The sequence below is a fragment of the Corvus hawaiiensis genome, chromosome 3, assembly GCF_020740725.1.
Source record: "Corvus hawaiiensis isolate bCorHaw1 chromosome 3, bCorHaw1.pri.cur, whole genome shotgun sequence".
In the NCBI taxonomy this organism is placed as follows: domain Eukaryota; kingdom Metazoa; phylum Chordata; class Aves; order Passeriformes; family Corvidae; genus Corvus; species Corvus hawaiiensis.
Genome location: NC_063215.1, coordinates 9,406,725 through 9,478,813, shown reverse-complemented (window position 1 = coordinate 9,478,813; position 72,089 = coordinate 9,406,725). Strand labels below are relative to the sequence as shown.

Below are 72,089 nucleotides of genomic sequence, written 5' to 3'. Positions count from 1 at the left end.
AACCAGAGTCATCGATTGGTTCATTTTTTACTGGCTTATAAGAAATTCTCTTTGTAACACCCCATTTCCAGGTCCTGTTCCTCCAAGATCACTCTGTGAAATGGAAAGTCATGATTCTTGATGCCAGACTCTAGAACAGCTCTTGGCCCAAGTTATACCAGCTTAACCATACTGGAGCTGCCTTCTTTGGCAACCAACAATACAAATCCTTTCTATGGATTAACAAACATATTTCTGTTTTTGAAAACGTGAGCAAGCATTCAATCAAAATAAATATTTGACACAAATAAGCCTAACTTATCCAAATATTTAATTTATCTACATAACAGTGCTTTAAGAGGCTTGCCAGTTCTAGCTTCCAATAGGCCATTATCTGTGTTTAACAAAAGAAAAATCAAAAAAACCCAAACAAACCAACAAGACCACAAAACAGAGATTTGTTGAAAAATAACAACTTGCCACACATTCCAGGGTGTCTCTTTCAAGCAAGAAGAGGTGACCCTCTGGATGCTATGATTTCCAAGACCTTATCCATGCCAAACAGAATATAAGTTACACTTCACTTACTCTAAACCTTCTCAAAGAGCAAGGGGTCATTTCCTCTCATAGGAAGAATGAGGCAGATCTTGAGATGAACTCACTTTTTGATCATCTTCATTATTTGTGAAGTCTTTTTGGAACACACTCTTTGTGTATGAATTTCAAATGTGGAGTAGGGTGAACAAATATATTTGTTTAGTGTGTGGCTACAATTAGTGATTAGAAAATAAACCTGTGGGAAGATACATGATGGCTGTGGTAAAAGCTGGAAAAAGTTAGTTTGGGTGGAATACAGCTTTCTTTCTGGCTATAGTTACTTCTGTTTCCAATGATAATATGATCATTCAGGTGCTCTAGTGTGTCCAAAAGGTGCTGAAGTATGTCCAAAGAATTGTAATGAAGCTGGTGAAGAGTCTGGAGAATAAGCCTGATGAGGAGTGGCTGAGGGAATTTGGGGGTGTTTAATCTGGAGAAATGGAGGCTCAGGAGGGACCTTACCTCTCTCTACCTGAAAAGAGGTTGTGTCAAGTTGTGGGTCAGCATCTTCTCCCGGGTAACAAGTGGCAGGATGAGAGAAAATGGCCTCAAATTGCTCCAGGGGATGTTTATATACAATAATAGGAAAAAATTTCTTCACTGAAAGGGTGGTCAGGCATTTGAAAAGGCTGCCCAGGGAACTGTTTGCGTACTGTCCCTGGAGGTATTTTAGACATGTACATGTGACACCTGGGGACATGATTTAGTGATGGACCTGGCAGTGTTAGGTTGATGGCTGGACCCAATGATCTTAGACGTATTTCCCAACTTTAATGACTCTGTGAATCTATGAATTTCATGCCCAAATGTGTCTGTGGAACTGATTCCAGTGTCCCATGAATTCAGCAGGATGGCTGAGGTGCAATGGTCCAAGCTGGAACAGGATCTGGTCTGTAAGACAAACATTCCTTGTGGATGAAACCCTGCTTTGTAATTTAGTGAAACATAGTAAGGAATGGATTTCTGTAACAAAAAGTAAAGTGTGAAAATAGTCCCGACTGCTCAGCAAACTGATTTTTATTTTGTGCCTCTTGGCAGCCTTACGGTTTGGCTTTCTCCTGTATTACCAATATACTTAAAACTCAGGCTCCTGGATTTCTGTTGTATTTGCTGGTTTTTACTGAGGGTTAGCCTGAGTTGTTCAGGCTATGTTTACCCTTGGTACAGCATCCCCTGTCTCCCAAGAAGACCCAAGGGGCTCAGCTGTGATCACTGCCAGCGGAGACTGTTCAGTGTTATTATTGCAATCTATCCCTGGGAACCAGCCTTGAGCCATCCAACTCCTTCACCCTTGACTCTTGCATGCCTCCTTGCTTCCCAAGTGCTATGGCAGCATTTGGCCTGGCAAAGTGCAGACTGGCTTACTCCAAGAGTTTTCTGTACATGAGATAGTTTTCTCTCATGCAGAGATACATTCTTTGTCATGGAGACTCCATTACCTCTGAGTCGTTTCTTTGACAAAACAGGTTTGATATGAGAAGGTTTTTAAAGTTTATACACTTTGTGTGATATGAATCTTGTTTCAGAATCTATTTTAATGATTTTTTTTTCCTTCTTAAGTTTTTAAAGCACAAATATTCTAAGTATTTATGCCCAGGATAAAAGCTGTTTTAATAATATTCATGCATATGCCAAAGCTTTTCTACTTCTACCTTTCTACAAACATTTATGTTTCCTTTGTATCTGCTCTTCTTAATTTCACTCATCTTTGCCTTAGGTCAATTAATATTAACAGCAGGAGACATTCCCCCAAATTTCCATTTCTCTGCCTTCCTCCAAACCAGCACCTTGAAGGCTGAAAGAAGAGTTTGATTGAGAGCAGAGCTGTACAGCTAAAAATCTCACCTTGCAGAGATACAAAATGAATCTGGTCCCTTCAGTACCATTTGTCCATTTGCACTTGGAATAAGGTGCCTTGAGGAATCAGGTGAAGATGGGACAGAGGTGGTTGACACGCTGATATTGTGGCAGCCCTTTTCCCAGCCTCACCATACGACAGCATGCAGCACTGAGTGGGAGTAGCAGTGCCAGGACACAGGAGTCTGTGTGGACCGATAGCCATTATGGCACCTGCTGGGTGAACAGAGACAAAAACCTCCAGTTAAAATGCCCTGCAGCATAAATAGCATTAAACACACGTCAAGAGATCTCCTTTTGCACTGTGGGGCTGCACCAATTCTGCTGGTCATAATTTTCTGGTTTTAGTTACAGCGGTATAAAACTGTTTATAGACAAGCACTTCTTATTGAAACAACTCCTATGAGCACTATCCTGTTCTCACTCAGAAGAAAAAAATGCATATTTAATAACAAGCTTGATTACAGCTTTTCCATAGTAGTGATAGAATGCCTTTTCTGACTTATCTCCAGTTTTGGTGTGAATGGAAAAAGAGAAGCCATTGGAACACTTGTCTTTAGCTCAATTCTTGCAGCTTTGTCCTTTTTTCCCCATGATGCCCCATATTTGCAAGGAGACAGATCATCACCCTATTCTCCTTTTGTCTGTAAATCTCATGAATTTATGATCTATTTTTTTCCCTTGGTTTCCCTCATATTTAGTTATGCAAATTTATGGTAAAGCAGTGCTGGAACAGGAATGTTTCAAATAAAGAAGTGCTTCCCAAAATCACATGAGGAAACCCATTAATCCAAAGAGTTACCGAATGAGTTAGCATCCAGTTTCAAAATGGATGTCTCAGATGTAAAACAAAAGCTTGAGCAGAGCACAGCATGGTTATGTGGTAATGCCTAATATTTTGCTGTTTATCACTGTGCTGAAATACAACAATAAATTTAAATTACACACATTTTTTAAACATAATGGAGAGATTGCACTGAATTACAAAAGCCTAAATTTTGGTATAATGCAATTAAAATTTTCTGGTGAAAACAACATCTGTTGCAAAATTTTGATCTTGGACCATGTATTAACAAATTGGGAAACAACAAATTACTAAACTTTGCGTTCTTGGCTAGTTTCAGGTTGCTTAATTGCAGGCTGGCTCCTCTGCAGTTTTGGAGGAGATGGCATCTGTCCCCCTTACTTCCTGTTTAATTTCACATGGTTTGACCTACACTTCATTGAGACCTGGGCTCAATCTTGTATCACAGGACCTGTTTAAGGATGAGAGGCAGAATTAACAGAATCACCCTTTTTCTTGCTCTGGGGAGCCAGAGAAATGTTCTCAGCTTTCTCTGCTGTGCAAGGAGTAGAGTCAAGCCCTCCTAGTCTTCCTGAATGTGGCAGAAACTTCTTTGCTATAGGATTTCCTGCTATGTAATTGAAATGTTTGCCTCAGACGAGGAATTTACTTCCACCAGGCACCAATCTATCCTTACATGCCAGACTGGCAGCTTCCTTTGTTGTTTTGAAGAGGCTGGAAATTCTTTCAGGAATTCTTTCAGACTGGTGGGACTAAGCCTACTATTTAGTTACTTTCAATTGTATCTTTGTGGGATATTGAAGGTTGAACAATGCCATTTCAAGAACCCAACTCTCATTCTTCTTTTCTTCATTATTTCTTAAATGCTGCCAAGTCATAATTGTGACCCTCTTGCAGTAGGTGTTCCTTGAACATTTACACAGTCCCTCCCCCAAAGAGCTTGTAATTTAGCACAAAGACTCAGTCAAGGCAAGATTAAAGGAAAAAACCTCAGAGGCCAATCACTTGGATGGGGTTGATATACACTATGTCAGGCAGCACCAAATATTTACTGAGGTGTTTTCAATTCCTCTTACGAACTTCTTGCTGACTCCATATTAATGGTTAAAATCACCATATTCTCATACATACCCATTTTTTTCCTTCTTCTGCACTGAATCCATTGACAGATGGATACTGATGTCTATGCATACTATAGACATCACATTGAATTAAATAATATAGATAAAGAAAGCAAAAATTCAACCTCTTGTAAAGAGGGCTCCATCTGACATCCTGTCTGATGATTCATTCCCTCCCTTCAGCACACATTATGAGGGCAATCATGACTGAATGCACAGGGATCAAACCACTAGACATTTCTTGCTGACATATTACAAAAGGTTTATTCTGTCCAAGTTCTGTGACCTCCTTTGGCACCTCCAGTGGAACATGGCAGGTCCCAGCTGGCTGACTCAGATACTGGCCATGATGCAGAATCACGTGACAGAAGTGATTTTTCCACCTTTCTCAGAAGAGGTGGCCATGGAGAGCAAGCAGAGACTGGTGGGGTATGAAGATATCAAGCTTTAAATGTTTTGAAGAGGCTTGGAGGAGACCTTATTGTGGCCTGTCATTACATAAAAGGGGCTTACAAGAAAGATGGAGGCCAAGGCCTATAGTGGCAGGACATGAGGAAATGGTTTTAAACTGGAAAAGGGTAGGTTTAGATTGGACATAAGGAAGAAGTTTTTTTACTTTATTTTTTTGCATTTTTACATTTTTACATTTGAGGGTGGTAAGGTACTGGAACAGATTGTCCAGAGAACTTGTGGATGTCTCATTATCAGAAATATTCAAGGTAAAGTGGGATGGGACTTTAAGTAGCCTAGTCTAGTGGAAGGTGTCCCTGCTCATGGCAGGAGGGTTGGACTAAATGGTCTTTAAAGGTTCCTTCCAACCAGGAGCATCCTGTGATTCCATTAGCATATCCATTCATAAATGTTCATCTTGAAGCTCAGTGACCATTTGTAAGGTCAGCATGTGATGGACACTGATCACATGGATGTGTAATGGATATGACACCCAATGGGTGAATAGGAAGCATACTCAGTTTTGTTGCTATCAGCATGGTTTCTTATCTGAAGGGCAGGGCAGCTTCCACCTTTTTCTGATTTTGGGCTTTTCAAGGTGGGTCTCAGAGATTTCTGTGGACAATATCTCATTGTGTAGACACTGTAGAGCAGCTACTGCCAGTCATGGGGGCTTCGTGTGCACATTAGAAACCATGTTAGATGTGGGGATAAACAATTTAACTTCTCATATTTGGGAAATAAGATTTATACTGCTTCCTTTTTTTGTACTTTTAGAACAAGATAAGTGCTAAGGTTTTTTTCTCTATCACCTCATAAATATTAAGTAATTCTCTAGAAATGTGCTCGAAAAAAATTCAGAATGAAGCATGGGCCGTAAATAATATAATAAGGTTTTTAATGAAACCATGTTTATTCCCATGTGTAGAAGACAGAGTAGACAAGCAGAGAGATGGGCAAGTAATACTTTAATGGTGACACATTCACAAATATTCCTAGAAATACAGAAATTGAGAGTGTGTTAAAAGTGTGCTGTTAAAAATGCTGAAAAGCCTGCTCATTTCTTGACACCATATGTCTGTTTCTTGTATTAAAGGGTTCAGAAACATTGTTTATGGATATTGCATGACCATGAATGCCAAAAATAATAATCCTATTAAGCTTAGTCCAAATAGCATGTAATGAGATTCAAAATGATATGTTAAATACACATTCTAATAATGAAACTCAAATTGCTTTACAAATAGCATTGGAGAACATTAGCCTATTTTGATTCTGATAATTACTTGCATCCTGTGTTCCAAATCTATTCAATATGCTTTGAGTAAGAACAAATATTTGTTCTACTAATTGTTCTGCAATTCTCCTGGTTATTTTTAAAAGGCTAAAGGGCTACACAAGACCAGCAGTTGTCTGTTAGAATAAGATCTGGTTGTTTTTTTTCACTTTAATCATCTTACAGAATTTGAAGAAATTAGGTTCTCTAATACCTCTGTCTTTTGTCCAGATTTCAGTTGTCTGTGTTTTGTATACTATCATTAAACCACTTTTCAAGTGAATCTTTGCCAGACTAAACACAATTTTTCCTCGTAGAACATTTCCATCCATACCACATACAACCACTGCAGCCCTTTCTGGATTGTCCTAAGATATAGATTCTTGATTTTTAAGCTAGGCATTATTTCTAGTTTACATATTAATTCTTAACTATTAATATATTATGATCGTATCACATTGTCAGTTAATAAGGAGCTATCGATACATTTTTGACTGCAGAAAAATGTAAACTATCTATAAAGAAACCATATGGTTTAAATGTTTCAAAATATTGTTTTAAATAAAAAGAGAACAACTATGAATGGGAAAGGAGCTCAGCTTTCGTTCACTTCTGGCTTCACAATGAAACAGCCAGGGATCTCAGTGGGTATTAGAAATGGACCAGAATTGTATAAATGCTACTTTATCCACCCCTTGAAATATTTATTCAGGTTTCTCTCCTTAAGTCTTTTACAGATGTGAAGTCGATTAGTCTTCAGTCTCACTGCCACAATCTCAAAGACCCAGTGTGTGGCCTCCAACACATGGAAAGATGACCAATGTGCAAGATGCACAGGGGACTTTTCAGATCTGAAGCCAACAGTCTGAAAAATAAAGTACCCAGGGAAAGTGTGTCTTCTTTCCACTGACAGTGAGATCAGGTTCAAGGAGAAGCTAAGCATGCAAGTTAGATATCAAGACAAAAGTCAGGCAGACAGAACCTCATTGTCTTAATTTTTCATTGCACTGTATTTGTGTTTTGCTTTTTTAAAAATACATTAATTTCATTTCGTACCATCCAAGTGGAGATTGTCTGAAGGCCACTGTTAAACTAGAACTTTTTGATAACTTAATAACTTTCCAATTTCCCTGCATTCTACTTAAAGAAGGAGAGGAGAAACAGTCAGATAGTAAAAATGCCCATTGCAATATCCTGGCCTTAAAAATATCCTATGAATGGCAATTCCTTTTTTTCTTAGCTGAGCTGCGTGTAATTCTTTTCACATATATGGAATAGTCCTGGGTATTGAGTACAGCTGGGATTTCTGAATACAAATCCAACCTGACTGCATACCATTGAAACAGAACTCAGTTGCTTGGAGAGTCTATTGGTGAATTCCTTAAGTCTCATTAATCACGTATGTGGTGACACTGGAGGGGGCTCTTTACTTTTTTATTTCTCATTTGTCTCTGATATTCCCTGTTTATTACAAAATCCCTTCCTTTGCTGGATTTATAATGTGGCTATTTTCCAATACAGTTGTATCCTTTCACTCCCAAGCGGAGCCACCCATGTGTGAGACCTGGGAACCTGGAGCTTTTTGATGAATATCCTTATTCGCCACAGAGCAAAGAGACCATGACAGACCTTGGAGATGCTTGATGGTGTGGCCCACCAGGAAGATGACAATTACAGATGGAGTTTACTGGTGCTGCTTGCACAATCTGATTCCAGTTCCCCCTGCAGCAGAAAGTGTCTGTCCCTCTGCTGTTCTTCTCCAAGAAATTTGTGCTTTCTTTTAAGAAATATGAATGTCTAATTAGGAAATTTATTAATTAATCCTATTTGCAGCACAGATTCTGTCTTTTTATGTTGATGCTGAGATGAAAATTTGCGAAGTTATTTAGGTACCAAGATGTCTCTGAGAGGCAGGCCATGATTGCCTTATGGTGTCCAGCTACCAATCCCTTGAATTCATCATCTTTCCCATTTCCAATCTGCTCACTCCTTCTCCAGCTCTCTAATCTCTAAGTTCCTCTCTTGATCTGTGCAGTGGTACATTGTGATCACATACTTTGATGATCAGTTGTTCCAGTCAGCATTTCACGCAAAGGTGACATGCCAAGTACATGGAATGGGTTTGCAGAGGGATTTCTCCCTGTGTTGGCAGTGTGGCAATTGAAAACACTCCAGAGGTCTGCAGTATATGCTATTAATACTGCACAGTTAGAGCTCTGAAACTCCACTTGATTCTACCTGCAGAAGACAAATTTTCAAGTGCATGTGAAAAATGTCACTGTTTGTGTGTCTGGTGTTCATACCTCATTTGTCCAGAGATGTGAGAGCTGAGCATGAAACCATAATTTACTATTTGGAGGCACCTAAGGTTCTTTTCCTAAGTTCATAGCAAATATTCTTTGATTGGAAAAATGTGACCTTTCAGAAGAAAAACTGTGAGGGTATACGGACCAAGTCAAAGTTGCAGATGTGCAAAAACTTACTAACCTTGGAGAAAGGAAGGGCTAAAGAGGAATTTAGCTCTGTTTTAAAACATGCACTGACCTATATGCAGCATATGGAATGTCTAAGCATTACTCATATAAAATCAACAGCACAAATAAATTTATAACAGGATTCATGGAGTCTGACACCTTTTTCCCCTCATTCCAAACAATACTTAGGTAGTGTTTCTTCTCTTCATTTGATGTGGCTTATTCTCTTTTTGGTTTTGTGGTAGGAATTTGACATAAAAGAGAGCACAACTGCAATGATTTCTACTAATTGTTAAGTAACTTGATGCTAAGAGCTACCATAGGTGTTAACAAAAAATTGCTTCCAGAACATAAATGTGTGTTGCCAGCAGAATTTAACCTCAGGCTATAAGAGTAACACTGAGACATGAGGAGGCTGAAGTGGAGTTCTGCCAGATTTCCCTCTGCAGATTATGCAGGTGTTTCCCTAAAAAGGAAAAGTTGATAATAGATACGATGGCAATTTACTCCCTCCAAATGATAGCACAGGCAAGTAGACTTTTTGGCATGAGTTTTGACCAGGAAATAATTGTGATCTCCTCAGTATTATTTAAATACGTTTTTCATAGACAGCATAAGGAAATTTATGTTAATATATAGCATGTGTCAAAATCCCTGTATTTGATAAATGAAAAATGTTGGTGGCTGTTCCCATAATGCTTTTCAATTATAAATATGGGGAAGAATCAAGAAAATGGAAAAGAGAAATATTTCAAAATGAAAACATTTGAAATAGAGAAGATTTCTTTTTTTTTTTTTAACAGCTCTACTTGGCAATTTCAAGAAGATTTTGTTAAAACTTAACCTGCTGACTCTGCAGCCTGGGATGGAAGATTACTTTCCATTGCCTCAGGTGTCAGGATCAGTCCAAACAGGTAAATGACTGTCCCACCATATCCTTACACACAGAAGGACACCAGCTGAAGTCACACTTTGGTAGAGAGAAGAAGTGTAACCTCTGGTGTGGCTTCTTCTCTCATGTGTAATGGTACAAATGAGCTAAAAGCAATGGAGGTCTGATTCAGAAAAGGGAGAAAGTGGGAGCTGGGCTTCTAGATTCAACCCTCCCTAAAAGCCCATAATATTCATAACAGAACCAGATTAACCAGAACTAGAGTTGCTAAATTCAGATGCTGAGGGATTCAGTAAAACACGTATCCAGCACTTTTTAATGATAAGGACTCACTCCCAGAGAGATGGACCCAGAGGGTGATGTTTGAGAGCAGGGTAAAACAGGTGAGATTGGCAGCTGAATGACTCGAGCGTGGATGTGGCCCTGGCCAAAGTTAAACTTCACTCAGTCCACTTACCCACCCACCCACCCACCCACCCACTCAGCTCCCATGCAGACACAACAGACTCCTCAGCCCACTCAAGTTGGTTTTCCTGAGCAGAGCAGGATGCAGTTCAAACCCTACTGCAGTTGCTGAGAAGGCTCCCATGTATTTGTGTGCTATAAGATGAGGAATACAGAAATGGTTTGCTTGGGCACTATTTCATGAATGCATCCTGGAGTCAACCAGCTTGGAAAAAACAGTCTCACAGCAGTGATGTTTGACTGGGATTTTCCTCTGCACATGCCCATCTATTCCCTCCCCACCCTGCCATATATGTACTGTAAAAGACAATTGAACTCAGTGTTGAAAGCTTGGGAATATTGTGAGAAACATTATTCTTGGAACAACATATGTATGCATTGAGGGATGAGAGTAACTGTATTCCAGTGTAGGGTGGATAAGGGGGTTCCAACCACATTTAGATTGAGGCCAGATTAAGGCTCAGCCCATGAACTTGGATGAGCATTTGATTCCTGTTTTCCAGAACTAAAAGCTGAAATGGAGGACAACTGAGGGAAAAGAGAGAAAGCAGCATGTTTACAATGTTAATCTATGTGGGGTATGAATGAATAAGGTTAAAAATGGAGAGGTTTTATAAGTAAAAAAATAGATTGAATAATGACCAATGTTTGCTGTAAATGCAATCACAGTTTAACAGCATTTTCAACTGTGGGAGCTGCAAAGCAAAAGCAGGACTGGAGTTCTTGTCTATGGCCAGGTTTCATCCTGTCTTCAATGGGACAATAAATGTGTATCAAAGTCAAGGCATAAACTCTGCTAATTCTTCAGTATAAGCTTTTCACATCACTTGGCAACCACCCATTTAACTCAAAAACTGCTTTAGGAATATGCTAACAAGGAGATCTAAAGGTCTTTTTTATAAGATCAACATATCTTTTCTCCATATAAACTCTGAGAAAAAGAGTAATTAGTAAATAGAGCTGTAAATCCTTCTCAGTTTTTGAATTAAAATTTTAGCTTTAGTAATGTAGCAATTTTTCCTCTCCAAAATATGACAGAAGTACTACAAAAAGTTACATAATTTTATTTGGTTAAAAAAAAATCTTTTAAGTTCTTTCAGATGTTGTTTTACTGTTTTGAAAAGGCAATTGATTATGAGTGGTACCGTCAAAAATCGCTTGTTTTTCATTTTTCAATGTAATTGTAAAATCAAAAGTGTTTTTCATGCAAAAATGTTGGCCAACTATAACAATGCAATGTTTGAAAAGTACCTTTTTTAAGAAGAGCAATGCCACTCATGATGATCAGGCAAATTGCTGATATTCCTTGCTGCTCCTTGGTTTGCAATGAGTGGCATAGGAAAGAGGACTATTAAAATTCAGCTGATAGTCTAGAATGATTACTGTGTTTTATCCCCAGGGCTGCAGAAAAGGAGAGCTTTGTTGCTGCTAAGAAACATTTAGCTTGGATTGTATCAAGCAAGATAACTTCAGGAATTAAAAAATAAATCTCTCAGGCTCTGCTGAATGTTTTTTCCTCCAATTTCCTTCAAAAAAAATCCCCCACAAAATGGAGTGGAGAGTTTGAGTCATGCACAAGTTCAGTGCAAAGATACTTTTTAGCTATAAGAACCAGCTTGTTGCCAATTTCTGTAAAAATAATTCCCCAGGTTAAATCCTGGTCCTATTGAAGTCATTGTCCAAATGCTCATTGGCTGTGAGGGGAGATCAGGATTTGTCCCGTTCAATTCATTAGTGATGGTATGAACCCCAAGTAGTATTACACTTCCTTTAAAGAAAAAGAAGCTCCTACTTACTGTTTATATACTAACGTTATTTCTCACACGTTTATTGTGTTACTCTCCTTAATTTGGTGCCATGCTGGGTCCCTGTGGGATGCCACTCAAACATTATGTCAATGTTCTCAAAATTGAACTCCAGTGCTTTATTTTACAAATGGCTTCTAGCAGATGTGTGGCACACTTTATTAACTTAAGTACCCATTAGTTGAAAATTTCATTAGTTTGGGGGAAAGGGATCAGTTTCGTCAATAGATCTGGTATGGGTGGACCCTTTGTGTCAACCTGACCCATATCAAAACGGATTATTGTTGTAAGTGAGACAAGTGACCTAATGTTCTGCCTATTATGCACACATGATCTATAACCTTTTAAAATACTAGTGTGGGAAAGGAGCACACTTCACTGCATCCCCAAACCATGGATTCTTAACAGGTGGCAGTCCCTCTCTTAGCAACGTTTGCCATGGGCTGTCTGCGCCAGCATATGAATTATCAGGGGGTACAGTTTCCAACCAGGTAACCGGGGAAAACTGGGATGGAGAATGAAAACAGAATAATGAACGGCCAAGCAAAGGTTTTAATGAGTGCAGGAGGCAGCTGGTGGACCTGGGTCTGCAGTGCCATCGTCTGACTGACCAGTGTATTTCAGACAAAGTGTTCTGCATGCTGCCTGGATCTTTCGGGTTAATAAAGCCCCAGAGGTAAGGCTGGATGTCGTTACAGCAGGACCATATGGTACATTTTACTCCACACTTTTAATATTTTGATGCTGTTTGTTCTTTGAATGATGGCAGCAGTAGTTTCCAATGCATTCCCTTGACCTTGTTTTGGAAACCATTTTAGGGCCAACTTGAAAGTCCATGCAAAAATATTTGGCGGGACCACACACTGGAAGGTGCACTATATAACCCTTTGGCTGTTTCATGCAACAGCTTTCACACCTGCCTTGAACTCATTGACCTTCTGAAGAGGAAAAAGTAAATCTGTCTGGAAGCAATGAATCATAGAATCATTGAGGTTGGAAAAGACCTTTAAGATCATTGAGTCCAACCATCAATCTGACACTGCCAAGTCCACCACTAAACATGTCTCTAAGTGCCACATCTAAATGTTTTTTAAATACCTCCAGGGAGGGTGACTCAACCACTTCCACAGGCAGCCTGTTCCAGAGCTTGACAACCCTTTCCATGAAGAAATTTTTTCCCAATATCCAAACTAAACATCCCCTGATGCAACCTGAGGCCATTTCCTCTTGCCCATTCATTGTTATTTGGGAGAACAGACTGACCCCTACCTGGCTACAACCTCCTTTCATGCAGTTGTAGAGAGCAATGAGGTCTCTCCTGAGCCTCCTTTTCTCCAGGCTAAACACCCTCAGCTCCCTCAGCAGCTCCTTATAAGACTTGTACTTCAGACCCTTCACCAGCTCCTGCACCTTTAGGATCTCCCTGTTTTAGAATATCCAGTCTTCCTGCACTTCTTTGCCCTTCAGGACTGCCTGCTGTTGTAGGGAAGGTAGTACAGCTCACTTCTGAGCTTTGCACACAGTGGAGTGGGAAGCAAGAGTTAGGCTGGATGAACTGTCCTGTCTGGGACAGCCCACTTTAAGTGCCATCCTTGGGGCAGCCCTTTCCCTGACATATATTTGACACCAGAATGCTGGTGATGTGATTAGAGGTGTGAGAAAACCAGGAAGATACCAGCTGGGGTAAACAGATCCTGTTGGAGTCTTTGACCTGATTTGCAGCCAGTTCCTCCCAGCATTATCTGGGTAGCGCACAGATGGGACCAGCCAGCCAGAACTGATGTGGGAAAAAAGTCTTGTTTTCAATGTCGTGAATCTGGGAGGTGACGGGAGGCTTGGTTGTGCTCAGCGTTTGCAGAGAGGAAATTGGTCATGTAGCCACCTGCTCATCTTCAGGAATAGAGAAATGTTTTCCTGGAACAAGACACTTCCCTCTGCTGTTAATTAAAATCAAAGGCAAGACACAGAATCAGTAAACTCCAAAATCAAAGGAACTGAGATGGGCAAACTAGATTTCCTAGTTTAGTGGTGACTTCCTTTCTCCTTCTGCCAGCTTTGATTGATTCTCAAAGTTTGCGTTTTTGTCAGTCAGACAAAACAGAGAGAGGTTGTCTAGCTGCTGCAGACCAGACAGGTATGCACTGATTCCTCTAGGAGACACAGGTTAGGTACAGAAAAATGGCTGATAAAATCAGAAGGATGGAATACGTGCCTTGGCCAACATACTCCCATATTCTAAGTGGTTGTGGGACATTTAGTTCACTTTTAGTTGCTCATGCTTGTTTCCCACCACTGAAATTTAGGTCTATTTGCCTCCTACAGAAAGTGTTTTCAGGTAGACTGAAGAAAAATTTATGAGAGAATGAAGTATGTCAATTCTTATACAGTGTCACATTATCATAAATCATGTTCTGAAACAAAACCATGCTAATGTTATTATGTTTAATCTTCTGTCTAGTGCTGAACAGACAAAGAATTTATGGAGATTTAATTCCAATCACTGCTTCTGCTGACAAGCTGATGTCCTCCCTCTCTCAAGTCAGTAGGGAAACACGCAGTTGCTTCTTCAGCTCAGGTTCATTGCAGTAATTTCAGTATATTTTGCTGGGAAGTGCTTTCTCACAGCCAGGTCTCCCGTGATACCAATATGAAGTGTACACTATATTCTTTCCCTGTTTCCTCTAGAGCCTAATATATTCTTTGCAGCACTTTCAGCTTGAAATGAAGTGTATGACCTAAAGTCTATAGAATAACATGAATCACTGTATAATAATTTATAGGGTCACCTCATAATTACTATTGAGTATAACATGACTCCATTTATTGGAATATATACAGGAGAAAGGTTATTTTTGAAATTTTTCTTGTTTATTCAAGCCAACATTGCTCCAGATTTGAATGGATTTATTGACACGACATTAAAAGTAATCATTGTCAAAACAACTGGGAGAAAAAAAAATTAAAAAAGTAGAAACTTCCTGCTCCCAAATGTTTGTTGCAGAGAGGTGGGGAGCAACCTGTGGTCCATGTCTTTTCTGTGAAAGGTGATTTTTTTCATATCAAAAGAACGTAGATCTACTCAAGGATTGGTAACAAGAATGGACTAACTGAATGATAACAAAGCATGTTGCATGGTAACGTTCCAAAAAATCATGTTTTATTTGGAAGGAAAGCAGATTAAAGCAAAGAAGAAGCCAACAATTTAAAGGGGGAAAATTATGTTTTGGGCTTGTTTTGCATATTTTCAGGTTTCTGCACTTACTATCCCTAAGTTATAGTTCCCCATGCCTTTGTCCATGGGAGAGGTAGAAGCAGGGAAGGGTAGAAAAGGAAGTGTGCTCAAACTAGTGGTAGTAAATGGAAAAATCTTCAGGCAATTCCAGAAGTAGTGTTGTACAAAAAGTCTACCTTTGACACATGTTTGTGGAACCAGAACCAGAGAACTTGCTGAATTTTACTAAAATTTGGTGGGTTAAAAAGCACCAAGACTCTTCAGACCTCTGCGTCCACAGAGGCTTGACAAACAAAGAATATCAAAGCCTGTGAAATAAATGTAAGTGCTGTGTTCAGAAGCCAAATTTGTTGCTCTTCTGGTATTTAGAATCTCTTAATGCCATCACACATTCCAGATGTGCATTCCAGACTTCTCCAGTTCCGAATGTATGCTTGGCTTGACCAAACATAGAGGGTTTTATTCCAAGTAGAGATGTATTCATTTGCAGTCATCAAAAAAAGTGTATTTATGGAGGAAATTTTGGGTGCTGTATGCCAACACACCAATTATGAATGTGTAGAGTAAAGAAGTACTGTCAGGCTGCATATGTTTCAAATACATAAATTCAGAGACCAAAATACTTAGAGACAGTAGATGGATTAGTGACACATTCAGAAAACTATGGGTACATGTATTCTGGTAAATTAAAGAGTGTCAAGGCATGGGCACAGGCATTGGAATGTACTCATCCACACTGTTCAATTATTAGAACAGTCCTCAGTGTGGTTTTGGCCTAGATCAACTAACAACCTCCCAAACAATTCCTAGGTATGGCTTGTGAGTTAGTTCAGGCCAGGGACCATTGCCAGCAGGCAACATGCAGGCAGCTGTCCTGTGCTAGAGGTTAAGAGAGTTTAATATTATGGATGCGTCAGATTGTTCCAGATGGCTTGATGGCCCTGACACTATTTAGTTTACTAATATAGATTTAACCTTTAGGTTTTTATACTCATCCGCTTGGACCTGTGACTCACGCACACCAAACAAGCAGCTGTGGTGATTTAAGATGTTATTGCACCTGAGCTCTTTGTTACTGGCTCTTGCTGGAGGTTGCTGACCCTGCTGTAGGGCTGCCAAAAGTAATGTACTTCAAGTGTTTTAGGACCAGTGAAGGTCAAGCCACAATGTGAGGTCTGTACATGTACTGAACAGGGGTAAAGGATCGGTTTAAGATTCTTCCCCATGCCTTGAATCCATGTATTTAGAGAGCCTAATGTAAGGCCAGAGCTCTCATTGCTGCTGTTGCTGTCTCACTCTTCAGCACAGGATGCCCTTAATCATGAGTGACTGTTTGGATAATGACCCTTTCCTAGAGCCACTTTGGATTCCAGGGCTGCACTACTTCTCGTGAATCTGTGTTTTTCTCTGTTTTTCCTGAATCTGTCCTTTCCTGATGTTTTTGCACAAGTTTTGCACCCTAAAATCTGTATACCAATGACATTTTCCCCATTTGCAATCACTATTACCTTTAGAGACAAATTAGCTTTATAGCTAATCAGCTTGATGACATTAGTTTGATGTCTGTTCAATTGTTCCAGGCAGGTTTATTATGAATAGAGCTTCCAGCTGCCAGGAGGACTGTGGTAGGGTACAGAGATGCAAGGTGGTGGGTGCCCCCTTGTCCATGGCTGTGAGGAACCGTCAGCTGCTGGTAGAACTACAATGTGGCACTGGCTGGGACTCTGCCGCTCCCTGAAGGGCAAAGAAGTGCAGGAAGACTGGATATTCTAAAACAGGGAGATCCTAAAGGTGCAGGAGCTGGTGAAGGGTCTGAAGTACAAGTCTTATAAGGAGCTGCTGAGGGAGCTGAGGGTGTTTAGCCTGGAGAAAAGGAGGCTCAGGGGAGACCTCATTGCTCTCTACAACTGCATGAAAGGAGGTTGTAGCCAGGTAGGGGTCAGTCTGTTCTCCCAAATAACAATGAATGGGCAAGAGGAAATGGCCTCAGGTTGCATCAGGAGATGTTTAGTTTGGATATTGGGAAAAAATTTCTTCATGGAAAGGGTTGTCAAGCTCTGGAACAGGCTGCCTGTGGAAGTGGTTGAGTCACCCTCCCTGGAAGTATTTAAAAAACATTTAGATGTGGCACTTAGAGACGTTTAGTGGCGGACTTGGCAGTGTCAGATTGATGGTTGGACTTGATCTTAAAGGTCTCAATGATTAAAACATTTCATTATCATTAAATATCATTAAATATCATTAAAACAATGATTAAAAATCTTAAAGGTCAAACCCACTTGCCAACAAAGGGCAAAATAGGGAGAAATCCACCATGGCTTCCTACCAGACACTTCTGGGGCAGTATCTGGTAGGGACATGAAAAGGGCATAAACAACTTTAAATAGAAGAGATTGAAGAAATTACAGTCCTCTGAAAAAGGTTCATGACCTCTGGTGTACACACAGCAGTGCTACCTTAGGAAGATGTTCATGTTTGCATGAACGGTCTTTTTTTGTGTATTTTTTCTCTGCGAGGACAGCATCCCAAGAAAATTATACTTGACAACCTGATAGCAGAAGGCAAGCTCAGAGGTAAAAATAATTGGACGTAGGCTTTTTGTATTGCTCAGGGTCTCCTTGTTTTCCTACAGTGCTTCTTTGGCTGCAGAAACACAGCAGTAAATGTAATTTAAAAGGCATCCTTGACATTTGTGAGATCCTTAGCATCATAGCACATGCCATTCTTGCCCTCCAAAATATGTGGGGAAAGTGTGGTCATCTCACACAGTGCATAAGAACAGCTGCTGGTTAATGGTTCTTCTAATCACAAGTGCAGTCTAATAACAAACAAATTCTACTACTTCTTACTTTAAGCCAAGTTTATGTGTTTATTTTAAGAACAAAGGCTCAAATGCATAAAAGTATCAAAATTGCTTTAGCCAAGAAAATTGTAGACATCCCATCCCTCCCTTTCCCAAAAGAAAAAAGAAGTGTTATCTGGTTGACTGCAAGATCAACATTCTTAGATTAATCTCAAAAAGGCATCTAATGAGTAAGAGGAATGCATTACATCAAAAGATCATATTTACTGGCCCATCTAACCACCAAAACAATTTCTACATGCGTTGACGATCACAACAAAGCAGGGGACTCTATGACTACTAAATGTCGTGTAGGGCAATTTTCTATGACTTGCAATGTGAGTGGGAGTATTCACATTACACTGAATAGCTTTGGGAGCACAAGTGCCGAAGCCAGGTTTAATACATATTTGTGTTGCATAGTCGAATGTGAGTTCCACTGGAAGATTTTCCTGTATAGGACATTCGTAACTAAGATTTCCTTTGAGAAATCTCTACCATAGGTGTGAACTCACAGCTTTTCTCTGTTTTTGGGGTGCCTACAGGGTTTTGGTCTTATAATGAAATAGAGTAATTCAGAGTGTAACGTACCCCTTGCGATCATCTGATCCAATACCCTACACAAAGTAGGACTAACTTGGAAGTTACATTGAATTTTGAAGTCAGATGAAGTTGTTTGTGACTGTTCCCATCTGAGTTCTGAACATGTCCAAAAAAGAACATTCCACAACCTCTCCTGGATCTGTGTTAGCGTTTGATTCTTCACAGGGTAATTTTTTTATTCTTCTTACAGCTTTTATTTATTGCTTTTTGTCTTTCTGCTCTAAGAAGAGCTTGACTCTGTCTTCTCCATAATCATGTGACAGGTCATGAAAACAGAAATAATGCCTCTCCTCAGCCTTTTCCTCTTAAGACTCAGCAACCCATCCATCTACCTCTTGTTTGCTCCAGCCCCCTGAATAGGTTGCTGGCCACTGCTGAACTGACTCTGGTATGTCCATGGCTCTCTTTCACTGGGGATCCCCAAACCAGACACAGTAATCCAGATGTGGTCTCACAAATGCCAAATAGAGGAGAAGGATCTCGTCACAGACCTGCTAGCTACAACTTCCCAGTATGTGGTTGGCCTTCTTGGGTAGAAGATAATACTGCTGACTCCAGTTCAACTTCTTGTCACAAGGAGAATACAGACAGATGTAACATGTAAATATAGTTATTAGATATAACATGTAAATGTATATATTAGGCATTGCACATTACATGTTATATCTATATATATCCTAAATTTTATCCTCCCCAGGGGAGCACAGTGTGCTTAAAATGTTCTGTTGCAACCTTATCCAGAGCGGAACAAATGGGCTATCTGCTAACTACATTATGGTGGATATCAGTAATCACTATGGGAGTACTCAACTTCAGAAACAGAGACTGGCTGCACACCAGACCCAGAACAGAAGTGGAGACGGGGTGAAGAAGCAGCTGAGCTTAGCATCAGACTTTCCAATATGTGCTGACTTTTCAGTATCAATCTTTGCAGGCTATGCTTTTCTACTTTAAACACTTTTTTTTTGGTTGCAATTATTTGTTTTTTTAATGAAAAAAAAAAGTAATGTAATCTTATTAAATAAATCATCTTCTCCCTGTAATATCAACTAGTTTGCATGCCTTGCTAAACATTAAACCAGATGAAATGGGACTTGGTTTCATACAGTTAAGTAGCACGCTTTTTGTGAACGGTAAATGAGATTACTATTTGTTATTTTTAAACAAATGTTCACCCATAAAAAGAAACATCTCTATTAGACAGAAAAGTGACTTCACAAAGGTGCATTATGTGGCAGCCAAAAACTGAAACGGGTGGCAGGTTATTTCCAAAGTTAAAAGTTTATGGTGAAACCACGATATAAATTAACTGCTAGCAGCCGCTGAGTCCAGTCCTCGGATCATTTATCTGTATGAGAGTGTTATATGTTTGATGCCTGGTATGTATGATGGTTTTGGGGTGGACTAGAGTGTTTCTGAGTGATTTAGCACATGAAATCAACTCCAAATTACTAAAACAATAAACATGATGATGGGAGAGAGAAGTCAATACATGTATCTTGATTTCTTGTTGCCATTACAGTGTGTCTATCTACTTCATGGTCTTCAGCACAACGAGACTTATCAGATTGTCTCCAGGTCATGAGTTAGCTTCATTCTGACAATTCCACTGAAAAGCAGAGAAGTATAATTTCCATTTTACTCATGGGAAACTAATATATGAGAAAATGAGGTGGATGAATGATGCAGCGGATAAAAAGCTGGTCTAGGAACTGAACCCCAATCCAGAATGTGAGCTATTAAAACTTGACCCTGTCTCTACAATGGGTTTTTAAGGGAAGTCAGACATGGGGTATACATCAAGACGATTTGTAAAAACCAAAAAGATAGTGATGTTCAGTGGAAACCTGAAGAGGGATGACATAGAGTGCAGATGACACAAATACACATGGCCACAAAGAAGTCACCAGGTCATTACTGGGCTAGTGAAATATCAACAAAATTTTTCTTTGAAAAAGTGTGTTTCCAAAAGGATTGGAAAATTTCAGCTCAAATCCTTTGGAGGAGGAACTGGCCATTGTTGAATAAGAACAACAGTATCACTTTACATAATTGTGCAATGAATTCATCAGCACATTCCAGCTGAAATAGAGTGCAAAAAAAACAAAGGAAAGCTGCAGGACCCAAAATCTATAACTTTCTGATTCTGTGTTTAAACAAAAATTGAAGCTTTGGAAGATGAACCTGGTGGAACACCACTGGTGAAACTGCTGAATTAATGGGTCCTGAGTGGGAAGAGTTACGTCAGCTTACTGCTGACAGGCATGTTGGGAAGGCTTGGCTGGCTCGATGTGCTGAAATGAAGGGGATGACCTAAGGATTAAGGATTAACTTTAGGCTTTTAACTTGACAGTAATGTACATAGTACGTGTGCGTGTGTTTGCATGGATGTTTGCACATATAGACAGATGTGCCTGAGAGAGAGACATTGTGGGGTTTGTACTGCTGGAATATGGGCTATGTGTGAGAGATGTGTGTTCCTTCAGATTTGGCTGGTTTTCAGTTCTGCAGCTTTAAAATGAAATGCCTTTGCATAACTGTCCATATTGTTTGCAAGTAGTTATAAGCCAATTATTTCCATAGAGAAAAACAAAGGCTTATTAAATAAACAAATATAGTAACTGAGAAAGACCATTATGGAGAGACAAACAGCCTGCTAACAATGGAAAATGTCTGTTCAAAGTGTCATGCAGCACAGAGGTAGTAGGTGTTGGTGAGAGCTTTTTTTTTTATCCAGCTTCTCTTTGAGAACATTCAATGGTAGCAATCTTGAAATAAATTAAATTAACACCTATACTGAACTTCGGAGACAGTGATACCACCTTTCCATTTTTCTTCCTTTTTAGCAGCATAGTATGATGCAGTCTAAATGGGACTGTGAAGTGTAAAGGAGTGAGCATATACCTGGGAAAAGGGGAGTTTCTGCCTAAATGCAGAGGTTTGATCTGGTGGCCTTAGCACAGGGGCCTAATAGCATCTTGTAACTGGCTTTGGATCTTCACTTCCAGCCAGGTGAGCCACTGATTTAAAACTTAAGAATATTACAGGTATTAGAAGGAAAGAAACAAGTGACCTTTCAGAGTGACTGGTGGACACTGTGTGGGGCTGTTTATGAGACTAGTGACAAAACAACATGTTAACAGATGAAACTATTTCTGAGGTTTCCAGTGAGAAAACCTTCCATAGATGAAACCTACCAATAGAACTACAATTACCAATGCTCTCAGAGCAGAGGTAGAGCTGAATAGGAAGATATCCATAAAACACTTTCTAGAGAAAACTGAATAAAAGCACTATGAAGCTTTTTAGAAATAAACTCCTGTAGTCATTGCAAATACCAGAAAATATATTACAGCAAAATAACAAGTTAACAAGTATGTTAACTTTTTTCCTCTACTTGGCAACAACATTGGAATACATCTTAACTATGATAAAGGTAGAGGTAGTAGGGAAAATGTGGGGAAAGAAAAGTATGATTTGGAGGCTGTTGCCTTTCCATCCTTAGTCAAAACTGAACAGAAATGAGGGCAGAATATTACCCCTGTAAGAATAACCAGGTTGCCCAGAAACCCAGGAGTTACCAGCCTCTTTCAGTAGTGTAATAGAAGTGGCAGGCAGCACTTAGAGTTGTAGGTTTGATATTTTTCCCCATGCATGGCCTTAATTAAGACCATCTTTACTCACCCCAGTGGCCTCCTCTAAGTATCTAACCATGCCATTTGTAGGGTAGATCTAGTGAATATTTTCATTCTTCATGCTCTCTCTGCTGTGTTTTTGGTTCACTCCTTGCTTCAGACCAAGTCTCAGGTCCCCCAGGCACCTATGCTGCATATGGCTTTTGGCTCCCTCTTTAAGGAAACTTGGACACTTGAATAGAGAGTTGTTCCAAGTCCTATTTCCTGTAGGCTATATAATGTTTGAGCTAGTTCATATCACTTGTTCAGAGACAAGAACTTGTTCCTTGAGTCCCAAAGGCAGCGTAGATTAATAGATTTACCCATAAATTCAAGACTGTTTCTAATATGTCCCCTTGAATTCATTTGCTGGGAAATCAATATGAGGTTATAACTTGTGGTGGGTCTCTGCTTACAGCAAACAGCTGGCAAATTCTTCACAACAGATGCACGATGTAAGCATTTTGCATGACCTCTGTTACTTCCCCAAGTTGGTGGTGGAACTGTTGCTCATGTACTTGATCCTTTCACTCTGCCAATGCCCAGCCTAGCAGAGGACTCTTCTCTAGCCATTCGGAGATGTGCAGTTTGCTCTTCTAACAGCTACCACAATCCTTTTGTCAGGATATGAATAGTAATAATCATAATATCAGTTCCTGCACGTTGGGAAAGTGTCTGTGGTTTGGTAAGGCAAAGGAGCACTTCTGTATAAATTCACGTGAAGAGCATAGAACAGGAAAGAGACAGAGCCAGCTGAGAAGGCTTCAGTTGCTGGAATGCTTCAGGGTATTTTAGGATGGCTCATGGTTGCAATCAGAATGAGGATGTGTTTACATGCAGGCATACCATAAAACTTCTCTGTCTTTGAATAATGATACATTACAATAATGATGCAGCCAATTGCTCATAAGCCATTTACCAAAGGGTAGGTACAGTGTTAGAGATGGCAACCTAAAGCCGTATAAATTTAGTCACAAGAGAATCACAAAGTAACTCAGGTTGTAGGGGACCTTGGGAGGTCTGTAGTACAATCTACTTCTCCGAACAGAGGCAAGCTTTAACTCAGATTGTGTTGCTCAAGAATTTGCCCAGTTGGGTCTTGCAAACATCCAACACAGGCTTTTATTCTATAAGGTCCCAGTGTCCCTTAACACCTCGGATGGATAATGAAAGAAGGGAAAGGGTGATGAGATGTATGTGTATATTTCCGTGTCTAAGGCCTGGGACCAGAACCTAGAATTCTTGGCCCCAGCAGACTTTCTCTGTGATACTAAGTAAAACTGGGTAAAAGCTTATAAAGAAGCTCTGGTTAACGTTGTACAGGCAAGCTTCATTCTGATCTGTCTCAAATTTGTTACTGATTAATTTTCTTGTCTGCGTGTTCTTTCAATGATATTTTTGTGTAGATTTTAATAGATAATAATATAGCTTTGTCCTACAGGATCCCAGAGTGCTTCTCAAGTTATACACCTAACTGGCCAAAGCCTACTCCTGCTGAGGCCAATAGACATTTTGCTATCGATTTCATTTGGGCCAGGATTTGGCTGTGCAGAAATGGAATACAAGCAATTCTGTATGTCCGCATGGCCTTTAATAAATTCTGGTTTCCCACCTGGGCAATAAATCTGCCAGCAGAAGAGTAGTACAAATTTTTGTGTCACTTACTGAACAACTAAATATTTTAATATAAAGTTTGAAAGGTATCAGTAGGCCATAATGGCAGTTGCTCTAAAAGTATCAATAGCATAATTTAGAGCCAGAGGTGGGTGATGGTGTGTGTGGAGGTGGATAAGTGTGTAGAATCTCTGTATATGAAACAAACTATGCATGTACTTTTAAATCACTTAATAAAAAATTAGCTCTTGTTGGTTGCATAATCTAAAATTATGGAACGTTTTTTCTGCCCTACATCTGCAAAAGTTTTTCATTTAGGAACACACACGTTTCTTGTCAATGTTATTTCTACAATCACTTAGTTAGAGCAGGGCATATTGTTCTCTCAATTTCTTGTTAAAATGTTTCACGTAATTAAACTTTTACAACCAGTTCTGCTCTATGTCTGATACCTGCTGTAAATTATAAACAAAAGCCCCTCTGGCATTTATGAGAATTCAGATGACGAAGACTATAGAAAAAAAAAAGAAAATAAAAGAAGCAGTGTCACTGAGCCCCAGATAGTTGCTGATTCCCTGTTATCTCCCACACAATTGGATTTAATGAAATAGAATCTTTCCTATTATATAAACTAAAAAGAAGCCAAAATAGAACTAATAATATTACAAATTATTATACTGAAAACATTTCATAAGTTGCAACACAATTTGAATAATTGTGGTTTTGTCTATATTTCTGTAACATACTACATGGGAAATAAGGCTAAAATTTTCTAGATCTTGAAACAAAACAGCAGCAACAACCAAACAACAGGAAAAAGAATGGAAATTAAAGTGACACCTAGTTGTACGTGCTTGTGGGACATTCACATACAAGCACAAACAGCCTCTTCCTGTGTAAAAATACTGCCCAAGTTTCAAAGGGGTACTTGAGATGATCTCTCTGGTGTGGGGATTTACAAAACAGCTAAGTTCCAGTAAGACCAATTTTGAGAGCAGTGTTCTGCTTCCAGGCCCTCCCCCCCACCCCCAGACCAACTGTGGGATGACTGCAAGATGGCACATCGATTACAGGATTGAGAGCTTTAATCCAACTGGCAGCAATGCTGCTATGAGACTTGGAAATCTCCTCTAACCTCTAACCACAGCTTAGTGTGCAAACTACTGTGTTTGCTCTTGGGAAGCTTCATCCTTGCCAATAAGAGCCAGTATTTATACTATTTGGTGTATTTATACTATTTGGCATATTTATTAATCAGTTAACCCATTCCTTATAAGTAAATCCTTTTTTAGCATTTATAATCCTTCCAAGAATGACGGATGATGGACAGAAATAAATAGACATGAGGGGGGAAAGAAAAGAAAACAAAACTTCAAATCTCTCTTCTCCCATAACTATTATAATTTATGCTACTGTCCTTTGTTTCACAGGGCTGTTTGTTATGACAAAGGGAAGCAACAATCATTCAGTGTCTGAGAAATCTGGTTGTGCTTAAACATTTCTGAAATTCAAGGAAAATGAGTGGTGCAATCTGACATCCAATAAAGATCAGATGACCCATAGGCTTCAGTTTCCTTGTGAATGAAGGTGAAAGGGCTCTGCAGCTGACATCTTTTTTTAGTGGGATACTCAGTAGAACATGTAAACAGGGATTTTTATACCTTTCGTTCCCCTGGGCAGGGTGACATATGCAGATTGGTTCTATTCAGAATCAAAACTTATTTTATAGTTCACAGGGGACTATTCTATCTCTTATTCTGAAAATTTTTGCTGTAATTGTGATGGGTGAAAGCTCTGAAGAGAAAATGGATTTACCTCAGTTTCTAAGAGATACCCACTTGCTGACAGCTAGATAGGTGTGTATATACTACCACGCTTGCGAGATTCTGATTTCAGGGTTAAAGTAGCTTATCTGATAAGAATCATTACTGGCAAAGCTACTCAGGTAATAATATTATCTATCAATAGGGATATCAATGTCTTGGTGCTCTATCACTTCATGTATGTACTCCATCATACCATGGAACGAAAGCAGATTCTCTGTTTTCCCATTAATGAACAAGCAACAGCCATATTACAGAGTGAACTGATTTTATCAAAACAGACATGTGCTCAAACTTTCTAGTGTTCTTTGTCAAAAAAGTTTATTCTCAAAGAGGCAACATTATTTCAGCCTGAGCATGCATTTCTCTAGGACTGTCTATATAGTATTCCAACAGCTGAAAGTACACCATTTGCAGGTCAACATATATTCCACTTAAAAATAGGCTTATTTTGTGAGGGACTTCTTCACCGTACTTTAAATTCATCTTTAAATGAAAATTCATTTAAATGAATGATAGGTTTCAGCCTAGGAGGGGAAAACTTTTTGACTCCCATCATACACAGTGATGTCTGTGAAACTTTGACACTTGACTAAACTCACAATAAGTAAAAGATAGACAATTTAAAGTGAAACCAGAAATATCATGGGGAAACAGGTGAGAAAACCCTGTATTTCTGAAATATAAATTAGCCAGTAGAAAGAAAACCCATCTAAAATTCTTGGCATAGTTTTCTGAAAACTGATGCAGGCATAAATTAATTTTTATTAAGAAAACCTTTGTATTATTATCTGCAATTTTCCAGGAGTCATATTTCTACCTACGTTTATATGTTAATTTTCAATTTTTTATGCCATTTTCAGAATTTACCATTTTTTTAAATTCATGTTTTTATACATGCCCTTTTCCTTACTTATCTATGAAGGTATTTTTATGCTGGGAACTAGATGTGTTTCCAAGTCTTCCTTCAACTGGCTTATGAATGTGACCTTTATCTTAAAACCTGTTTATTCTATGTATTCCATAGCTTTTGTGACTATTTACAATATGCATTGCACATTATTGACTTGATCCAACATACTGAAATCAAAGAAAAGACTTCCCACTGACCTTGAAAATTGTTGGATTAAGCCTTATGCTCCAAGTAAAAGTAGTTGTAATGAATGACACAAAAATGTAATAAAGAACTCATTTATTGGCTTATTAAGCTTATTAAAATAACCTAGTGTAGTTTATTAAGTTTTAATTTACAAATTCAGATTCAAACATCTACCTGAAGCTCCAGTATACTGACTGCTGTTATATTTAAATACATTTTGGTAGAAACTTGTTACTTCTCCTCTTCTACATGTCCATTCAGGTGTTCATGCGCTGCTGAATTTTTCCATAATCTTCTGAGGACACACTTGCTCAGTGTCAAGTTGTTCATCAGTTGCATTTCTTTCCATTTCCTGGAGCCTTTCTCAATGCCTTGCTGAATCACTATGTGTGTCATTTCCACTTTCTTCCTGAGTGCCTGTCTGCTTTTTTGGGGCATGTGGTAAATGGACTGCCAGTCACATGGGCACCTGTATTCTAAGCTCTCCTTGACGAACAGCTACATACGGTTTTATGCTCTCAGCTGTTATTTGCTCAAGCCAGCGAAGAAGCTCTGAGATATATTGCAGGAAAGCAGAGTAATTTTCTATAGTTAGATCAATTAACCTTTTGGCTTCACTGATTAGCTTTGCTTGGGACTGACTAAGCTGCCCATAGATCTCCCGGAGTTTTTCTTTGAGTTGCTTGTTATGTTCATCAATTTTCCTCTTAGCAGCTGCAGACCAATATCGGATTTTTTCCTGAGCAGCAGATGAGAGTTCCATGATCTTCTGTTTTCCTTTTCCTTCAAAATCAGTTATAAGATCATAATATTCCTGACTGTAGATTTCCACAAATTCTCTTACTTGGTCTGTCAGGCGTGTAACAATGCCAGCAAGATCTCCAACATACGTATTGTGCCAATCCACGAGAAGATCTATGATATCCTTCAGCCATTCCAGTACCTTGTCTTCCACCTCATGGTATTTCACTGACAATCCAAGTGTAGTTGGATCAAAATATTCCTCCCGCAATGACTTTACGTAGAGGAGCAGCTGGTGCAGCTTTTCTGAGAGGTCCTGGAACGTCTTCTGGCTGAAGTCTTTGAACTGAGAAACATATTTTTTAACATCTTTTGTCAAGGATCTCAGCTTCTGGGCAAAGTCTGAAGCCATTGCATCTTTGTACAGCTGTTGTGTTTGGACTTTAATGTCTTCAAAATTTTTGGATTGCAAGCTTCTAACCATTTCTTCTACCTTCTGAAAAACTTGTTGCACTACTTGTTTCAGTTGCTTCAGCCTTCCTGCAAAGTCAGCTTCCTGAAGAGTAGCAAATGTCTGCCTGATTTTTTCCTGCAAATCTTTCAGCATTGCTTTAATTTGATCAAGTACATTACGGCCTCTAAGAATTGTTTCAGAAGCAGGAAGTCTGACTTCCAGCTCATTGATAGCTGCAATCAAGGCATCGAAGTACTCCTGAAGTTTTGAAAGGCATACATCAGCACTTTTTGCTACCTTCTCTGTAGTCATGATGTATATTTCTGCACCACTGTACTTTTCAGACAGCCCAGGGACCTGGAATTTTGTGGTTTTCAGGAATTCAGTGGCTGAGTCAATTATGTGTTTTATTTTCTGGTGGTACTCTTCTATTATGTCAATTAAAACATCCAAAAGTTTTGCTTTTATTCTTTGATAGTCAAACTGTTCAGCCTGATCTGCTGCTCTTCTATAAAGCCGTTTAGCTTTGAACTTCAGCTCCTGATATTTGTCAGAGGCATCATTGGCGGCCGTGCGAAGCTGAGCATCTATTTCATCTATTTGATTTGCAGCAAAAGTGTATGCTTTTTCAGCATTATTCTGCATTATATTCTTCATCTTTAAGGTGGCAGCACTAATTTCCAGTCCCATATGCTCCTTATGGTACCGATTAACATACCTATAGACTGCATCTGTCATTTTAGGCACTCTTTCTTTCAGACCCAACAGCAAGTCTTTGGCAGCATCCTCATTCCAGTTGAATTTCATTTGAATCCGCTCAGGTTCCTTGAAGGATATCTCACCTTTTAGTATGTCAATGTCCTCCTGGGGAGCAGACTGAAAATACAAAACAGGGTAAGAAAACTCCAATATTATTTATGAGCGTATTTCAACATTCTCATTGTTGCATCTTTAATTTTGTCATTGATTAAGACAAGCACTCTCCAATTTTTTGTCCACTGTCTGTTTGCTGTCTGTCTGCTCTCATCTTGAAAGGTTATTTTGGAAGAAATTATCTCGTACCAAGCTACTTCAAGCTTCTTCAAAGAGCAAGGCTAGAACATAACTTAGTCTGGTCTTCTTTAATATCTGACTGCAAATAAGATTTTTCCTTCCTTTGTATTAAATGCCTATCATGTCTCATAAGGGAGGTGAATTACTTGGGAAAATGAGCCTTCTACTCATTCCTGAAATCAATTAAAGTGAATTCAAAAAGCATTTTCTTCATATGAAAATATTACAGGATTTAATTTTGTAATCATTAAAATAAATGAGACAGTTTAGACAGAGTAGTTACTAAATCCTCAAATGAGAATATATTTACATGTATAGTTTTTCCATTTTTATAGTAAATATTGAATTATGAATTTCTTGTGATCCCTAAATTAGTATATAATTTTGGAAGGTAAGATTTTAATTCTGAAATTATTGCAGTATGCCAATAATAAAAGCATGTATTGTAACATATTAAAGGATTAAAAAAGACACTTCACAGATGCTCTAACCTCTTCTGGTGGCCTTATTCCTATAATGGTCACTTATGTAGTAATTCTAAGTAGCCATCAGACTACTTAGAATTACTACAACCCTGGGCTATGGCTATCTATTAAACCTGATGGGTAGCTTATCTAAAATTGACTTTGTACATTCTACCCTTTCAGTGGGTGTGCCTTCTTGACCATAGGAGATGGAAAAAATAACTGTGTGAAGGAGTTGAAAACACCTCTTTACACACATAGTACTTTTAGTATTGGAAAGGCCAGTGTAGGAAATAAAACCTTTTATTACTGATAATATAGTTTTTATTTGGTAGTTAATTTATATCTCAACATAAGCACACACAAAATTTAAAAGAGAACTTTTCCTCTGACCACATTAAGCATTTTTGCTTTTTATTGCTCATATCAGACTTACCTGAGTTTGGTAGTAAACTCTGGCAATGAAAATTTCATCATCCCCTTCAAGGACATAAGCAAGGGTCCCGGCTGAGGGTGAGGATATTGAGCCGGATGATTTCCTTTCATTCTCTTGGAAACGCACATGAACATCTGTGAAAGTTGGGCTGATGATATCTAGTGACAAAGTGTCCTCCAGGGCTCTGAAACCACAGTAAATACACAGCTATGAATCAATGCACAAAGCACAAGCCCAATGCAGTACGTCTGAATACAGTAACACCTATAATTTCATATATATACATATATGTATGTATGTAAACAATGCCTTTATCGTGAAAATAAAATGTAGGGTTTACTATCCACATTTCTTAGAATTTAGCCTGACACATTCAAAACTTCATGCCACTGCAATTTTCCTGTTTTAGATAAAACTACATTGAGCTCTGTTAAGAATTTTCATTAAATTAGGGTAGCAAAATAAAACCTGTAGCTGTACAGTTGTCAGCTTTCTACAGATTTTCACAAACTGACTGCAATTTTTCCACCAACACAAGTGTAGGCACTACTGTTTATCTGCATTTGTACTTGCCTTCACCGATTCTGTCCCTTGGATGTATCAACACAACACTTGCAGATCAAAACAGGCAGTAAGACAGCCAAGTCTGACGTGGGCACTTGTGAATAAAAATTACTCTATAATGGTTTGTGGTGGCAGAGGGATCCACTGAGAAGAAACCCAGCTATGTTGATGGTTAGATCTAGAACTGCTCTGATTATAAAATACCGTGTTTATGTCTCAGCGGTTTTCTGACATGGGGCTGGTGAGAAAAGCTGTTCTAGAAACCCTGAGAGGGAACAGCTTTAAAGTTACCTTGAGAAGGAAAAGGACACAGCCAATAGTGTGTCAAAATAGGTGGGGTAGATACACAGGCTCTTGTCGATTACTGCAAAGCACCCTAGGGCATTAGAGATCAAAGCAACAACTCATCGCTTGCAATTATGTCTATTATAAATTGTATTATTAGAGCAAATCTTTACCCAAATCCTGAAATAGTCAGATTTTCCTTGTAGTTGGCACTCATGTCACGATGTGAAAAGCTGCCAGTTGTCTTCATAACAAACATGCCTTCTTTATATTCATAGTTTGAAACAACTGTGAAAAAGATTTCAAATGTGTGTATTACCAACAAACAATATAAAAGACATATCCAGTTGTATGTTTGATGGCCAGTTGTGGGGTATTTCACTGGTATGTCAAATTATGATTCAAGAAACTGAATGTCCATAATTCCCAAATAAAAAGATATGAAAAAATTTGTTTGACAGGAGCATTTTAAAATTCACATTATATATCAACATGGATATGACACACATATATATAGTCATTAGCCTTCAGGGTGACTGACTGAGACTCTGATAGTAATTTATGAAAAAGTGCCACTGCTGATAAAAGAAGTGTTCTCTAACATCAATGCTAAATAGACAAAAACACCTTCATCTGCAAAGGCCTGGGGAAAAAAGATCTGAAAAAGCCTAGTCTACAATAATTTTTATCCCCTAAAATTATGGAATATAGAATTTTAAGGTCTTACCATTCAGGTCATATTCCAGGAATTGCAATGTTGAGCTGCAGGTGGAGTCAATGGAATGTTCAAAAGAGTCCTTCCTATTTGTCAAGTCTGTTCTCCAGGTGACATTGTACAAAGGGGAAGACACTTTGAAAGATCCAGTCAAGGCACCAAATGATGGGATGTAAATTCCAGCAGGCAAGGATATTTTCAGAGGGGGGATCTCAATTTTCTGTTCAGGAATGGTAATTGTAGGCAGTTCAAAATCGGCAATTTTATTAGCTACTTCATCAAGGTCTACAGAGAAACTGCCAAATGAAACACTCTTTGGTAAAGTGAATTGAGACATAGTTATTTGGTATTCAGGTATTGTCACCTCAAAAAATGGCATTTTATATTCTTCTAAAGTAATATAATTTGCTCCTACATCCACTTTGGGGAATCTTAGTTTTGGCAGTGTGGGCAAATGGACATCAAATGGCATTGTGCTTAGTGTCTGTGGAATTTTTATGTTGCGCATGTCAATGGTGTATGCTGGGACCTGGAGAGTGGTGAAAGGAAGGCTGAACTCTGGAATGCTGAGAACAGGGCTTGGGGCCTTTAGGTGTAACTCAGGAATAGTGACAGTGAAGCCATCGGTCAGCTTATTCACAGGTATGGGGAAAAAGTAACCATCCTCACTCTTTGTGTACACGAGGGATGCCAAACCATTCAAGTACTGTTTCCTGTCAGCACTGGTAGTGACGTCCAGCTTCCAAATATCCCATAAGCTCTTCTCAGAAATGGGACACTTGATGTCTTTGAGGAAATCCATGTATCCTTCCAAAGATCCAGAAATAACAAATTTTGCCTTTGATTTTTCATTTGATAACTGCATATCATGACTGAGAGATAATGAGTGAATTTGGCCTTCACCCTTCCAGCTAGCTTTCTGGTTTGCAGGACTGATTTTCACTACAACAACCTCATTAACTGATGCCATGCCCAGGTAGGGATTTGGCTGAATGGCTTGAATCTGAAGATCTGCTGATACATCCCAAGGAGCCAGCTCTAAGGTTGCTTTGCATCTCTGAGTCCCTGTTGTTGTGAAATGAGATGTACATCGTGCATAGTTCTTCCCATTGTGCTCCCAGACAGCATAAATACGACGGGTAGATGCTTCAACTGCAAGTAATTCTTTGATTTCAATGATCCAGAGTCCATCTGCTTTAGAGTGGGCCTCAAACTTGAGGGATGACCGAGCTCCATTAGCATTCAGATAGGCATTTGCCTCATGGTCTAAACTTCCAGAAAATGCATTTCCAGTGTAAAATACTCCATCAATATCCCCAGTTGTAGAAGATTCTACTGATATGTAATATGTAAGGCTCTCTAAAGCAAATTTGTGAGCAATTTCTCCCTTAGCGTTTGTACCATATTTGGGAGTATTAAAATCATACATTAATTTTATTCCTGAGGAAAGAGTGGGTTTAGATTTCGTATTTCCAGAAAGTTCTTGGCTGAAATTAATTTTTAAAACTGGTGTATCGACCTCTATATTTGTTGCCACTGAAGCTTCCATGATCCTCTTTAAGAGAGTGATAGTGCTATCATGGTTTCCTCCTAGATATTTGTTATTACTCAGGGACAATGCTGTGGCCAGCTTCAACCCCCTTTTTCTTGTCAAACTTGTTGAACCATCCAGCTTAAATCGCAGAGTTTCAATGACAGAAGAGGATGAGACACTGAGATGTCCAACAATATCCGACTGATTGAACAGCCCAGCATTTGCAGCTAAAGTGATCACACTGGATTTAAATGAGAAGTCATAAGTAATGTTACCCATGGCAGGAACTAAGACATGGTTTGCTGAGCTGTTGATTCTGAATCTGGGAAGCTTTAGTGTGCGTAGGTCCTGAGGGATATGAAGGACTGGAAGCTCAACAGAAGGTACGACTAGTGTGTAAGATGGAACTGAAAAGCCAATAATTGGGACTGTGAATCCTCTTGTGCTTATTTCTTTTGGAAGAGTGAAACCAAAGGCTGGCATCTCAGCAGTGAAAGGAGAGACTTCAATATTCACAATTGGAATGGTGTAACCTGGAATCCTGAGGGTCCGTGGTAGTTTGTTCAGTGATGTTTGTATTTTGTATTTGTCAAATTTTGTTTTGGCTTCATTATATGACTTTGTGAGAAAATCTAAAGCTGCATTTCTTCCTTTCTCAAAGTGTTTGTTGAACAAAAGGATGTTTTTATTAAGTACTTCATGCACTTTTGCTAAAGGAAGTGGGATTATATGCATGTCTTTGTTTTTCTCATACTGAGCATTCAAATTTAAATCAAAGGATTGTCTTGTTGTCTTCAATAATTCTTTCAGGCCTACCTGTTCCCACAGCGAATAATCTTTCAGCTGAGGAGTTTTGATTCCAATGTAGGGAATCTGAATCTGAGGAATGGTTAGAGGAATATTTAGGAAGTCCAGGTTGGCATCTCCATTCATTTCGATATGAGCTTCAATTCTGTCATCATTGTTGCCAGCAGACATATTATGGGAATATCTGTACTGATTGAATCTGCCAGTAGCTTGCCAGTTGATCTGCTGAACAGAAGAACTGAGGGCAAACCCATAGTTATTCAGAAAGTCAATTTTGCCAGTCAGTTTCATTGGGAAGCTGATTTTCACATTTCCATCATTGTTTGTTGAAAGACGAATTTCAGAGGGGTTTGCCAAGAAGGAAAGCTCATTATTTACAGTTCCAGTAATCCGTCCATGGAGCCGAGCATTATGAGAGCCTGTTAATTCTACTTCCATTCCTAGAAGCTCTCCTGTGCCTTTCACGTTCAGAAGGCTACGTCCCACACGCTGTGACTCAATTTCAGACTGAATCTGAAGTGCTGCAGACATTAAGGAATGACATTCATATCTCATAGCTTGGTTGACTTTCAGGTATTTATCATTTATTCTGTTGTTAGCAGAAAATGTAATACTGGGGCCCTCAACCTTGAAAGTGGCATGTGAATCATGAGTGCCTTCATCGGAGAAATTAGGTGAAGCCCATTTCCAGTTTCCTTTACCAGCAGAGGTAAATGATATGTATCCTGCTTCTATCTCTGTTGTCATGTTATTGACCAGATCAGCTTGGCTGGAGAAATCAGCTTGTGGAATATTCAGTCTGTGGGAATATGCCGTTCCACTCTGCATCCAAATTTTTCTTTGCAGCTTGACCATTAAATTATTCTGTAGTTCTATTGAATTTTTCTTTGTATGTAAGTTTGCTCTAGTTTCAGCTTCACCTTCTACTGAGGTCCCTAAAAATACCACTTCATTGGTGTGATCAACTTTAAGGAACCTATGGTTGACTTTCATGGCATTTTTAAAGTTCAGCTGCTTCATGTCAGGGGCCAGGAGACGTGAATCTGCAATCACACTAAAAACTAGGAAGTCTAATTTGGATGTCGTTTGAGCTGAAATGGAGGTCACAAATTCTGGACTGTTTGCAGATGTTGTAGTATTATGAAGCTCAGCTTGTGTAGACAGTGTGAAGAATGGAGAGGTGACTCTGAAAGCACCAGATAATTTGCCAAATGTAGGGACAGTCACAGCATGTGGGATACGTGGGAGCTGGAACTCTGGTATCTTTATGTTAGGAATCTGGAGTTCATTTAGATTTAGCTTTGGAATCAATAATTCTGGTATTTGAAACTGAGGCATTTGTATTTCTGGGAAAGAAATGTCAGAAAAAGGCATATCTCTCATCTTCAGATCTTTCAAATAGACATCGATAGATGGTAACTGAAACTCAGCAGACATTAATTTGTCTATTGTTCTCACAATCATAAGCTTAATCTCAATCAAGTCAATTGCAAAGGAAGGTACTTGAAAGGTATTTAGAATTTTAAATTCTGGGGTAGTAAATTTCATTGGGATTTTCATGTCCTTTAGTCTCCTAATATTGATCTCATAGGAGGGGACAAGGAGATCAGTCAGTGGGACAATGAATTCTGGTGTTCGAAATGTTGCTTCCCGAAGACTTCGGAGGCTAACCTCAAAGGCAGGTATGGTGACTATAACCATCTTGATTTCAGGGACTTTAAATCCAGTTTCAACAAACTGTTTTATATTTTCAGCCCAATTTTTTAGATCATACTCTTCAGCCAACGCAGTGATTTTTTTTAAAGCTGTGATCCATTGGTCAGAAATGTATACGACAACTGAATTGTAGAATTGGCTTATCTTTTGAAGACACCACTGGAATTCTTGGGAAATATCCATTTCAGAAATCCTCTCTTTCAGGTCTTCCAGATGTTCATTCACCTTGGCTTTGAGATTAGCAAATGTTGTTGAGTCAATGAGCTCCCTGAGCCAGTTAATTATTGCAGCAAGCTTTGTGTCCTTTAGTTGTTCCATGTATCTGGAAATCACAGATCTAAAATCTCTTATATATTGTTTCAGTGCTTCTGCTTTCTGTGGAAGTTCTAGATTTCTGAGTTCCTCATTTATTTTCTGTGTCACTTCTCGAATTTTGTTATTTGTGTCATCGACAAATTGGTTATAATCAAAAGCCTTGAGCTTTTTAATAACCATATCAAGGAACCTGTTGACTTCCTTTATCATCTTTTCATAATCAAAAGTTTGCACTTTCTTGACAGCATCATCAACAAAAGCAACAACTTTATCAAAGCAGGACTTCCCATCGATATTTTGCAAGTAGATGGTCAGTTTCTGGACAGTTTCTTTTATTCTATACTTGTTAAGCAGTTCTATCATTCTGTCAATTAAAAAATATATCCGCTTATCAATTTCATATTTTACAATCAGTTTGCGCATATGACCACGGAAAGCGCTGATCTTCTCAGATACTTCATATTCCTCTATCCAATTTAGAATAAAGTCTTTGATTTGTTCAAGAATTTCATTAATTTTTTCGATTGGCAAAGATCGCTTAAATTTTTCTAAACATTCTTTAGCATCAAACGCTTTAACCTGTCGTTTCAAATTTTCTGCAATGCTTCTGACATCAATATTCTGAATCTGAATCTTGAGTTGTTCTAGGTTTTCCTGTATCCTAGCTGTAATCCCGTACTCATCATCTACATTTTTAATCCAAGCCAAAGTGCTGCTTCCGATTTTGTTAAGATCATATTGTCGGAAAAAACCCCACAATTTTTCAATGATGTTGATTACAGTTGTTCTTACCTGATATTTGTTTTCTAGAGCTGTCATTGTTTCAACTATTTGATCAAGAAGTTGTGCAGTAAGTGCTTTAATGTCATACTTCTCATAACAGTCTTTGATGTATTGCTCAATTTCTATCAGATAGATCTGCAGCTGAGACAGTATTTCTTGAAGATTGTCCATGGCTTTTTCCAGCATAATTTGGAGATCATCAGATGTTATTCTGTAGTCCTTTGTGAAAGCAATAAAATTATTTTTCATGCTGCTAACTTTGCCTTTGATATCTAATTTGTCCATGTAATCGCCAATGTCCTGTGGCAGTTTGTCCAAAGTTGCCTTGTATTTTTTCATGTGTTGTTCTATGTCTATGCTCTTCAGGTAACTTTGTATGGCCTGCAGTGTGGATAGAATGGTGCCCCTGAGTTTTTCAAAGTAAACTGGCAAATTTTCCAAGAAGGGCAGGCTAATAACATGCATATCTTTATTTTTGTCATACTTCACAAAGCCAGAGATGCTGAATTCTTGAGGCTCCGATATGCTGTCCCTGAGACCCAATACATCAATTAAATTAACTTCTTGAGATGTTAATGGTAGTATGACTGATGTGTCCATTACAGAGAGATCTGCTAAAGCTCTTCCATTAAGTTCCACACCGATCTTTTCTGCATTATTGAAAGCACTGAAATCTTGTGAATATACATTATTGTTTAGCTGACTTTTCAATTTCCAAGCACTTGACTGCTCTGATGGAGTAAAAAGCATATGAACTTTGTTGTCAAGCAGCGTAGTGTACCTTCCTCTAGACTTCAAGCTATGGCTGGTAGAGCCTCGGTAATCATGGGAGATAGTGAAAGCAAGAGGCTCTGCTTTAAACAAGAATTTGCTGTACAGGTCTCCTGTGTGTTCACCCACAGCAACCAGCTTTCCATTGGCATTGGTGTGTACGTCAGCGGTGATGACAAATGGGGACATAGTAGAATGCACAGCATTGCTGAAACGGAGAGATTTGGAATCACAGTTTGTGTTCATGGTAACTGAGGAAGAAAGTCCCGCCACATCCAGATGAGTTCTGTGACTCACTGCTGCACCTTGAACATTTGCCACGGTGTCTGTTTTGAAGTCTGCAGTTAGACCAGCACATGTGAGGGTGTAGGCGTGTCTTATTTCATCTTCTCCGTGGGCTCCTCTGACATTGCCACCCAAGTTCATATTCAGAGGCTCGAGAAGGAGTTCTGCTTTGTTGGAAACTTCTGTTTTAGTGTATTTAAAATTATTGCTCAGTTTAGCTGTTAGTGAGCTAGGCTCCAGCTGAAGGTCAAAAACATGTTTGTGGAACTTGTCAAAGCTGAAGCTGTTGTCTAATTTTGAAGCAAACGTTAAGGATAAGCCTGGAATATTCAAATCATTTGTGTACTCCAACTTAATATCTTTGAATGATCCTTGCAAATTATTTGAGAATTTGAGTCCTTCTCTATTAACTCTGAAGTTTAAAACATGTTTGTTGTCCATACCCAGAACCGCACTCTGATATTCACTTCCCAGTGTTATTTCTGTTAGGCTCACTCTTCCACCTACATTGAACTTTGCATTGTTTTTCCCATAGCGCCCAGAAGAGGACAGTGACATGGAGCCTCCAGCAGTGTCAAGCTTGGCATTCATTTCGCTCTGCATTACCAAGGGACTCAACTGCACGTTGGTGGTTGCACTGCTGGCTAGACCATACCGATTGACATTGAGTGTTGACTTATGTGCAGCTCGATTCTTCTGATCAGTCAGGGAGATATCGGAGTTGAAAACAAGATCCTGGGAATTGAGAGAACCTGCAAACAAGGCAAAATACTGGATTTGCTTGTAAGTGGCTTGGTACTCTGATCGAAGTGCTGCCATCTTCTTTGACAAAATTATTTCAAGCTTATTGACGCCTGCAGTATGTCGATAGCTCCCGTTGGTTACAGATGACATTTTCAGCTGGCTGTTTTCACACTTCAGTGAAGCTGTGTTCTTTAATAGTCCATTTTGTACATCAGAAACTGAAGTAATGGAAAATGAACCATCACTGTATCTGCCAGATATCTGATTGGTAGCCTGAAGGTAAGAAGAATCCAGTTTCAGATTTGATTTTCCTTCTAAAACCCGTCTCCTTTCATTGTATGTGGTAGACAGAGTGTAAATGCTTCTTGCAAACACAGAAGCCACTTCCAGCTGCCCTTCCATTTTGATGTTATTGGTATTCACATTGTTTATCTTTTCAGAAAAAATATCACCGGAAAATGAAAGCTGAGGACTTGATGCTGTAAGTGATAAGGTGTAGTTTGTAACTGGAATAGGTTTGGAACTCCTTCTGCCAGACAGCTTAAAAACTGATGTCAAGACTCTGTGCTCCAGGTGATTTTCATATTCGCAGATGAATCCATTTCTGTTATATGATGCTTCTCCAGAACCTGAAATAGGAAAAAGAAGACAAAAGGTAAGTGCCTCTGTACCTTTTTAAGAACTTGTCTGATACCGCTGAACTTCTATGCTACTTTGAATTGCAATTACTGTTTTCAAGTTTTTTGTTTTAAAGGCCTAAGTGTTTTGGTAAATACTAAATATTTCTGTAAAAATGGCTACTATTTTGATATTTGAAGCTAAAGTTCTAAACTACAAATAAATTTTTTCTCTACACAACTAAATATAATAATGTGAAATGATACAAAGTTATGTCATTATTTAAACTTAAATTAAGAAGATGGACTCAAGAATAGCCCATATCTAACATTCCTGGATTTTAGTGTTTTCTTTATCATGCGTCAGTCACAGTGAGGAGTTTAGAAGAAAATGAAGTCAGTTTGTCTTTTTGTAGTTTGAGAACTCAAACTGCAGTTTTAGGGGAACTAACTTAAAAATACCACTTATGGCAACATATGGACTCAGATAAATGATAAGGCAATTATATATATACACTTATAAATAGACTGAGAAATAAATTGTGGGCATACCTACACATACACCTACACTCGACTTATCAACTACACAAGTGTTTGTAGAATCGTGCCTTCAGTTTTGAAGGACATTTTCTTCAGTAAGGAATATCCAGGAAAATATGGACTCTAAAATTCTTTACTGAATGACTTCACCTTCAGTGACTGAATAAACAGACACATATCTTTAAAAACAAACAGAAAGTGATTTGAGATTATGCAACACCTGTCTTTAAATGAGTGCAGGCAAATAAATGTACTGTACTTGCTACAAGGGAAATAAAATATTAAAGTAGGTTTGCAAACAAACATTGTAGTATTAGCAAACATTCTTACCCTTCACACTGTAGGAAAGCAGCTCAAAAACTGAATCTGCGTTTGTGTTGTAGGTAGCTTTTACACTGGTTGCTCTCTCTGTGGTGCTGTTAGTCACAGTGTACGCGGCTGTCCAGTTGTAATAGTTGCTGTACACATTAGCAGAGACCTCTAACTTGCCCAGCAAAGGCACCCGGAAAGGATAGGATTTTGGAACAGTAAATCTTGGGATTCTGTATTCCTGAGATGGCACACTTATTCCCATGGACTCCATTACCAGAGGAGGTGTTTTAACAGTCTGCGGCACCCATATCTCATCGGATGATCTTCCCGCAAATGGCAATGGAATGTCAATTACAAAACTGTTTTTATTTAAGTTGAATCTGACCTGGCCTTCGCTGGAAAATAAAGATAACTCTGTTAGAAACTGTAAGTTCATAAAGTATATACAGGAATTTCAATGATTTCCTACTCTGCCCATGATACTGAGCTTACTTACATGCCTATTATCAATGTCCTGACTTCAGTTTTAGAGAGAAATGCAATGATCAAATATTAATATCAATTTTTTTAAGCATTCATTTATCAGAATTTACTGAAAGTACTTTTGGTATCAGGGAATTCTCTCAATGTTTTTTCCTCTCATTTCATAAACAGAGAGACTTATAGGTCAAGTAAAAAATAAATCCTCCAAAAACACTGACGTACTTGCAGGATGCCAAATACCAGAAAAAGGAAATTATGTTTTTTTAAAAAGTGATGTATTCTTATAGAAATGCATGAAATCATATTACAATTAGACATGGTAAGATTCTAAATTATTAAGAATTTATCTATCTCTCTTATTACAAGCATTTCAAAAGTTTAATCCAAATATTCAGCTTTTTTTTTATTCTGAATAAAAGGAAATAAAAATCTAAGCATGTGACCAGGAGCTAGGACTGAAAAATGAATTGTTGGCTGAAAAAGTATAATTATGAAAAGGCAAAAAAGAAGGAAACTTGGCCCTGCTTTCTGAATGAACAATAAGCTGGCAAAGATACTTTTCTTGTTTGCCTCACTGGTCTTTCATATTGCAAAATCTTCAATTTTTACACTTAAGAGCTATATCCTAAGATGAAAAATAAGCAAAAACTTCTGAAATTTGTTCCTTTTCATCAAAAGGTTTAAAAAGCAACGTAAAAGAACAGCAAAAAAATCCTATTATTAGCACAGATGAAAACAAGCTAGGAGAAAATAGAGTTTCTTCCCTGCTTATACTTAGCTCAGGAACAAAATAGCAGCAAGAGATACGTGTCATTAACATACAATATCATATTAGTACAATGAAAGATATTACATGGAAAAACAGATCTAAGAGATATAAAATTCAAGACTGTTCTCCATTTGTTTTTGGAATTCAATCTTATACTAGCCTCTGTTGTTCTTTACATTCATTTCAGCATTTCATTTCTATGAAATTTGACAGAAGGGTAATTACATCCATGCAAGTCCTGTGAAACTCTCTTTTAGGTAGAAGAGATGGGACCAAACTAGTACAAGCGTCCAGTCCATATGTGTACAACTTCCCTCTGAGCAAGTCAGGCATGGGAAGAGGTCAGGTTGCTCTACTGGTGGAGCTTAACCAGTATGTGTAGGGGAATGGGAAGAACTGTCCCACAGGACTGCACAGGAGAATGTAGAGCTGTGAGGGTTATGGCCGAAGTGCCTGCAGGGATGTAGGATAAAAATCTATGGGAAACGTGGCTTCAGTAGTTCTGTGGCTTAAAGACCGTTGAATGCTGTATTTTTATTCAGTACACCTTATAATATAATACAATACTTTGGGATCTATTCACATACTGCATGAAGACAAATCTGTATTAAATACATGCATGAATTCCTCTGTATAATTTCATTTCTCTGACCTTTAAGTTCTTTGTTATGATTCCAATTTTATGCTAATGTCTACATCAAATCCATGCTGTTTTATAAAACCAAAGTAAAATAAAATAACACAAAAATATGAACAAATATCTATTTTCAGTTTCCTATATAGCTGTCCCAATTTCATTCCTTACCTTTTCAGGAAAAGTTCTTCAGGAAGGCTGATAACAGGCAGGTTAAGTTTCTGAATGTTAAGTTCCTGCAGTGCACTTAGTTTGTCTTGCAGAGTCTGGGCATAGGGGACATCTTTTGATGTTTTTTGCAGCCAGGTGTTGGTTGCCTGCAACGAGGAGAAAAGTTTTAGAAAGTAAATAACAAGTTTCAGGACTTCCCAGTGAAGTTATCTGAAAGTTATTCGGACTAGCCAAATACTGAACTCTAGGTATCTGCTAAAGTGACTGGTTCTATCAAAGTTGAAAACACACAGCTTATTCAATCTGATGAGATATTTTTCAAGTAGTTCTTATTTTGGCTTCCATGGGGGAGGCAAGAATTCCTCAGGGCTATGTGGTGGAGCTGTAATATCTACTGAAGGTGGAAAACCATACCACAATAAATTGTGACACGATATGTCGCAGTGTCATATCTGTATGAGCCACTTTCCGATCCAGCAGTTCGTTGGCATGCTTCTCTAGGGTTTTTGGGTAGTCTGAAAAGTCAGCTGGGAAAGCAGAAGACAGTTTTTTCACAGCAGCACTGGCACCTGAATTCCACTCTAGCTCAACTTTCTCAGCATCTAAAAACCATGAATTTAAAAGAAAAGGATAAAATTAGTAATATTTTTATTTTGAGATATACTATAATGTAAAAAGATGCTTAAATTTATAGGTTGTGTATGTGGATCATGTTTTTGCCCCTACCATATCTGAGAAGAACTCTTTTTGAAACTGAGTTTCCATGAATTGTTGCAGCTGAGCTGATCTGAAGGTATGCTTTGTTTGGTGAGTAATTAACCAATGCTTCACTTCTAAGGTCAGTTTGCAGGCGAGGAAAAGAAATGGAGCCTCTTAACAATGCCTCTTCCACTCCAGCATATCTGTGGAAGAAAAAATAAATGTGAATAAAAATATTTAACTGCACTTTTTCAGGAGCAATTTCAGCATTTAAATCTATAGCGAAGGCATAATAGGTGTTATAAAAAATTAGATTGAATCAAACTTGTAAACACTGCTCTAATTCAATGAATATTTTCAGCTTCTGGTAGTTACTTTGGAAAGTCTGTAGTAGACTATTATAATGCTACTGTGCAGATACACAATGAGTAGTTGTAGGTACAGTTATGAGCCTGTGTTAATTTCATAAGAGTGAAAAGGATGGAAATATGTACCTGTCCTGGTAAAGCTATAACTGAACCAAATTCTGAATGCCTTACTCAAGCTGAATTCTCTACTCAGGATATAGACTGTGGCCATGAATCACATAGAAACAAAACACTTGACAAAATATATGATGCCACTAGGCTTAATTTTCTTTTATTCACATTTATTTTATATCTCTGTAACTTTGTTGACTCAAGCAAATGTCTAATATTATGTTAGTGAAAATGAAAGGGAATTGAGGTCCCTGACATCTGTCCAAAGCTCCCACTGATATCAGAGGCAATTCTACATGAACAGCAAAGACAAAGACTCCCCGGGGAACCATCAAGATCACAGAATTCCGTGGAAGATTGAGGTTTATTAAAGAATGTGATCAGCCCATTTCACTATGGGCTTGTGAGGCAGACAATTTTAGAAACCCTGGCAGGCTGAACATTTTTGTTAGCTCCCCTGTAGATGTTCCCGGAAATATTCTCATCATGAAGCGTGGGAATTTTTACAGGAAACTCTCAGTTATTTTTGGTTTTGTTTCTTACTGAGTGCCATTAGATTTCTTCATGGAGAGATGTAATAACTTTTTTTAGAGACAAGCATATCCAGTAAAAGATAATACCTCTCTGAACAAACCTTGCTTTGTTTATATCCTTGGATTATCACACCTGCAATAACAGTAATACAATGCATTCTTGTAGTCATGTGTGTGCAAACATGGAAGAACTACCTCAAGGAACTTGTAATACAAATTATATATATACATATGGTAGGAAAGATCAAACAATGTATTATATGTATATATTTGATGTATTTCAAATAAAATACTTTAAAGTTTTTTAAATGGGGTTTCAATGGCAAGTTTATCTGTCTCTGTATTTAAGAAATTTCTCCAAAATGAGATAAAATTTCCCCACATTTTTACATCCAATAAAATCTTTAGCTATCTTACTCAATGGTAGCTGTTAAATTCTAAATGTGTTCCTGAGCTACCTTATCTGGCCAGTAAGAGTAACTTCAGGAGTCTTCTTGTTGTTGAAGTCTAAGACAAAGGTGTATGCTTTCTTCCCAGAAATGGATTCATCAGTAATTCTCAAGTTTGTACCGAAGTCAACATCAACATCTGGAATGTGCACATCACTGGTCAAAATCTTTTTGCCTCTGTTGTACTTGAAGGTCAATGTGGCCTCATGCTGGTTTACACCTAGAAAATATAATGAACGTACTTTGGTTATTCACAACTATGGAATCTGTTTGGACTTTCCTTAAAGGAGAATAAAAAAGGATCAGCTGGTAATTCTATCACACTAAAGATCTAACATAACTTTTGATGAGTCTGATTAGCAACTGAGTCATCTCTTTTCTTCTCATCTTCTAAACACACCATGGACTGATCCACCAACCCATCAATACTTTTGGTTTTTAAATTATCCCACAGATGGTTTGAATGCTTTCATTCCATATTTCATCAGAAATGTATTTTTCTCTTGCTTATATAGAACCCCTGAACATCTCCTCATCCTTGCTTCCATGCACTAACATCACACTGTTACTAAAATCATGCAAAATACAAAATCAGCCTCTCATCATGAAAATCTTGCACTGGGATTGCATACATGAAAGGAAATGTAGTTAAAGTGTTGGTGGTTTTGGGTGTGAAAATGGTATTCTACCTAATACTACAAAGAATGCTATTAAGATTTATTACTAAAAATCTCTTTTCTGGTAAATGCCACAGTTCAAAACCAAGCAAAACCACACGGGTTTTTTGGACTCTTACCTTCTGCCTGGACAGCAAACTTTAAGGTGTCTATCTGGTCATTTCCCTCTCTCTGCAGTTCGTAGTTTGCACTTGCAAAGTACTCCTTTACTTTGCCAGTGGACACTAATTCAACGTCAAATCTACAGAAGGAGTAAACAAATGTCTTGTGAATAACTTTTTTGTCCATGACCACAAAGAGAAGAAATCATACCGTTCTCACCAGCTGTCTTTCTGACCTGCTGTTGCCAGCCTATTTTGAAAGATTTTTAAAGGTAATCTTTATGTGAGAGACTACTGGAGACTAAGAGGGAAGGTAGTTAGCACAAAATAAACATAGTTTAAGTTGACATGACTTACCTGGATTCTCCAGTCAAGGGAAAATATGGAGCTGCCTCTGTGTCAGTGGAATTAGCGTATAGTAACTTGGTGCAGAAATTTAGACCAGGAATAAAAGGCTTGCAAGAAGTTGAGGTTACTTGGCTGTCTATCAGAGTTGGAATCTCTTCAGTTTTGGCTGGAGACACCAAATGCAGCGTATTGCTGGAACAGAAAAGTCAGTCATTTATTCCCAGGACAGGTGTTCAGACATTGTCCTGTTAACAAGGTTATTTCTGAATACAACTTGCTTATCAGTGTAGGGGCTAACTGAAATAACATCTGGTGTTAAATGATGTATGTATTATTATTGATAATTATAATTTAATGTATTGAGGCATTTGCTCTCTCTAAAATTAATGTAAGTAGTTCATTTAAATTAAATTTAAAATATTGCTATTATAATAATTTTATGTGAAAGAAAAATTAATGGAAATGGTAATAGTCTTGTATAAAATTTCAAAAATAGCAACAAATAATCTGTAAGCCGTGAATCTGAGTCCTCACTATTCTGGCATATTTGCTTGTCTCACAAAAGAAGTTATCCCAGTTTTAGAATGTCTGGGTTTTTCTGAACTGAAAATTTCTCTGTGCCTGCCCTAGCCTTTCAATTCCACCACAACAAAAACCAAGAAGAGAAGGAAGAGCATAGCCTTGAAAGTTCTCATTCAGTTCTCATTACCTGATACTGAGGAGCTTTACTGGAATCTTCGGAGCAGGAATGCTGAATTTCAGTTGTCCAGCTTTTACACTGACATGTGCTTCAATTCCAGATTCATGGAATATATTAGAATTCATCTCCACACCACTTCCAGCAAAATCAGGCATGTTTATACCCAGGTGTGTCACAAACTCAACTGCTACTGAAGGTTTAGCAATGAGATCTGCTTGCACCTATTTAATAAAAACAAAATAGGGTATTCGTTTGCCCAATATATCTTGCTGGTTATACAAAAAACCCATAACACTCCTAATAATACAGAGGTAAGTTTTATAGAGTTGATTTTGCCATTCAAAAAATCTTGTTCCCAAATCACATAATCAAAGGGCCCATATAAGTGGTAACTGTGATATAACAAATTCAGCAAGATGATAATGCCAAGGATCCCTGCCTATTTTAATGTAAAAATACTCATGCTTTAGAAAAATTTTATACATGGAGCTACTTGCATGTATTTTTAATTCTGAAGACAAGAGTCAGTTTTCCATTGTAAGAAAAATACTAGCTATTTTCAAAAACAGTGAGCAAACTGACAAAAAAGAAATAGATCCAAGATTTGAATTTCTCTAAACACAAATCAGCTTATTTTCAAGCTTTTGCTTTAGCCATCAAGAAAGAAGGGACAAAATGCAAATTTGGAAAAGATTCCAAAGGTTACTGAAGGGCAACAAGTCCTAAATTTGAGGACTTATTTCTTATTTTTATTTAAATCTTATATATGGTAAAAAATTAAAAGTTTAGATGAACTGAAACTACTAAGAAATTTTTGTGAAATATTGACTAGATTAGTGCAAGGTAGTTAATAGAACTGTAAAGGACGAGAAATATTTAGTTTTTTAAATTTTAAGTAGATAAGTAATTTTGTGTCACATGCTTTTTCAATGTTACAATTTTAAAATGTTTCCTTTCAGGTGAAAAAATATTTTACTTGACTCAATTTTCAATATTTCTTTTAACTGCTAGTCAAATTTTTTCACTTCGAATTGGCCACAACAAAATGTTCTGTTAACTTTTTGGCTTGAACACCAAATCCACATACTGCAGCTTTTCTACTGCTGTCGTTTGAGTGCAGGGAGAGAGAAAGAAACAGATTAAAAGGGTTATTTTTTAAAGAGTGATTGAAACACTTTTAATTAATAAATTTTATGTCATTCATAATTTATGTGCATTGCATCTTAATCTAATCTAAATGTCATCCACAAATTAACCAAAGACCTCGAATGAGTTGGGGTTTTTTTAATATCAAGAACATTTTGCAATCTTTAAAATATTTCTGGTGTTACAGTTTTACCCATAAATGAAAATGTAGATTATTGGGAGGAGAAAAAATATAGACAACTATTGGGACTTACGCTTTTTTGATGAAGCTTTGCAACTACTCTGGCCCCAGGTGTTGCTATTCCAGAAAAGGCAAACTTCAGTTGCAAACCTGCTCCAGTTGGAAGCTCAAACTCATTGTCCATGAATATGTAGTGGACAAATAGATCCCTGTCAATGCCTTTTGCAATGGCTTGTGCAATCTGTGAATCAAACAAGGAAATGAACACAAAAAAATCCACACTTTGGAATATGCACATTTTGTACTTTAAAAACAGGATGACTGCAACCTGAGAATTCAAAATTTAATTTCATATGGAGTAGAGACTATTATTTCTATAGATTCCTTGCTTCAAAAAATGTACTTAAGACTGCTTAGCAAAATCTGGACTTTAAATGAATACCAGATATTTTTACCAGCTTTGATACACACAGGTTGTGTGTCAACCTAAACCTTTATCATGCTAAACCTTAACATACACATGCAAAGGTGAATTAGTTTAGATACCACATAACATTCTGGCTTCCCCAAAGTCAATGGCAAAGCATTTTTTACTTTAATGAAAGGAGAGTATTACCAAAAATTTCTAAAATGTACTACATCTTTTTTTCTTTTTAACATGACAAGGATGAAATTTTTAATATTAACATATATTTTCATAATTAGAAATTTAGTAATATAATTTAAGAACCAGTACTAAGATTTTGGACATTGTTCCAGTAGATATCTCAATAATACAATATGATCTGAACTTTCTTTTTTTCTTTACCCTCACCAATCCTCCAGAAGAACTCCACCTGGTTATTGTGGAGTCTTTATGGATTTCTCCGAGTCCTTCAACCTAAGCCGGGATATTTTATTTTAAATAATTTTATTTTCATGCTAGTATCAAATATTTTTACATAATAGTTAAATACTACCTAAATCTTTAGAAAAAATCTGGTAGACAAAAAAATATTGATAATGCATATTGGTGCATCAGAAACATACCATTTCAGGAACAGTCTGAAGAGTTTTAACACTCTTTAAAATCAAGCTTCCCAGCAGTTTAAAATCATTGAGTTTCATGTACCCAAGTTCTTCTCCCAGGATTCTCAGATATGCTCTTCCTTCAGGAGCTTCTTTGCTGCCTAATTCTTTTATCAGTTTTTCAAGGTTAAGTATTATTCCTTTCACGATATCCTGAAAATTCAGTCAGACAGCAATAAAAGAGATTTATAAGAAATATGCAAGATCATATATCTAGAACAGGAATTTAGTGAATATCATCTATTCTGCACATGCACTTACAGACTTCTCTCTGGACAAAGGGCCCTCCAAACACAATTAAGAAAACATGTTCTCAAATAGCATTACGGATTTCTGTTTATCTCACCAGAACAGAAGGAACGTATTGAGTAAAGCACTAAGTGCTGTAACTACTGTATAAAAATGGGAATGCCGTGCTGCACAGAGAATGTTCTCAAGCTGTACCTGATCCTGCTTGCCATCTTGTGAGTAACCAAAATAGTCAAAAAGTGCCTTGGAAACATGCTCTGGCACTTTGCCATCAACCCAGTACAAGGCCTTGCTTGCAGTGTCTGGGAAAAATCCCTTCTCTCCAAACAATGCTTCCAGTGTTGGTTCAAACCCCTTTCCATCCAAGCCAAGCTGAAATGAACAGAAAGGACAATGCATAACTGAGACACTTCCCCCTTTTCTTTGGAACTTTACAACAAACAGACTTTCTGGGGAGCAAACAATGCATTTAAAGTGTATCCTAGAAGCCCATGACTCTTAAGAGAACATACAGAACACTACTTTTTTTAATTAATTTTATCTTTGTGGTGAGGTTCAACAAAAAACCTATGCATAGGTTGTATCTCACTTAAAATCTACTATGAGTACTTCAGTGGGCCAGTAACGATTCATTAGCACAAAGTCAATTTGTTACAGATGGGTTCATTTTACCCTGAGCCCTTTAATAACTTCAACAGGGTCGTCCATCCAGTCAGTAGCAAGTGACATCACATAACGGATGGATTGCTCTAAAGCCCCCTGAGACCAAATCAAAGTCCCCTTGTAGTCACAATGATCTTTATATTTCTCCCAAGGCTTGTAAAAACAGTACATTATTCACAGAAAGTTGCTATAAGAAAACAGAAATGAGAAAGAAAGCAGCTGAACACTAGCAAGTGTTTTTGATAATTGTTGTACCTCAAAGACATCGCTTGGGTCAAATCCATAGGCATGCAGGGTGGTTTTCAGCATGGTTTCTTTAGGAATATAGCTGTTTGGGTCAAATACCACATTTCCTTCTACTTTGGCAGAGATGGGGTCAATTCCAGGTACAGAAACTCTTTTTGAAATCTGATAATTTTGTGAGAATTTTCTGAAATCTTTGGCTGTTGGAAGCTGATTTCCTTTCAGAGCTTCTTCAACTCGGCTTTTTAGACTAGGGAAGAGGATAGCAATTAAAGTATGATTAGTATATATTCCAAACACTCATTTAGTCTTAGTTAAGGGATTTTTTATGCCTCTTGCAGACATTCATACAGCTGTGCTGATTGCAAATGGATATCTCTCTGCACATAATTAACAGTAAACATAAGACTTAAGGGAAAGACTATAATCTGGCACTGCTCTGACAAAGCCAGTTTACTCAGCTGATGTGCTTGTTCAAATAAGCAAGAAAAGCAATCAAAAACTCCATTGCTAGATAACTACTACTGCAACTGTGGTCAAAACTTTGTTCTTCCAATGAGACCAATAAATACCTAAATTTCACTTACTCTTCAATGCCCAGCTCTTCAGAGTCCAGGATGTTGGCAATGTGTGAGGCAACAAAGTTTTTCACTTGCTCGTTCTTCTCCTTTGTGAGGACTCTCAAAATCTTTGCGAGATCACTTGGGGAGGGATTTTTCATCACTAGGAGATAGGATGCTAGACGTTTGTCTGTGGGTGCATCCAGTTCTTGGAATGTTTTGAGAAGAGCTGAACGGTCCTATATAAATAGAGAAAGGTTTGCATTGATGAACTGGCTCATGGATGATATTGCTAAGCCCTTTTGAGATTATACAGGGTGAAATAATCACAGAATCACAGAATATTCTGAATTGGAAGGGAACCATAAGAATCATTGAGCCCAAGTCTTTAGCGACTGCATACCTATTTTTGTACCTTATTGCTACAACCTATCACAACAGCTTCTTTGAAGTTATTTTGCTAAATTTTCTTTTGCTAGAAAACATCATAGAAGTAATGGCTTTATTAAAACTGATTTTCATAGAATCGGAGGATCATAAAATCATTTGGGTTGGAAGGGACCCTTAAGACCACCTAGTTCCAATTCCTCTGCCATGGGCAGGGACACCTTTCACTAGACCAGGCTGCTCAAAGCCCCCTCTAAACTGGCCTTGAACACTTCCAGAGATGGGGCCTCCACAGCTTCTCTGGGCAACCTGTGCCAGAGCCTCACCACCCTCACGTAAAAAATTTCTTCCTAATGTCTAATCTAAACCTGCTCTCCCAGTTTGAAGCCATTTGCTCTTACCCTGTCACTAAATGATCTTGTAAATAGTCTCTCTTATACTTTATTTTCTAATACTTCTTTTTATTTATTTTATCCCTAGTTTTTTTCCCCCTTTTCTTTTTTTTACCCTTTATTTTCTTATTTTATACATACAGATCACATTTTTACTTTAGAGTTCTGATTTTCCATTGTTGGGAAACATAAATGCAGATAAATTTTCAAAATGTGAAAAGAAAAAAAATCATTCAATCTAGGAAAAGAAGGTGTTCAAAATCTACTGCTGCAGGAAAATTAAAAACATAGTTTAAAACTAATTAATAATTAAAAAATTCAAATTTATTAAACTGAAACTGAGGTTATGAATTTCAGGTGTTTCCAGTCTCCCAGACTTTTTAAGCCTTGTCTGGAAACAAAAGCATATATTTTAGAGAAGAAATCTGTTGATATTGAAACTATCTCACCATACTGAGCAGAAATGCTCTGTATAATGACACCCATTCTATAAGGGATGCTGTAATGTCACTGCATTGTAAACACACATCTACCCAGTACTGTTAACAATGACAATAAAATGCCAGCATAAAATAGGGACATGGTTTTTTCCTTAGTTAAACACATTTGAGTCTGGGCTAATTAATTGGTTAACATCACTTTTAAATAAGCAGAACCCCATTTCAGACACTAAAAGGAACAGATCCAAACTTCCCATTTAAACTATCTATGCAAAGAAACTAACTCAAAAGAGCAACACCCACTAAGTCAGGAGGCTTCTCAGATACACGTATGGAAATTTACTAAAGGGGCTCTGAAAAAGTTGGAGACAGCTAAAAGGGAGATAGCAGAGTCGGAATAATGGGAATAGCTTTGTATATTCAATAACTCCTGTGAAGAGTCAAGGTGACCTGAGAACAGTTTATCCTGGTTCTTGTGATCAATTTACCTCCTCAGCAATTGTCATTTTCCTGAATGCCTGGATGGCTGCTTTCTGAACTGAAAGTGATGCAGCTTCATTTCTGATACACGTCTTCAGAGAAGATTTCACACTGGGTTTAGCTTTCTCCATTACTGCACCCATGTTTCCAATAGCCTGTCAGTGATGAAAACACAGAAAGATGATAAACACTTCTTCTCCACCAAGAGAAGCAGAGTAATATATGTGATAATTAATATAATATAATACAGTAATATAATAATAGCCTGCATAAGGAAAGGAGGAAATAAAAATACCCGAAGTGTGAGGTATGTGAGTTCATCTTCCCCAGAACAATCAGTGCCAAGCAGGGATACCATGAAGTCTGCAACATCTGCTATTTCCTCTGTCACAATCTTCTTCTCATTGTAGAACCTAAAGAAATAGATAAACACATCAGAAACAGAAGAGGAAAATGGGAAATGTCTATATTTTATTCCTAAAGACAAAATTAATGAGAATAAAAATATCCCCTAAAAATGAACACTCTTGGGGGATACTCTAAGCACTGTAATGCTTCTTTGAGGTTATTTTGTACAATTGCATGCTATCATTACTTACTTAGTAACAGAATGACTTAAGCCATAAAATGAAGCTCTACTTGGCTGATACTGGGCCATGTTAAGAATTTCCCTTATTCTTTGTGGAGTTGGAGAAGGCAACAGTCCCAGGGTGTATGTGACCAGATCTGCCACGAGTGGATTCACGTTTCCAGTTCTCAGGATTTGAAGGATTCCACTGTAACACTCTGGAGTCCCACACTGGGCCAGGGCCTGGACGGTGACAGAGCTGAAAGGTGAAGAGATGACTTCTATTAATTAATTCCCTGTAGTTATCGCTGTATGTTGACCATTTGAAATAAACATTTGACAGGTTTATTAAGGTGTTTTAATATAAATGATGTAAGCTTATGTGTGACTGGAAGCAAATTATGAAACCGCTTACCAAAAGAAGCTTCTTAGTTTTACAAGTTATAGTAATAACACAATTAAATAAGAACAACAAGTAAGTATTAACAATATCATCATTAAATGGACATATATTTTTTTCCTTCAAAACAGAATTTTCCACAACTTTAAGTATTATAATCTACTTCATTGACCCAGACTAAGTCTCTAGTCCCTTTACAGATGGAGGACATAAAGAATATGTAAACTGGCTCAAGTCCAGCTTGGACAAAAGAGTAAGGGTGTGGAATGGAGGGCAGAGTCAGACTAAACAATAGTACTCTTCCATGTCTCCCAAAGTCTCACACTCAAAACTGTGTTCATTGCTGTAAGTCACACTTGGAAGTTCGGAATTACAGCCATTGTCCTTGAGCAAAACTGCATGAAAGATATTTGGCTATAATAACGCGTCCAAAGGATCGTGTCAGGCACACACAGTTGATTTTACACTCCCTCCCTTATTTTCCTCTCTGTATAGTTCTCATAATACTTATCTTTCTGAAAGCCACTCTTTACATCTAATACACCTCTAATTTATAATAATTGCAGCAAATCGTCAGCTATAGCATGGTTTTGCCATGGCACTGATGTGGTGTTCTTGCACTGTGAACTGCTGTAACATACCTTGAGGTTTCCATCATCTTTGGTACAAGTGGGCCAAGAGTGCTGTTATGCAAACTTCTCAGCCCAGAAACAAATCTGTAAAAGAGTCTTGCTCTCTGCTGGTTCTCCTGGGTGGCTGTAAGTTTCTGCAGTTCCTGCAGGGTTTTCAGAACAGCATCACCCTGCCTGGGGAGTTTGGCATCTGTACTTTCCAGTGCAAGTCCCTTCTCTTCCAGTGCATCTAGAAATTGGAAAAATTGCATTCTTTATGTCTTTATCAGGGAGTTATGTTAACTTTTATCTTTTGTCATACATTCTGAATAAATAAAAAGCCTGCACATTATTTTATATGATAACTGTAGAAGTTTAATAGCTGAACAGTTTACAAAAATAATGGCATGGAATTTAATATAATTGTCCAAAAAGTTGAATATTTGCATACATTCTTTTACATTTTCATGACAATTATTCCTTAACACCTCTTATATTAGCATAGTTTGCTTTTTCAACTTTTAATAAATATATGCTATAAGAAATATGTTATGACTGGGATTAACAACTGGAGGTCAGAAAAGTACATTTCAGAACAAAATATATAGTAATAATGGATTATTTACTTTGAGCACTGAAGCTAAAAGATGCATAAGAAATTACGGGTAGCTGAAAAGGGTTCATTAAACTAATTTCCAGTAAGACTAAAAGACTCTTCATGCAAATTATACCTTTTTAACTATAAAGAAGAATTCTAAAATTAAAATGGAAACACCAAGATTATTTTAAATTAGTGGTGTTTTTAAACTTCTCAGGTTTTCCCATTTTATACTCAAACTTTTTCCTTACTAAATTGATAAAATTTCCTTAAAAATTATGGATTTATTTTGTCCCCTCATCTTTAATTAATTCATTATAAAAAAAATTCACTAAAAAAATGTCCCTGTATTTATATTTCGTCTCTGTATTTATAATATTGAGAACTGCAGCTATACCTCCATCAAAATTTTTGTTAGTGATCTTTGGGGTATCTTCAAGCCTCAGGGTCTGGTTGACCTCTGTCATCACACCATAGCGATTCCTAGGAAAGAAAGAAAAAAAATCAGTGCTTTAGTTGAGTCCAAATGTTTTTGGGAGGTCTTGACATGCCTCCTGCCTTCTTAAAACCAAAACGTATATCTAGGGATGAAGTCAGGACAAAATGTGACACATCACCATTTAAAATGGATATTTGTAAATAAAGGGTAATGATAAATAGTGAACAACCTACTTGTATGAGGAAGGCAGAAACAGGTGTTTTTCACTGCAGACAGCATCTCTTATGTGCCTTTTCTTTGCATCAATATTGTAATGACAGAACTGAGTGCTCTTCAGAAGGGTAGACAGTGGGTTGTTCTATAAAATAAACAATTTGGCAGTCTGAGCAGAATAGGAAACAATGATAGTTTGAAAGGCAGACACAGTTTTACTGTAAGATTAACAGTTATATATTGGAAACGAAGGTGCATAACTGGAATCATTCTTACACAAAGACAAAATTGTGCCAGTAACAATCTTTAGACTTTAGTCTCTTCTCAGGCAAAAATCCCACTGAAATGTTCCCTCAGGCCATATTGAGGTGTTTGGGTTAGTAGTTACTTCATGATTGATCCCCTGCTGCCTACAACAAAGGCTCCTTCATAAAACCAATTTGTAATTTTTGGAGTAGTTCAGTCCCCTGTTAACAACTGATGCTCTCTTTAATTTCAGTCTCATGACACAAATTTTAAAGACTTCTACAACAAGCTGTAGAAGTGGCAGAAATTATAAAATGTGTTTTCAGCATTATATGAAATAATATTTTTGGTTTTTAGTTAAAACACCCAAAAGCACAGATTCCATCATATCAGAAAGAAATCTGACAATATTCGTGCAAGCAATTGCATCTGATCATTGTGGATTAACAGGTAGACTGAACAGTTTGTCAAACCACTTACTTCAGGGCATTAGAGCCCTCTCCTCCTGGACATCACACACACTTTAGAGTTTTGGTGGACTCCATGTTTTAGATAAAATTGGACTTTTGAAAATTTTGACCCACAAAACTAAAAATTTGGCTATGCTCTGATAGGTTATCAAATAATTAACAGTACTAACTCCATATATGAAAAGCTCTCCTTCGAAAAAGAGAAGAACGTGAAAGAAGGTAATTACATGCTTGCTCTGCATCTGTTTTTCTCTACTGATGGCCAACAATACCGCAGTCTGATCTAATGGAAGGGTGCAGAAAAACTAAGTTTTCAGAAAATAAATATAAAACTTAGTCATGGTAGTAGTTGTTTATTGTTTTAAGTGCTGGTGTGCATGTTACATTATATAATTTTTAATGGCATACTTACTAGTCCTTTTACAATGGCAATAGGGCTGACATGATCTCTGATGGGACTGAAGTTGTCGCAGCCTTTCAGGTATCTGGTAATTGAAATATCTTCTGCAACATTTCCTTTTCTGGATTTGAATTCAACTTCACTGTCACACTTTCCGTATACTGTATCCTGGAAAGAGAAAAGAAGTCAGCATCTCTGCTCAGGTTGTCAGACATTTTCTGATCTAGTTGAAAGGCACCCTTTCTGATCTGAATGTCCAGGCCTTTTGAAAATGATATTCAGGAATAACTCTATCTAGGTGAGCTTTTTCCATTGGTTAACACAATAAAGTGAATGCTTTCAAAAGACCTACCATTGGAATTGTTTTTATGTTTTCCACTGTTTCTGTTGGCACAAGGAGAGCTGAGATGATACCTCTCTTGAGATTCAGTACATTCAGAGGCTCATCCTTCTCTGGATACAGCTTGACTTTTGTTCCATCCTGAATGCTGAATTTTAGCTCATTCCTGTCCCCCAGGAAAACAACATTAGTATGAAATCGTATAAAAGCCACACACTGAAGAACATGTTATCAATAACCTGCTGGGCTATAGATAAAACATCATGTTTATCTTGGTCTGTCATTATTTACTATTCACTGCTGTTACTCACAGAAAGTATTACGAGTAACGCAGCAAAATTCTAACCAAGGACATTTTGATTTCACCAGATTACATCATCTAAGGGCAAGCAAATACCAAGAGCAATGGCTGAAATTTGGAATTGCATAAATTCGGAGAGGAGATAAGTAAATTTTTAGAATGAGGCAATTATTAACTACTGCAACAGGCTACAAAATGATAGGAAGGATTCTCTACTAGTTGGAGTCTTTAAATAAAACCTTAATTGTTTCCTGTATGACTACTGAGGCACTGAAAGAAGCATGAAGATGCATGACTGAAATATGCACTGAGAAGCACTAGAGACTAGCTGGGTCGAGGGAGTAGAAGAAATTAGTTACAAAAGCAGATAAGTAAGGAAAAGATTAGCTACACAGGCCATTAGAGATTGGGAGTGGAAATCTGGACTTCAGTCTCAAATGCCTTTCTGTTGCACAGTCTGTTAGCAAAGGAAAATGATCTTAAACCAGCTGCATGCAGCCATTTGAGTATGTGCTTACAAGAAGGAACAATAATTACACTTGCAATAATCTTTTGGGGCACTACCCAACAACTTTCTGATGTAGATGACAGAAATGAAGATGCCATTCCAGGTGAAAATGCTGTATGTAAAAAAGCCTTCCCTACTGGCAATTGGGAACTATGTTAGCCCTAAAGTGTATCAGGGAGAATTTTGTTGTGGAACCAGCTTATAAATCTACCATGTTATCATGAAATGTGTTCCATGCCTAGGAAAACATAATCAAGGTGGACTGTTGACACTGCAGCCTGTTCCATGTTAAGGTCACAAGTACTGATGACAATTGATATTGCTTACTCAGACATGGCATTTGCAAACTCCTCAGAGTTCTTGGACTTCTTCAGAATAGCCCTTCCCTCAGTGTCAACTCCAAATGTCTCCCTCAGGGAGCAATGCATTGTCCTCAGGATGAAGCGGCATAGCTGGGGTACCTCCAGTTCAACCTGAAAACACAAATAATATATGTTTTTCTTTTTTGCATTATCACATTTCCAGGATCACCCAGTTACTGCTTAGAAAATTCCTTGGGTTTTGTAAAGTGTCAGGATCACCTCGCTACCAGCTGTTAGGAAATACTCCAAAGTGCTCTAAATAGCTTAAGGTAACTCCACAAAGAAGATATGAGGGCAAGTACTTGCTTGGCTAATGGCATGGAGCAACATGGTAAATGAGCAACTTAGTTTCTGAGAATTTCAAGTATTAGAACTGTATGAAAACTTGAGTCATTACACTGATCAATGTTTAGACTCTATCAGAATAATATGTGCTAAATAAAAAATATATTTTTCCCAGTTACTCCATTTCAGGAAAAAAAACCCTCAAAACCAAGACCATGATAAGAAAGTTTTGGGCAAGATAAGGTGACGTTGGGTAGTTAAACGGCCTATGGGACCTTTTACTTCTACAGCCCTGGTTCTGTCTTGAGATACCATCATCAGGCTCTCATGTTGTCTTCATGGCACCAATGACTCATTTTAATTGAGCTTCTAGAATTGTTTAACGGACATTGGTAGACTGAGCCTGGGAGTGAAGGAAAACTGAAGTACCAGGTCTTGCCCCTTTCTCATGTAAAGTTACACCAGATTGGGATTGAAATGCACTGGCACAGAGGTATGAAGGACTTCTGCCATCCTCAGTGCCCCCTGTGTAGAACAGGGAGGTCTTCATGATTCTCAGTATCTTCCCTTCAAAAGGATGATCTTGTTTGGAAAAACACTGAAGGATGCTCCCCAGCTGCCAGCTCCCATGTTGTAAAGTACACAGTCCCCAGCTGGGTGTATTTACTCCTCTTTGCCTACCTTGCACGTGATCTTTGAACCGCTCCGAGAATCTGATGTTCCTGTGATCCCACTTGATGTCTCTGCTTCATATGAATAAACATATTTTCTGAGCGGTTTAAATCTGATTGCATCCTCTGCAATTGGGAAAATGAGAGTGGTTTTATGACCTGGGTAGGATATACATGTGTAATCCTTACAGTACATGCTTAGTGTTGTGTAACTAAAATGAATGCCACAAAGAAGAAGCATGAAGATCCATGATCCCACTATTTCCTTTTACGGAATATCTTTCAGACAGAGAAGTGATGCCTTCATGTCAGCTGGATACTTTCTGAAGCATAAAACAAAACTTGTGGGGCCAGCATAATTTTTGGGGTGCACTGCTCAGATGGGATCTGACAGTGTGACCCCACCTGTCCTTCAAATCATGCCCAACAAGCAAATGAGAAAAACGAGAAAACTTAAAAGTGTGAAACTGTTTTAAAAATTACCCTATGGCTTCTAAATTGACCCTATCAAATTTTAATTTTCAAATTGGTAATAAAAAGATTCCTTTCAGCTCAGATTTTTCCGTCATAATGCAAATACAAGGAGCTGCTTTACCAATCACATGATGGAGACCAAAAGCAAAACATCACAGAAAGAGACAGAACACCAAAACTACCATTCTTCAATATCATTTCACCTGAATTTATGGAGGATCTTTCTGCCTCAGATTCTCTGAAATATTATTTACTCTAATTCACTTCTTAGATCAGAAAATTTTTCTAGGGCAGACTATTTGTAAGGGATATAAGCTTCATTTACATGAAAAGCATCCAGAACAAGGGAAAAGCACTAAATTATGCCTAAGACTACTGCAGGAGGGAGTATTTCCAGAGGTGTTTCTCTTTCTATCAAAGGAAGCCCCAAAACCTAATAGGCTTCCTCAAAAGAATGACTTTCACTTGTCTTTAACCTCTCCCTGTTGCCCTCAGAGCCAATCATCTATAATTTTAAACCCTGCAAGCAGGAATGAATGTGGTAATAGAAATATAAAGAAAAAAATAGTGTCAAATACAGAGATATAAGATATTCCTTTGGTGTCTGGAATGAGTAACATAAGCCAAACAATATCTTCAATCACAATCCACTCCCACTAAAACTGCAGGCATTGTTTGAAGCTAAAGATGCCGACCAAGCACTTGAAGTGCCTGTGTTGGAGCAGTCTAGAGCAATCTGAACCAGAAATTACTATTCCTTTGGTTTAGACTGAGCAACTCACCGGAACTGTGATTCTGTTGTGATCCTGAATGAAAAGCAATTTCCTAAATTGCTCCTCTGTAGTTATTTGTAACTACCTGACCATATTGGAGTCCTGATCTACTTTTATAGAAAAAACAAAGATCGGTAATCCCACTGTAAACCCAAATGCCCACCATCAAATCTGTATGACTTTGACTGCTTATGCCTGCACGAATGTAGGTTACTCTTCTTTTATAAAATCTTTGTCAGAGGCCAATGGCAATGTTAACCTTGTCCTTTATGTCACACCATTTAATACACAGGAAAGACAACAGCATAGTACTATAAATCTCTTATTTCCTCTCAGCACTATCACTTTTACAAGCTTTACATACTTTAATAGTGGTTTAGCTGAGATTATTTTCATGTAATTGCTAAACAAAATTATTTTAATAAATACTAGCTGTCATACAGTAATCAGCATCTTACAAACATTTGAAAACTTAATTAAATTATCTATTTAACCCTAAAATTAGCTGCTAACCCTGTCACTTTTGGCTACCCTGATCTATAGCTGTACTCAGAAAAATTTGCAACACCAGTATCTACATTGCTAAAGTGAAAATTTTTGCTTCATATCCTATTTTCAAACAGAAATCAATGAAAAAGGAATAGAGAAATGATAAGCTTAGAAATACAAATAAGAAATAATTTATTGTATCAAAAAATAAACAAGAAATTGGCAATGAAGCCCAGCAGTCTTTGAGGTGTTTCAGTCATCTGAAGTAAACCAAACTGCCTGGAGATGGTGCTAAAGCACCCAACAAAGGAAAAAAAACCCTGAAGACAAAGAACAAACTCATTTAGTACTTTGACCCTGTGGTGGAACATTATGTATCTAACCGAGCAGTCAGGGCCAGTCAGAGTTCATTATAAAGATAGTGCATAAAGTCAGCACTTCCTTACTCTTGGCTTGTTTAAAGAAATTTCTGTCCTTGCTGACAGAGTTGATGATTTATTCTACAGGTATTTAGTTAGATATCTAAGTGCAATTCTGTGGGCTTAGCGGCAGCTGTGAAGGGTAAATAAAATGTTGAGATTTAGTCCACATTGAAGTGCAGTGTACATAACCTCACAGTTAAAGCTTCACATCTGATAACCAGAGATTACTAGATTAAGGAATTTGAATTTGACAATTAAGAAATAAATAAATGAAAAAACACAAACCCACAAACCCTATGGAAAGCAGTTTCTTAATGGGAACTTTAAGAAACTCAACCTCAGCTTGTCCATCCTTAGGAAAGTCTTAAAGTTATTTGAACCAAGCCTAATGGATAATTGAATACTTAAAATAAATGGCAAGGACTTTAGAATATTACCATCACTTTCATTTAAGTTATTTCAGAAGAAAAGTCAGGCTTTGAAAGATTTATTCATTAAAATAGTGGCATAAGATAATGAAAGGAAATGCAAGAAAATACTTACTTGAACATCCTGGATTTCCACTTTCAGGTGATTCTTCTTCTGTAAAAAACCCAAACAAACAAGCATTAAAAGCTGGAAAAGCAGTTTACAAAAAAAGTTTGTAAAACAAGGGCTATGAATATATAAATGTAAATACTTCATTTACTAATACTACATTACAATGCTACATAAGACCTTTTTAATTCATACAAACTTCTGATATAGTTTGGCCATAGATATAAGTAACAAAGCTACCATTAACATTGACAGGACAGAGCCAAATCTAAAGGGAGGTAAAAGTAGTTGCCTTGATATAGAACTAAAACCTCAGAATAGGATCTTTAATCACTGAATTAAATTAGTTTGACTTAAGCTGAGAAGGATCAGTATTTTTTAAAGCTGATTTATTTTATATTATGCAAAATAGTTTGTAAATGATGGGTACAAAATGTAGAGGTAGACAGATGATATGTACCATATAACACATTTTACTTTTTAATTTTAGTCTATTTGACCACACAAAAATACTGCAAAATGGATAAATGGCTATACTTTGGTTTTTGTATATTTAAAAAAGGATAACTTTGAAGGTTAATACTAAAATTCTCTGCCAATAAATTTTTTCTGAATATTGAGAGTTCATTCTTTGGAGGAAAAGAATGCTGGTTGGAAGCCTATTCAAGTTAAAAAGAATCATTTGCTCCAATCAGTCTTAGATATGTTCCATATGACTGTATTAAAATAAAATAAAATATAATAAAATTAAATTAAACATAATCTAGTAATTTTTTTGCATTTATTGGATGCTATGTCATTCTTTGGGACATCACACATGAAGACCAGCACTTTCACAATGTTCTCTGCACACTTTCCAAGTTTTCATTCTGGAAATTCTAAGTAGACCACTCTATAGAAATAGACTGCAACATTAGTCACAGTAACAACAATAGCATCAGAAATACTACTATTGCTCTTAAAATAAAATTAATAATATTATAAATAACCATATTTGTCTAGCAATAAATTTGTGTAATGTCAGTCAGCAACAGAATATTAGTTTAACAAAGATGTATTTATGATGAATTAGATCTGAATATAAAACCAGATCTGCATAATTAGCTCTGGAATCGCTTTTCTCTTTAAGCCCCCTGAAGCCTTAGTTAACACTACAGCGCTGTATTCGAAAAAGCCACTTCTTGGGAAGCAAGGATAGCTCACAATCCATAGCACCATATTGCTCTCAGTTGTCTTTTCTGATCTTAGGAAAAAACCCCTCTACTGGCCTACCCCTTTTACCGATGAGTGTGTCCCTTCAATACAAAATAATGTATTTCAAATAGCCTGCCAAATATAATTTGCTTTACTGCTCTCTCTCTTCACGTTTGCTGGAAAATAGGTTAGCAACAGCTGGTCTAAGTCTGCATGGTATCTCCAAGCTACAGTAGCTCCATGACGGTTTAAAAGGACAATGCTACAGAAAAACAGTGGATGCCTTACAAATTGCAAAATAAATTAAATCTGTTCAAAAGCCACCAGGCAACATCCATGACTTTTCTACACTGGGATCCTCCTTTGACTGCCCATTCCTATGAAGGGAAGAGATGATATCTTTGCCACACTGAACCTTTCTAATTCTATAAGCCATTGTCTTTTCAATTTTTTAAAATATTTTTGTTTTAATGGGCTCATAAATAAAGCAGCACAGAGCACTGACATAAAAGAGAGTACTTACGTGTGAGAACACCACTGCTGAGCAGCAGGGAGAGCAGCAAGAGCTGCACAGGGCCCATGGTGAGCCCCGATCTCTCTTGCTGCTCTTTCTTTTCTCTTTTTTCTTTCCTCTTCAAGTCTTCCCTGCTGCCTCAGAGGGAGAGTGAGCCTTCTGACTTGGACCTCCATTTATATAGTCTGTAGCAAGCAGCTGAGTCAAACAGTTTAGAAAGCTCAGAGCAAATTGCCAAAGGTCCAAAGGTGAGAGTCCCAGATCCTCACTGTGCTCCACACCATGCCCTGCTTTGGTTACTGATAGTCACAGAAACATTTAGGTTGGAAAAAACCTCTAAGATCATCAAGCTAACCTCCAGTAAACTGGGGATTCTCCAGTTAGCCAGGACTGCTCATAAATGATTGACAGTGGCTCAGTGAGCATTCCTGCTGGCTCCCCATCCTTCCTCCTCTGCGAATCGAAAACTATCATTTTGTGAACTCCATGATTTCATGATGAATCCAAACACTCCTAAAACACAGGGCTATCTAAATACCTTTCCTTCCTTACTTCCCCTTCTGAAGAGTTTAGAACCCTCCATATTATGGCAGTCCAGCAACTGAAGTCATCCCACCATGTTCCCATGATGGCCACTATATCATGGATTCCCTGCTGCACAACAGCTTCCAGCTTCTCCTGGTTGTTATCCATGCTGTGCGCATTGGTGTAGATGCACCTGAATTGTGCTTCTGGTCCTGAGGGGAGAAGCTCTAATTCCTATGTGCTCATTCTCAGGTGCATCCACTGTTTCTAATGCATCAACGACTGTTTGTGTCTTTGCTGCCACAAAAGCGGATCTCTACGCCCTAACTCCACTGAGACGGCAGATCAAAGGACTGTGGCAGGATACGGTCCCTCAAACACTGGCATGCTGCCCCCAGGCTTATCCGAAGGCAGAAGACTGAGCTGGAGATAAGTCACTCTTCCAGTTCACTGGTCTTTTCCTTAAGCAGAGTTTTAAGGGCAAAATTCCCCAGCTACAGACTCTAATAATGTATTCAAATAAATGTACCACATCTACATAAGAATGATTACAATGCATAAGTTAGACATGAAAGAAATTATCACTGCATCATACTTTAGTATAGAAGTTGAGAGGCTTAAAAATATAAGTACTTGAAAAAATGAGAATATTGTGCAACTAGTGGCAGGAGATTGAAAGTTTTTTTTCCTTTGGAACAAAATTTGTCATATGCCTTTTAAAAAATATTTTACTTTGACTTGCAATATTCAGGTAAACCAGGTCGTGCCTATGTTGGAAGTAAGCTCTGTACAATTCTTTTGTTTCCTTATTTTTAGATTCAATTTTTTGTTTGCTAATAACAGCAAAAATATGAAAACAAGATGATAAATTTTGTCTGAATGAAGAAGATAAACCAATGAAGAAGATAAACTTGACGAAAATGCAAACAAAACCCCCTTTTAAGGGTTATGTATATTGGCAAAAAAGACAGGGCTTATGTCATGAGAAATTCTAGTAGTTTGAATTCTTTCTCTATTCATATTTATCAAAGCTAACTGCAGTCAAAAAATTGACTGTGGAAATATTTAAGAACATTTTGTTCAGTAAATTTAATTTTCATATATCTGATCAAATGGAAATGTTTTGACATTCACATATTTAGATATTTTTCCTTAGCTTGTTGAATCAAAAATCAAATTTTGGCTTAGCTAAGCAGTAATTTCTATAACCCTGCAATGTTAGTATTTTACCATACATCAGGGTAGTTATCTTTAAAGTCTCATATTTCTTCCTACCCTTTCTCTCTTGGACTTAATAGCTGGATTACATTTCCCAGGGTGCACTGAGATCATGTAACTCCTAACATCAGATGGAGCTCAGCCAAATGGTAACCACTGATGTATGATGGCGTTTATTTTCCAATAAGGGAGGCACCTGTCTTGTAATCAGGATTTTGTCTGATGACATTAACAAAAGTATGCCATTTCATAGACATTTCTTGCAGAAATTCCTTTTGTGGATTCATCAGTGTTGGAGGCATCAGAAAAAAAGAATTTCTTTGATTTCACCATTTTGGTTTCTGTCCTTGGCTTATACCAAACACAGATACAATAAATCAATAACAGATTTTTATTTTTCACTTCCAAAAAGCAACCATTTTTTGTTTACTTTTGTGTCCACAGCTGCCCCAATATATGTGCTTTGATACGTAAAAATAATTTTACCTTATAGTATGATTGTACCAAAGAGACTGCACAAAGATAGCATTTTGTTCATAGCATTTGATTCAAACATAAAGGTTTTGACTATTTCTTAAAATCTATTTACTTGTTCACTGTAGCACTGCAGATAAATAGAGCTCTGGAGTGCCCAACACTCAGAGTTAGCTATTTCCCTATTTTGCCTGCGTCTCCTCACTGCCTTCATGTGGTTATTTGGGATGAAGTTGAACCTGACTGTACTAATATCATGCTGCATGGCTATAAAAAGACTACAAAAGTTATGACTCAGCCCATAAGCATGCAGGTAACATGAGTGCACTGTGACAGGTTTATACTGCTGCATTACCTAGTGTCCTGGTTTTGGCTGGGAGAGAGTTAATTTCCTTCTTAGTAGCTGGTGCAGTGCCACAAAGCCCATTGCTCTGAGCATCCATCAGACATCCTGTGTATGGACTAAATCAATGGTCTTATGAAATGTAGGAACTAGGACAATATTTCTGATATGCTGAATTAATTTTATACAGAGAGACAATTTGTTTGTGTATATTATGGATGTGCAAAATCTCTGATGTGCTGTGGAAGCCTTAGCAATTGTGGAATTATTAAATGTATACAGTTAAACAAAAAGCCCATCTAACACTCAAACTTTAACTGAGCCTATTAAACTTATTTGGGTTTAAATGTTGTTTCTAAGCCACGTTGTACATTAACACTTTATTTTTGAAAACTCTTAGTTGTAGTTCTCCTGACATTCTGAATCTAGATTTGTTTCTAAAAAGAAAAACTTATTTTATGAAACTCTGTCTTCAGACTTCAACTTTTTCTGCAACTACACAAAGAAATCTGCATCAAATCACTCATCTGAAACTGAATTCACTCCTTCCTACACTTGTGTCTTTCAGTAAAGAAGCTACTTTTGTCGTGTCTGTTTTGGCAATGCCAACAATGGTTTTCTTAACATTAATATAATTAGAGAAAATCCATTAACCTTTAATTATATCTTCTATAGTTTATATTTCATATATATATATATAATATATATTACGTATATGTATTTATTATATACATGACATGATATATCATAGAACATAGTCTTTTCATCTGCTTGGTGATACTGAGAACTTTTTTGTCTCTTACTGGAGATTGGTCAGATGTTTTGACAGTACTGTTAGGAGAGGTTATTGCATACTCTTAGGATAAGATTTCTTCAACTCATTGAAACACTTTATTAAGTTTTGCATCTCATTTTCATTCAATGACTTTTGCAAGAAAACAAAATAGACAGTTTTTAGAAGCCTTATGGTTGGTACTAAATTACTTATATTCCTTCCTACTTATATTCTAAAGAATCCTTTTGTCTTTGCTTCTGTCCCTCTCTCTTCTCTTTTTTCTCTCCTTCCTTCTTTTCTCTCCTTTTTCTTCCTTCTTTCTTCTTTTCTCTTCTAAGAAATATACCCACTATACGGTGTTCAAATTTATTTTTATCTCATTCAGGTCAAGGCCCAGCACTTCTGTTATTTGGGAAACATTGGTCTCAGTCTTCTGCTGTGTTTCCCAGCTCACAGTGTCATCTGTTTAGGTCTTAGCATGTCACTCATCAGAGAAAAATGGTTGTATTTTCTGGTGAAACACCTATGGTGTTAACTATAACCCAGTGGCAATTGGGGGAAACTGTGTCTCCCCAAGGAGGTGTTGGAGGTGCATAAACATACTCTCTGTTTGTCTAAGAACTGCTGCCAGAAGCCTGCTGAGGCATCAAGAGTAGAAAAATATTTGCCATAAGCCATATCCTCCAGAATTTCTCTCCTTGTAGGTAGTGGAAAATGTCTCCTCTTTACAAATTTATTTAGTTCTTTTGAGTATATTCTTGGGCAAAGGGTCTGACTTCTCTTAGCACTAACCAGAAAATGTACTGAATCCTTTGAACATTTTATTCATACTCTCCTTTCAAAGTATTAAACCTCCTCAGTTCCTTCAGTTTGTTTTGTCATTAGGCAAATAAATTTGCTTTCCAAAACTGTGGTAGGTGGGATCTCTAAATTCAGTTTCGAATTTTGCCAAGAGATTCCTACAAAGACGTTGCACACCTGTAATTTATTCTCTCTCATCAACAAGGTGACATCATGAAGTGCTTGATGTATTTCTAAACCAGCATTTTTTCCCCATTTCTTTCTTATTTGTCCATACTTTCCATTCAAATGCTTGCTTTTAAGCTCACCACTGGAAGACTAATCATGTATTGTCTCTATTAGTATTAATAATACTGCGTCTGGTACAGATGTTCAGTGCATCTGCAAAAAAGGTAAGACTAAGAAATAACCCATTTACTCTCACAAGGACAATCTGGGGATTTCCTGTAGTAAAATTACATGCTGCTGTTCTAGTAAGTTCCATTGAACCAGTGGCATTTTGTCATCCTTTCTGTCCGGGTTGTAATGTTTTAGTATTGCCTGCCTTGCCAAAATATTGTACTCATGACATAAGTGGTTCAGTGAGCCATGGTTTTGGAGAACTCCAACTTGAAACTCTGTGCACCTTTTCATTCATCTCTCCCATGGTTTCAATCCTCCATCATTTTCATACTGCTGGAGCTCATGCTGTCTCCACAGGCTTTCATGTACACAGGATGCCATACCTGCCTGCAAAATTCTAACTGCTTTCCCAAAATTACTTCACACCACCACTGTGCTTTCTATGATCCTTTTCCTCATCTCCTCATCTGGCCAATTCTCAGAGACTCAATTTGTTTTCCAGACTCAAAGGTTGAATCCACCAAAACAGAAACAGTTTCTTTCTTTAGGTTCTGGTGTTTTTAAAAAATGATTATTGTTATTTCTTTTCAAATATTTATCTGCCACATGTCAATTTTCTACAGAACACCATGTTCCTCAAAGAAGCACACTATAGTAAAATACTGAGCCTTCTGCACTTCAATTAAATGGAAGCTCTGAATGTAAGAATTATCATTTATAGTAATACTGCCTTGCTGTTTTTCTTTTTGCTGGCTTCTGCTGCTCACAAATACACTGAGGAGTAATGTTTAAATATTTTCCAGTTGTTTTGGGAGGCTCATTTTTTCCACCACTCTGAGCAGTTAATTTTTCTTTCTGCTTTTGAGAACTGTTCAATAATTATTCAAAGTCAAAGAGTCTGACAGGTTTGTTTCACTCTCTCTGAGCTGATCCATCAATTTGATCCATCAGTTTTAACTGATGGATATTGTGCAACACAGATTTCTACAGAATATTATATGGACTTTTACTAGATCAGTCCTGAGTCTTTTTAGGGCACTGTTCTCCTTGGAGAAGGAAAAAAATCCATCTTCATATTAGTAATAGGGAATAAAACCACAATCGGACTAACTTGCCTTACAGAGCACAGGAAGCCCTCACCACCAGCTTTCTCCTAATGTTAGATAATTAATACTGCAGAAGATGCCCCCTGTGACACACCAGGTGCTTGAAGGCCACAATGAAGTCTCATGGACTGAACTCACACATGACAGTTAAGGAAATAGGTTAACCCAGTGTCTAATCTGAGGAGGAGAAAGAGATACCTACACATAATTTTTCCCTTTACTAAGGTGCAGATACTATACGAGGCAGAAAAGCCATGAGTCAGTGCTTTTGCATGATGTTACCAGAAACGAAAACGAAACGCATGAAGCCACAAGAGTGATGACAGTAGATATGACTGTCAGGTGGGGACTGAACTTTAAACTCTATATTGACCAGGTTATAATTCTCATTACTGGATGATGAACTGCACCTGTTGGGTTTGAGGCTCTGAAAAGTTAGAAAGAAGGGGGACATATTCTTCATCTTATTGGTACCGACATCAAAGGTTTTTCACTTTCTGGTCACGTTTGGAAATGTAACCTTAATGAGCAGTGGGTTCAATTCCCTTCCCTGGGTAAAAATGTTTTCAAAATTAGAAACATTACGGTAGTGGTTGCGATTTTAAATTCTAGGACAGACCAAGAGTCACAGAGATTTGAAGAAAACCTCTGCCTTTTATCTCTAAACATGGATTGTATCATCCAAATGTCTTCAGCTTACCCATACACCTGAGTATTTTGCTGATTAAACAGCACAATTCTACTGATGATACGCAAAATTCTTCATTTTTAAAAGGCATCTGAGAAGAAAGGACTTTTTATCTTCTGAGTTCCTTTCTAAACTCAATATTCGAGCCTAGATTAACATACAACTAAGAGGAATGAAATTAATATTTTAAATATCTTTTAACATATTTTAATATCACGTTATTATAATTATTGCATGAAATACTTGTATCCTTACTTATATCGGACAATATATGGGACAATATTGTGGTGCATAAAAATACTACAAACTTCCCTATCACAGGAACAAGTCATCTAAAATATGCGGTCAAATCTAAAGCTTTTTCAATGTATTTTAATGTATTTTTGTCAGTAAAGCATTTGCTGTACTTCATGAATTTTTTACTTATTTCATTAAGTTTTACTTCTTTGTTTCTCTGTTTCTATGAGTCTGACACTATCAGTTTGGATTTAAAAAAAAAAAAATCACTCTTCTAACTAGGATGAGACCTTTTTTTTGTATTGCCAAAGAAGGAAATGTGTCTCCTAAAATCCATATTAGTAAGAGTTATAGGTTTGCAAATGAAGTTCAGTTTTGATGAATTATAACCTTGATGGAATATAAATCAGCATGTGAGAATTTATTCAGAATACTAAGTTTTCTCTATTATTTCACACAGCAAATGCAAGTTCTACTGTAAATATCTTACATGTGGAATGGTTATTTCCTCACTTGTCTATAGATACACACTTCCATGCATTGATTAATACAGACTTCTGACAAAATCAAGGGGGTTCCAAATCTGAAGTTTTGGTCAAAACTTATTTCCAATATTACTACATTTTTCTTAGTAGAATCTGTTCCTTTTTAATCTCCAGCACACAGCCAGAAAGAATGGTGCTGGAAATAAGCATGCTACCCTTTGCCGGCCCTGCCTACACATTTGATGATGTCCCAGGGGCTAGACTGACATTGTAACAGGATTCCAATTTTAAGTATCAAATTATGTGGTTATAGTCTCACATTGGGCACAGAATTCCTTCTTTATAGAGCTTCTGTTTTGTGGTCTGAGGGTTTGAAAATCAGTCCATGACATCTATGGAAAACATGCCTCTCTGGACAATAATGAGTTGCAGACAGTTGCCACTTAAGCCAAAACTCCTTTATTTAAAGAGTTCAGTGAAGATGCAGCATTTTGTTTTATGTTTGTGCATGACTGTCCAACTGTCTCTGCTATCAACAATGTAGTGATTCATTACGCTGATCACTCAAATGAAACCAAACCTCATTTAACACTAAGATAAGGTATAAACTGTGAAAATAGGTTACGGTTAATCTTTCAATAGCAGCTGGGGCTCAGGAAAAAAAAAAGGGAACATCCTGTTGTTCAAATAGTATTTAGTTCAGATGTTATTTAGTAACAGAAAGAAAACTTTCAGAAGTTAATTTTTTTTAAAGTTCTTTGCAAACATGCTTAATCAAAGTAAATAAAACATCTAACTATTTATTTAGTTGGCAAGAATGAAGATTTCTGAATTGACATACACTTCCAACATATCAGGATGCCTATTATGGCATATTTTAATGAAAAAGGAAGGGTTTATTAGAGACATATAACACTAGGATGAATTGGTTGACCGTGATGAAGTTATGTTAATCTATCCTGTCCTGATATGAGGACTTGGCGCTATTCTGAAGCTGCCTTTTTGTTTTCATTTGATGTTCTCAGCAGCTATTTCTCTGTTGAGTGCGCCACATTTTGCTTTCTATTCCTTGACCTTATGCCATCTTTTCCCTTGTATGCAGTATCTCTGTTTAATTTTTCTTTGCTACAATTGCACCTAAAGAATTTTATTTTCTAATGTTGTTCTTTCATTTCTTCTTCCTCAGCACATCACCCATATCCCACACTATCTCACTGTAATCTTTACTTCTTCCTCATGGTTAGCATTTTGCTAAGTCTTGCTTTAGTGCTATACTGCTGAAATCTCCTCATTTTCCTGTTCACTAAGCCCTTGTAATCCATTATCCTCTCTGGAATTCCTCTGCTAGGGCAACCTAGCAGATTCTTATCATACACTACTTCAGCTCCTTAAATTGCCCACTTTTGTGGCATTAAACCATGCACATAACCTCAGAGTGCTTTGCTGTGGGGCTTCCTGAAATATCCCTCTGCCCATTTCCTAAGCTCATGATGCAACATTTTTGCCTTGTTTCCTAGTCTAGTGTAGACTTCAGGCCTACAGGGTTTGGATATTAAATTCAGGTAAGATGAATTCCACTGTAACAGTAAGGATTTGGTGGGCAGAGAACCTGCATATAGTTGTGAGCAAATCAGGATTGTGGTCAATGTGGAGAGGTGGGCAAAAAAGCAAAGAAGTAACATAATGAAGGAAGAGAATGGAGAACAGTGTTAAAATATTTTATCAGTACTGTAGTAATGCTATCAATGATATGTTCTCAAAAGCAACAATAAAAATAATAGAAGCAAACAGGGCTATTATTCAGTTCCTGTGGTTCCAGTTCAATGAACCTGTAGTGGAAGCTAAGAAGGATCAGAGAAACGTAGGTCAGAGCTACACCATCTCTTATCTGAGAGAGACTGAAGAGGCTCTAATTGTGTGCTTTGAAGAGGAGATAAGAAGAGCTAAGATAAAGGCACACAAACCAACTAGAAATGGCTGAAAAGCACTGAGGGTCTACTCTTCTTGCACTACTAGAAGACATTCGGAAGGTGCCTGTGTGTGAAATCCATTCCTGATACAGTGCCAGCCAAATGTATTTTTAATTTCTTGGATATCTAGGACACTTGTATTGTGGCTGGAAATAATATATGGATTTTACAGGAGATTTGCAGCCATCTCAGCTAGCAATTGATGCTCAAATAAGACAATCCACCATGGATGAAATTATACTAGATGCACAGGCCTAGTTAATCTTGCATTCAGTGAACTTGAGAGTTGGCAATATATCTGAATGTAAAACCTAATCTAACTGAACAAAACCAAAGAATAAATATGACCCACAGGTAGATTTTTAGATCTCGGGTTTAAATCTATTTATTTATGTACCTTCTGGTTTTGTTTATCTCCTGGAAGTCCTATTCTGGTTGGACTGTGAAGTAGTGTTTTATAAAGACATAAAAAAAGACTTCTTTCCTTGACTGAGCTGGTGATCTGAACACAACCTAAAGATACTGAAGCAGTCAGATACAACAATACAAGAATACAGAAAGGATACAATTTATGTATTTGCAAACTTGAACATCTTAAGTAATTTCATATCCTAGAGGATCTTGTCTTGTTTCCAGCTGCCACATCAAAAGGTTAACAACCACTTGTTGATAAGATAGCTGCCATTACCTGAGGAACACAAGGAAATTCAGATA

General features: G+C 37.6%; 1 protein-coding gene across 1 annotated transcript; it reads right to left on the bottom strand.

Moving 5' to 3' along the window:
- Positions 1-26,684: 26,684 nt before the first annotated feature.
- APOB (apolipoprotein B) lies at positions 26,685-62,542 on the bottom strand. The gene is given in 32 exon segments (XM_048298939.1): positions 26,685-26,891; positions 26,894-26,941; positions 26,944-27,067; positions 27,069-28,679; positions 29,757-29,940; positions 30,779-30,893; positions 31,333-38,904; positions 39,763-40,139; positions 41,802-41,947; positions 42,216-42,403; positions 42,528-42,703; positions 43,971-44,181; positions 44,758-44,879; positions 45,097-45,279; positions 45,797-46,008; positions 47,188-47,355; positions 48,144-48,335; positions 48,627-48,803; positions 49,350-49,587; positions 49,925-50,136; positions 51,605-51,751; positions 51,892-52,009; positions 52,196-52,423; positions 53,206-53,425; positions 54,171-54,256; positions 54,446-54,570; positions 55,554-55,709; positions 55,894-56,047; positions 57,018-57,163; positions 58,019-58,134; positions 60,710-60,748; positions 62,421-62,542. Coding segments are annotated over 32 exon segments (13,875 nt in total). The 5' UTR covers positions 62,479-62,542; the 3' UTR covers positions 26,685-26,865.
- Positions 62,543-72,089: the final 9,547 nt, after the last annotated feature.